This window comes from Ictidomys tridecemlineatus, chromosome 1 (genome assembly GCF_052094955.1).
Source record: "Ictidomys tridecemlineatus isolate mIctTri1 chromosome 1, mIctTri1.hap1, whole genome shotgun sequence".
NCBI lineage: Eukaryota > Metazoa > Chordata > Mammalia > Rodentia > Sciuridae > Ictidomys > Ictidomys tridecemlineatus.
In genome coordinates, this window is record NC_135477.1 from 103,643,083 (window position 1) to 103,715,171 (window position 72,089).

The 72,089-nt window shown below is 37.8% G+C and overlaps 1 protein-coding gene and 1 non-coding gene across 4 annotated transcripts; one reads left to right on the forward strand and one right to left on the reverse strand.

The window, feature by feature from the left end:
• The first annotated feature begins 391 nt into the window (after positions 1–391).
• On the forward strand, positions 392–57,929 carry Rhobtb3 (Rho related BTB domain containing 3). Of its 3 annotated transcripts, none has more exons than XM_013359012.4 (12): positions 394–1,107; positions 1,289–1,514; positions 5,814–6,000; positions 15,741–15,892; positions 18,175–18,286; positions 21,360–21,725; positions 29,014–29,126; positions 32,620–32,740; positions 39,372–39,545; positions 41,876–42,042; positions 49,786–49,882; positions 55,074–57,929. In XM_013359012.4, coding segments are annotated over exons 1-12 (1,833 nt in total). In that variant the 5' UTR covers positions 394–1,105; the 3' UTR covers positions 55,190–57,929. The 3 variants fall into 3 exon arrangements, with proteins under 3 accessions (XP_040127873.1, XP_013214466.1, XP_005326206.1); XM_005326149.5 differs by having other exon boundaries at positions 398–1,107; positions 15,738–15,892; XM_040271939.2 differs by lacking the exon at positions 49,786–49,882 and having other exon boundaries at positions 392–1,107; positions 15,738–15,892.
• On the reverse strand, positions 50,916–50,989 carry Trnaa-ugc (transfer RNA alanine (anticodon UGC)). The gene has a single exon. It is a non-coding gene; the product is annotated as a tRNA-Ala (tRNA).
• Positions 57,930–72,089: the final 14,160 nt, after the last annotated feature.

Consider the following 72,089-nt stretch of genomic DNA (forward strand, 5'->3'; position numbering starts at 1 on the left):
TCCAAGTAAATTAACAAACTTCCTTCAAAAAATATTACACTAAAAATCCCAGTATTTAAAATCTGCATGTTGGCAAAAGTATGTCAAATATAGCTTGAAATAGTAAATAATCCCCCAAAGCAACATTTGCAAAGTAATTGGTGTGTGAACAAAGAACCCTTTTTCGCAGCAGCAGCATGAATGTTGCCTTTATTTTTGTTCTCACAAGTATGATTTTAGAAAACAGCTGTAGCGCATGTTGACAAATGACAAAGCGGCAGACGTGGTAAAACACTTTCCGCCAAGGCCAAAGCGTGGGGGGGCGGGATTGCTGGAACGGCAAACTGGCTGGAGTCCCTAGTTTCGCTAACCTCTTTTTTTTTCCCAGTCCGGAGTGAGAGGGGGCCTCCTCGCCCCACCCCCTTTCCTGGCTCTGGTTACAGCCTTTCGAGTTGAGCAAACTTGCTGCTGGCGGATTGGCGGCCGGGAGCTCTCCGACTCAGGCGTTGTATTTATTAATTTATATTCCACGGCGCCCCGCGCGGGCCGCTCCTTTGTATCCGGTCGCCACCGCCCGGGTCCAAGGCCTCAGCGGGCAGCGCGTCCCCCACGTCCACCCGACTCCCACGGCCGGCACGTGCTGGGCCCAGCCGGCCGAGGGGGCGGAGGCCCTTTTTTTTTTTTTTTCTACCCCCTCTTTGCCAGGAGGAGGAGGAGCAGCAGCAACAGCAGCAGCAGCAGTAGGAGGCGACAGCTGCCCCGCCAGGGAGGCGCGGCGGAACACGGGCTGCGGTCAGCTGAATCCTCTCGGGGCTGCAGACCTGCCCCGCGCTCGGCGACTCACTGCGGCGGCGGCCGCCGGCGATGTTCCCCAGCACTTCCTGACTGGCACGGTGCACTCGGCTGCGCTCACACGCCCCCAGCCCTGGGGCCCCCGGCTCGCTCGCTAGCTGGCTGAGTGGCTCACGCGGCCCCGCTCTGCGTCGGCCGCGCAGTGGTGGAGGCGCGCCAGGGGGTCGCGGCTGGGGATGAGCGGCTTGCGGGTATACACGCCACCGACTGGCCCCGAGAGGCCGTGAGGAGCTGGTTTTCTCCGAATCGCCGCCCTGCCCTTGAATTTGAGATCATGTACGTACGCGTCGAAGTCCTGCCATTGTCTGTAGCCCGAATGCGTGCGGTGCGCCCTGGGGCTTGGGGCTCGCGCCCACCCTCGCTGAGCGCTGCCCCCGCCACTTCCTGTTCGGATGAAAGGGACTGGCGCGCTGACCGTGCTGCTTTTCTCCCCTGGTCCCCCTCTCTGTCGGTGCAGGTCCATTCACATCGTGGCGCTGGGGAACGAAGGCGACGCGTTCCACCAGGACAATCGGCCGTCGGGGCTCATCCGCACTTACCTGGGGAGAAGCCCTCTGGTCTCAGGGGACGAAAGCAGCTTGTTGCTGAACGCGACCAGCACGGTCGCGCGTCCAGTGTTCACGGAGTATCAGGCCAGTGCGTTCGGGAACGTCAAGCTCGTGGTTCACGACTGTCCCGTGTGGGTAAGGGACACCAGCTGCTCCGTGCTGAGGCTGAAGGAGCTTTTTTAAAATTTTCTTCTCCCTACTTTTCCCAGTTCCACGAACGCGGAGTGTTTGCCTTACATGGGTAGAGTTTTAAAACATTTGGGGGGGACATCTGTAGTCTTTGTTTAGTGGGGCACGGGGCAGCCCAGTCAAAGAACTTGGCTATAAGGTAAAAAGCCCCAGTGGAACGTGGAGCACTTAGTCGTACACTTCACGACTGTGGGATTTTCCTTGGTAGACAACTGACAGTTGAATGTGCCAGCCCCAAAGGACAGGGTCACCAAGTTCCACTAGCAAAGAGCAATGTTTTTTCATGCCTACCCTGTGGAGGATAGGGTAATACTAGTGTTCTATAAATACAGCCCTCTTATAGCTCAGTGTAGGCAAAAATACTTTTCACTGGACAGTTCAAAAATAGTATGTAAAGATGGGGAAAGACAGGGACTGAGAATTAATTTTAAAGACTCATTTATAGCACTGATAACCTCTGAAAGTTTTTAAAAATTTTAATAATACAAATACTTTTTCTATGCAGTTCTTTGATTTTAATGACTCATAAATAGAAATAATGTAACTAATGATGTTTGAAGTTTAAAAAAATCTTTATGATTGTGATAATTAAATGAAGTTGTAGTGAAATGGATAAAATTCAGCCTGATTCTTGTATGTATCATGAAGGACAAAGGAATCTACTTCTTGACACACATAAATATTTTCAGTACACTATAACATTATATTTAAATGTTTTCATTTAGTTTAATTCAAGAATGTCTGATTTTTTTACTAATTGTTAAATATATTTCAGCTAAAGAGTACAGAAAAAACTTATGCAGAAGAAACTTCAGTGTCTAAGAATACACACACACACACACACACACACACACACATATATATATAAATTTTAGTGTCACAGAATATAAACTACTCTGTGAGATTTTACAGTTGAACAGCAATTTTAATGAAACTATATTAGCATACCTTTAAAGAAATGTATAGAATGAACTTAGAAAAATTCTTATGCAAATTTCCATATTATGGAAAGAAAAGACTGCTTGCTCATATAAATATTCAGATAAAGGAAATTTTTGTTAGTATGCTGAAATAAATTTACAACAGGCTTTTCAATATGTGGGATGCTAGTAAGCCCCTAACTATGACAGTGATGCTGCTGTTCGTAAGAAGAATGGAGTCTTTGCAAGCAAATGAAGCATGTCTTTTACTTTTGGCCCTTTTATTATGAAAGATCTTATAGCCTCTAAGACTTATTGGATCAATGTGCAGTTGAACAAATGTTTAGTGAACAAATAAATGTACATAAAACAAAATAAGCAGAATTAGGATGTTAGTATTACTTTTTCTGTTTTTAATTTGAGCCGTTAACCCTTTCCTGTTTATGTTGTTAATTTAGCAGACAATGCTTGTGATCCCATGTATTGTGTATAGTAGGATGAAATCTTCCAAATGGATAAAGTAAGCCTCTGTAGTCTGGATTCTTGTCATATACTGATTATTATGGTTTATTATGCTAATCACTTCATTTAGTTAAAACTCTGGTGGAACCAAGTTTGTAACTAGGTGTAATTTTCTAGGTTATAGTGGATCTTCAAACATAGTAGATTACATTTGCAGAGTTTCTCATTCTAAGATGCTTTTCTTCTCTACGTGTTAAGTAAAGCCCATCAGAGATGTTAAGGGTATTTAATCAGGTGTTATTGACATATGTACTGAATCAGAATGTTAAATGCAGCAAAGCAGATAGAACACAAGTTTTGATATCAAGAGGAACTGACTTCAGAACCCCACATTGCCACTTAATGCCTTTCTGTCTTTGGTAAATCATTTACCTTTTCTCAATCTTACCTGACTATAGACTAATCATAATAATCTCTGCCTCCTACAGCTATGCTAAGGAGTAAATGAGATAGTAAATGTAAAGTTCTAAGTGTAGAGACTGTGCTCCATAAGTGGTATCTGCTATAATAATAGAATGTTTATTGTAACTCTAGTATAGTCATGTATCACTTATGCTAAGCAAAGGTAAAGTTTTCTCATGTCCTTCAAGATTTAAACCAATACACCAGATTGGAACAGTGATATTAGTTATCACACAAATATATTATCTACTACCACAATCAAGTAGAATAAATTTTTTGTTTCATTATAGAAATTCAGATTTTTTAAAAAAAATTATTATTTTTTTTTAAAGATGAGTTCCATTCTCTAAATGTGGTTCCAAGTCTTGCATAATCCCCTAGAGGAAATCCTGGAATTGATTTACAAGAGATGGAAGAGTATTTCCTTCATAATTCTAGAAACCAGTGGAGTGTTTTCTCTTTGATATAGCTTGAGAAGAAATGTGTTGTTGCTCCTTGGAGTTGGGATCAGATGGTTGTGCTTCTATTCCCTAGTTACTTTCTGTAAATCCTTAGCCTTGTTCTGTCTCCTTGGCCATATGTACTTGGCACTTTTTAAATAAATGTGTTTCAAATAACAGCTCATTATTTAGTATTTCTCTCATCCACTCCCTTTTTTTGTGCAGTTACATTATTACTTCATTTCACAATTCTACATCTTTTCCTGTTTACCAAAAAAATTTTATAAAAAGCAATGAGCTAATACATTCACAGTTTTCTTGTGCAGGATCTGAAGTTCTGGTTTCTATTAACAAATGAAAGTATTGTGGTCTTTATAAACAATACTACAGAGTTAATGATGCCCAAACCTATTTTTTTTTTCCCATGACATTTTCCTTAAATGTCTCCTTTTCCTGTATACCTCTCTAGTAGCTCTGGAATTTTGACCTATTTGGAATGTTGAAAGCAGATGCTTCCACCCCCACCCCCCCAGATTCTCTGAGTTAGATGAATGCTTAATATTGGTTCCACTTATATTTAGTTATGAATCCTATTTATATGAATTTACCCTTTTTGTTATTCTTACGTACTCTGGTATACTTGTGTACTTTGAACTTGAATACTGTTTAACAGATATAGTTGGAATTGTATGGGGTTTGTGGTTTGGGATTTGGAAATTAGTGAAGTGTTCTGCTGGGAAGTGCTCACATTTTCTTGGGCTGTGTCCCACATCACTCCCCACAACTCACCCCATTATACTCTCTACCAAGTTCATTCCTTTGTCTTTGGTATTGAGCGTCTTTCTTCTTTGCTTTTTTCTTTCTTTCTCTTTTGATTCATTTAAACTTCCTTCAAAAATGCTCGCTCTATTCCACTTTCAATGGGGTATTCATGTCTAGATATTCTGCAGTTCTCATTACTTGGAGTGCCCTCGTGAGAGATGGGTCAGTTGGCAGGGTATAGGTAAGGGGGGCCACTGGTCAGCTCTCTCTGCACAAGGGCAACTCTGTGTAACACTCCAAAATTTTTCTATCACAGAATAAAAGTCTGTCACATAGATCTTAAAAATTGATTGATTCAAATACTGTTAACCCTGTTTTGAACTCATATTTCAAACTCATACTGCAAACTTTCATAGCCAAACAGTTGGTCAACCAGCTGTCTTATTTCCTTAGACTGACTGTATTATATCCCAGAAAACTATACCAAAGGCCAAATGTAAGGATGAATTATGATTAATGGTTAATTAGAATATGAGAAGAAAGTTATTGGTATATATTTGGTAGTAGAATTAAGATCCATAAAGATATTTTCCACATACTACTGTTTGTATAAAAACTTTGAAAAATTGTTTTTAACATATCAGAGCACTAAATTTTAAGGTGTAGGGTCCATAATAAATTACTTATGGTCTCAATTCTAAACTTAAATATTTTCATTAGCATACAAAAAGTAAGAATTTCAGAACTAGAAAGACTTATTTTTAATTTTTAATTTATACAAGCAAAACAAACTGGGTCACAGAAAATCCTTTGAAGCATCATTACTCACACTGTTGTTGCTTTTTCATTTATAATAAAAATGTAACATTCCAGAATGTTAGGTGATTAGAAACAGTATTATTTTTAGAAGTGCTTATTCTTAAAGCATAGAAATTGAAAGGGGTTGCTTCTTTCATCAAACTCTTAGTTATCATCTAGATATCATGTTGAGCCATAATACTTATCTAGGCTAAACAAAGAAAACTTTTTTAAAAAATTAAACATTTTAAATTTTATATAGCTATGTGTTTAAAAATAAATTTATGTAAATTCCAAAAATTAAAGTATAGCAAATAAATTTAGACTAATATGTTACATTTAATTTCATGATGGATTTGAAGATAAGTAGACTGAAGTTTACTGTCTACATTTTGGTTTAGGACATTTTTGACAGTGATTGGTACACTTCTCGAAACCTAATTGGGAGTGCTGACATCATTGTGATCAAATACAACGTTAATGACAAGTTTTCATTCCATGAAGTAAAGGACAATTATATTCCAGTGATAAAAAGAGCATTAAATTCTGTTCCAGTAATCATTGCTGCTGTTGGTACCAGACAAAATGGTAAGTATTTAATTTTCTTTTTTATAATTGGCTTGCAGGTACCACATTAAGTTTGAATAGTTAAGTTTATTAATGATTAGTATAGTTTTTTTTTTAATTTTACCCAAATGACTATGGGTTCAAATGCCAGTTGTTATCTCTTCATCATCTGATGATAAGAACACATCAAAGGAGAGGATTGAAAGCTTCTGCTCTGATTCTGATGGGTACAAATCTGTCTTTTAACTTGCTCTTCCCAGTAATAAAGGATTCAGTGGTTGTGTTCTTTTGACATATGAAAGGTACTAACCTGAAATTGAGCCCTAGAAAGCTTTTTTTTTTTTTTTTTTTTTTGACAGTCTAATGATTTACCCAATTGAAAAGAATGGCTTACCCTCTTGAAGATGTGAGTGTGGGAGAATTTTTAGGTGGATAACAATGAGAGAGCTAAAAACACTGACACTGCTGCCTGAGGAAAGGCAGTTTACTCTGTGGCTAAGGGACTGGGTTGGTTGGGGCAGTTGTAGTCACTGCTGCTATGTATATTATTGTCATTTTTCTTAAGGCCAACTCAAGATTCACTTTGATTAGGTGGTATTTTACATATCTTCTTAGTAATATTTACTCAGTAAAGCTGTTATTAAATTGTTGCTTTTTATTTATTAAAATTTTTTAACCTTTTAATTAAGGTGTAGCAAAGAAAATAATATAAAGTTCATTAGTGTACATAGAGTGTAGCTTAATGCAGTTGTACCTGTGTGTATGTCTACACAACCATTGCACAGATGGGGGGGGGCAGTACACCTGTAGTACTTTAGAAGGTTCTCTCAGGCCTCTTTCCTAGATAATAACACCTTTCCTCAGAAGAAACTGCTATTCTGACTTCTAACTACAGAGACTAGTTTTTACTTATTCTTGAACTTTATACAAATGAAATTATAGGATATGTTGTGCTTATCTATAGTTTGCTGTTTTTATTGCTTTACATTATTCTATTGTATGGATATGCCATAATTTATGTATTCATTCTCCTTTGCATGATACTTAGTTTGTTCCCTAGGAGTAGGATTGTTGGGTCATAAGGTAGGTAAATGTTGAGCATTAGTAAATACAAATAAAGCAAGCTTGACCCACTCTTGACCCCACATCCTACTTCCCTATCCCCCCTCCCTACCCCATGGTTCTTGAAAGAACCATTCACACTTCCTGAGTCCACTTCCTTTTCATTCTTCAGACTACTACAGTCTCATTTTGACTTCCATAGTCACACCAAGTTCTCACTGGGATTGCCAGTTTTTATTGCCAAATTTAATATGTTAGTAACAATTCTGTCTTTGAAATTATTTGTACATCTCTCTGCTTAATAAAGCTACTCTTTCTTTTCTGTTTCTTCTAATTCTCTGTCTTTTTTTTTACTGGTCCCCTTGCATTCTCCTGGGCTCCTCTCCACGAGCAGCAACACATCATAGAATTGTTTCCCAGGTTTCCATCCTTTGGCTTCACCTCTTGCTCTTTAACCAAGAACATGAACTAGCCAGTCGGTTGCCCTTGCTTCCTTTCTATGTACAGTGATTGTCTAGTCTGTTTCTCTTGCTCTAGTCTTTCTCCTGACCCATATTTCATAGACAGCATCCTCTTACTGCTGAGTTCCTTGTCTTGGTGAATGATGCAAAATCTTTCAATTCAACCAAAACCAGAATCATCCTAGATCCCCCTTTCTCTCCTGTCCTGTCCCCTACACCAGTTGATTAAGAAGCTTTTTTTTTTTTTTTAATTTTACATTTTAAATAACTCTAACACATAAACCCATTGTTTTCTTTTTTTAAATCTCTGCTGGATTTCAAATGCTTGTTATTTAATTATCTTTCATAGGGACTTCTTTATCTCCTAAAAGGAAAGTTCAGGTTTTATAGGGCCTCAGACTTACATAATTTTGTGACTGGGGTAGGGAACCCCACAATGAATAAGAAAAGAAAGAATGACAACTCACAAATCTCAAAGGGTCTGTCAAGTACCACATTTAGAAATATTTCTATTTAATAGCCCAACACTTCTGTAAATTTTCTTACATATTTTTGGGCTGTGAAGTCTTTGATCACCCCTTCGAGATATTTTCTTTGGAGAGAGGAGAATGATTATCAGTTTTTCTAACAGCATGTTTCTTCATTCTGTACATCTTTCTGGCTCCAGGCACCAGTTTGTATTGTGTACATATTTCAGCTCAGCATTCTAGTATCTGATGCCAAATAAGTTAGCACTGTGGGTGTCAGAAGCATTCCTCAAAGTCATTCCTATTCTAGGACAGTTATGGAATAGGAAAGTATAATGCACACCTGTAATCCCAGCTACTTAGGAGAGAGCAGGATCACAAGTTCAAGGCCACCTGGGCACTTAGAAAGACCCTGTCTGAAAATAAAAAAGGAAAAGGGGCTGGGGGTGTAACTCAGTGGTAGAGTACCCCGGGCTTATTCCCAATGTTGAGGAAGTTTATTTCACTCAGCATGATAGTTTCTAGTTCCATCCATTTACTGGCAAATGCCATAATTTCATTCTTCTCATGGCCGAGTAATATTCCATTGTGTGTATGTACTACATTTTCTTTATCCATTCATCTGTTGAAGGGCATCTAGGTTGGTTCCATAGTTTAGCTATTGTGAATTGAGCTGCTATAAACATTAATGTGGCTGTGTCACTATAGTATGCCGATTTTAAGTCTTTGGGGGTATATGCCAAGAAGTGGGATAACCAAAAGTAAAAGCACACTGAACCTAAAGCTAAATTTCCCCTTAGTAGCATCCCCAAAATGCCTATGATTACTTCAGAATTGCCTCATACAAGATAAGTTGAATTAGAATAGAAAAAGACAGTGGTCTTAGCCAAACATAGTTAAAATATCTTATTTTTCAAATTTGACAAAAGCATATGACCCAACATGTGAAAGAATATGTTATTCAGGTTCCTCCCAAGGCTTTGGAAAGGAAGCACAAAAAGAAGGCTTTCTGTTGAAGCTTTATCAGTCTCATGATAAATTGGCCTCTGACCTCCTATTCTTGGATTGCCTCTGAAATAATTCTTTCAGAATAATTATGCTAGAATACAAGTCAGATCATGACATTCAGTGCTTTGAATTGTTTAGGAACTTCCTTCTTCATTAACTTGTGTTTTGTAAAATTTCAAACCTAAGAAGGTTGACAGGACTAAGACACTGAACCCCAGAATTTATAAACACACATGCACATGGACACATTTTTTTCTGAGCCATTTGAGACTGAATTGTAAACATGTGATTTCTTCACTCCTAATTACTTCAGCATTTATCATCCAAGAACAAGGCCCTTCTCCTATTAGCCATAATGCAATCACCATGCAAGAAGTTTAACATGCTGTTATCTATTATGCTGTTATTTAAAATATAATTTGTATTTACATTTTTTCAGTTGTTCCAGTAATGTGCTTTATAGTTTGTGTGTGTGTGTGTTTTTCCAATCCAGAGTATAAATTATGCATTGCATTTATTGGTCTTATCTCTCTGGTCTCTTTTAATTCAGATGGTTCCCCATAATTTGGGGTATATATATAGTATTTTTGTTTGTCTTTTTGTTTGTTTTGAGGGGGGATGTCTTTCATGACATTGATGTTATTAAAGAATTTGGGCTGGATCAGCATTTTTGCCTTATTCTTTCAGTTGTCATACATGTGCTTAGAAATTATAATTTTCTATGGTACATTGTACATTTATTTATTGGTATTCTTTTGTAAATAGAGCTTTCTACTCTCTCTGCTCCTATACCTTTCTTTTGGAATCATTATGATCCATGAATTTGTTCTTTCAATTCATCATTTTATAGTCTGTTGTTCTGATTATTCCTTCTGATTTTTGCTTTACCCTATGTTTGTCTAGAGGGGGTTTTCAGACTATATCTCATCAGTTTTGAATCACTTCCTTATTCCCTTAGACTTTTGCTGTCCCTGCCCTGGAAATAGGTGTTCTCAAGAAGCTCTGCATCCTTTTGGTAGGTAATGATATTTAGAAACCACAATTCAGGCTCTAGGGTACCCATGACTTCAGTGTCTTTGCTTCTAATCCTTGCACATTGATCAGAGCCAGGGATTGATATTATATATATAATAATAATATCAATAATATCTATATATAATATATATATATTCAAACATATTTTTTGTTTGTTCTTTTCAGTTATACGTCACAGTAGAATGTATTTTTACATATCATATATACATGAAGTATAATTCATTTTTGTGGTTGTACATGATGTGCAGTTAACACTGGTTGTGTATTCATATTCACATATGAACATGGGAAAGTTATGTCGTATTCATTCTTCTGTCTTTCCCATTCCCATCAACCCCGCTTCCCCTACTCCACCCTGTCCAATTCTGTGGCACCGCCCCCCATTGTGCTACTATGATTCAGACTCTGCATAACTGAGAGAACATTCAGCCTTTGGTTTTTGGGGATTGGTTTATTTCACTCAGCATGATAGTTTTCAATTGCATCCATTTACTGGCAAATGCCATAATTCATTCTTCTCATAGCTGAGTAATATTCCATTATGTATGTGTACCACATTTTCTTTATCCATTCATCTGTTGAAGGGCATCAAGATTGATTCCATAGCTTAGCTATTGTGAATTGAGCTGCTATAAACATTAACGTGGCTGTGTCACCATAGTATGCTGATTTTAAGTCTTTTGCGTATATGCCAAGGAGTGGGATAAATGGGTTAAATGGTATCTCCATACTGCTTTCCAGAGTAGTTGCACCAATTTGCAGTCCCACCAGCAATGTATGGTGTATGCATCTTTATCCTCACATCCTTGCCAATATTTATTGTTAGTTTTCATACTTATATTTTTAAATCCCAGGTTCCCATTGATAACCCTTATTTCTGTCCAGTATTTGTATCTCACGTTGATGACTTTCTATTGTAAAATCTTACCTGAGATACAAGATTGTTCATGTTCAAACTTCCAACTACTTCTAGAACCGTTAGGAACAATCCCCTTTGCCTTATGTGCCATTCCCCCTGAACTGCCTGAAGAACTTAATGCGTTTCTTCAGGTCTGGGAAAGTATTGACTTTCTCATTTCTTTGAGTATCACTGGGTCTCACGATCTTTATTCTGTTTCTTTCAGGAGCCTTCTCAGGCTGTTGGTGATGCTTCTGTGTCTTGGCTGCTGTTATCTTTCTGATCCCTTTATTTTGTTGTGTTGCATTTTTTCTTGGCCCTCCCCCACCCCCTCCCAGCTCATGCATTAGTCTGCTGGGTCTATTTTGCTATTCTGCTTGATTTAATTCTTAACTTCAACAACTTTCATTTCCAAGATCTCTAATTGGGTCTTTCATAATTTCTTATTCCTGTCTTAAGGTTGCAAAACTTTATTTTAAAATCTTAGAATAATTAATTAGACTTAGTAGTTCTGTTTTGATTAGAATATTGTCTAGTTTTGAATATGCACCCCAAGTCTTTCCATCTGCTGAGATTTTGTTTCATGATGTGGATGTTTCTCAAAAATTAATTCTTTACTTTCCTACTTTTGAAATGTACTTTCCCCGTTAGATTGATGCCTTCCTTTTTTCCTCCTCAGTAGCTGTCTGGGGATTGGGACAGAAGTGAGTAGGTCAAGAATCACTAGGCCTATTTGCTTCTCTTGGTGTACTTCGTTAGTTTCCAGTGAGTTGCCTTTGGGCCTTCTGGTTCTTGCCTCCCCTATTGTTAGCAGTGAGCATTCTACCTTGCTGCAGCGTCTAGGACCCCCACAATGCACTCTGCTTCATTCCTGTGCCATCTGCCTTCATTCTTGAAGGCACTCCTAGTGTTTTGAGCTGATATTTCCCCTCTAATTTTTTAGTTGCTATATATTCAAACATTCTCTCCATATGTCCCTCCCTTCCTCTTTCTTTTCTCCTTTCTTCATTTCTCCTTGCTTCCCTACCCCCACCCGCGTTATTTAATATTTTCATAGTTTGGCAGGAGGAGAGATCACAATGTGGGCTTAGCTTGTCATCTTGAACCTGGAAATGAATACGTTTTCCATTTCCCACATGCAGACCTCTACATATGCTGTACCCTGTGACTGGAGTGCCCCTTCACATAGACCTCTCATATCTGCTTTGCAATTTCATACTCATCCTTTCAATCATTATCTTTCTGTGAAGCCTTCCACAGTCTCCCCAGGCAGTTAATTTCCTCGGTTCTGTTCCCATGGTAACTTTGTATGCCTTCATTTTAGTACTTATTAATGTTGTATTTGTTTGCAGTCATGTCTATCTTGGTTCAGTTGACTATGCTTTTATCTTCCTATCTTTTTATCAGTAACACTTGATGTGTGGTAGGTATGCAATAAACATTTGTTCAGTGAGTGAATGGATGGCTTTATGAATAATCTAAGTGAAAAAAATCAATTTCACTAACAAGATAGAGCTAATTTACCATATAAGATGTGATTACAAAATAACTGCAGCGCTAATATGGCTCTTCAGCTCAGGGACCTTTATTGCCATCCCCTTACCCATCCCTTTCAGTATATGCAACTGCTGGGTACTCTCCTGTTAATTTTCTTGGAAACTCCTAAAGAACTTGTTCTGTAAATATAACCAGTCTTTCTTTTGTTACATATGTATTTGACAAGCTTGACTATGTGGATGTCTTCATGATATTTGGCTCTGAATACATTTTGACTTTTACTAAATATTAAACCTATGTTTAAGGGATAATCTCTTTTTATTTTTTTAATCAGAGTATACCTGATTGTCTTCATAGCCTCAAACTTCTGAACATGGGAACACTGTCTCTATTATTTTTGAAACCCTGACCTAGTCTGATACATTGCTGAGCTAGAATTTTTGAAAAAGAATTTCTAAAACTTTCAGGCAGTGGCAACATTGTAACAATCACCCTATAGGTTCCCAAAGCCACACTACTTTGAAAGAGATACCATTCATTTGAATGCTAGAGTTACATTGTATTTGCCTTTGAAAAATATCTTGGTAACATCTTAAAAGATAACATGTAACAGCAACAGCAACAATAAAAAACCCTACAAAGTTAACAAGAAGCATAGGACTGATTCCCAGAGCTACTATGACTGCAAGAATCCACAATTTAAAATTATTTTGGGTCCTCTGATTGTTTCTGATAAAATGCTTAAGGTAAAGTTATTTAATCCTGAAATATCTTGTTGGTTCTCCATTTTCTAACCAACCCAAATCAGACTTTTACTTAAAATCCCACAGGTGATTGATATGGAAAAATGTCAGAGAAATTCAGAAGTGAATCACAAAATAGTTAATTGGAGAAAAAAAAACTTATGAAGGTTTTAAGAAATAAAACTCTCTGGGTTTTATACTGGAGAATATAACAGTGATGGAGCTCTTGCCTATATTCATGGCCCTGGGTTCAATCTCCAGCACTGCAAAAACAAATGTATAAAATGGGAATGATATTTGGGTTGGGGTTGTGGTTCAGTGGTAGAGCACTCACCTAGCACATGCGAGGCCCTGGGTTCAATCCTCAGCACCACATAAAAATAAATAAATAAAATTGAGGTATTATGTCCAACTACAACTAAAAAAATAAATTTAAAAAAATAGGAATGATATTTTAGAATTTTAGATGACTAAGTGGCAACTTGTTATAGTATAATATGTTGTGTAGTGACTAGGCATTTTTCTTTTTTCTTTTTTCGAGTGAACAATAAAGAAATATCTTCAGTGACATATAGGAGATAGGATTAGCTATAATCGGACAAGCTTTCTCAGACAGTGTGTCAGAAAGACACTTATAGCTACATACAGCTAGCTCAAACCTAAAATTAGCTGTGTTTTGCCCTTAAATCAAGATTATTTGTTAAAACTTAATTCATATTAAATTAACTTCATTTTTTTCCCTGGAAACACTACTGGCTTGATTTGATTTTTGTCCAGAAATGGAGTTTAATGAAATGATCTACCTACCCACCACATTCCATCAACATAAGGAGACCTTTGTAGGCATAACAAGGCCTCTGTCTTCAGAAAACCAAAGGCATTGTTTAGAGAGGCTTCATAAAGAATGTGAAATACCAATGCATTATTTTTCAGAAGAGACTAAATTCTGCTTGATAACTTTGCTCCAAACCTAAAATGATCTTAGAAAAAGTGAAGCATATCCTTCAGATTAGAATATATCACATAAATGAAGAAAACAAGCTTAATTTTTAAATTACTTAGTCTTTGGAATCACTAATTCTTTAGTTAAAATTAGTTTTGTTTTTTTTTTTCCTTTTTTGATATCATTCTTATTTAGAGGGTAGAACAAGTAATGGCAATTTTACTCTTCACCATTGGGAGCTCCCTTGCCCAAGGCTGTGCCTGCTCCAGGGATATGACACTTACCTAATGACTGATTTAGGGAATAGGATGCAAAGGCCCAGCTGTCTTTTCTCAAATGTGGAGCACTCTGACAGGCCAGAGGAGCTCCAGAGCCCCTGCAGGATAGCTTGGTCTCTGGTGCTACTGCATTGTTCTTCCAAGTTTTTCTTCTACCCAAATCCACATCCCTCACTCCTGAGAAAAGTTGTTCCCCAGATCACCTCCCAGTTGACCTCCTGCACACCCATCTCCATCTTACAGCCTTTTTCCCAGAAAGGCCAATCTGCAACAACAGGCATTTCTACAAATGACTTTTCATTCTTTTGACCTGACTAACTTTTGAACAGTGACCCATATTTTAGTCCTGAAACAAAACAATACAAGCTGATGAATATGGAGTTGAATATATATTTTTAGCCTTAGTAGGGAATGTTCTTATAAATAGATTGCTCTGTACTTTCCAAGCCATAAATCTGTATTAGCTACAACTGTGAATATTGGGACAATTCTTTTTTTTTTTTTTTTTTACATTTGAAAGATTTCTTCAGCTTTTAATTTTTAAATCTTAAAGAAAAAGATAGAAATTGATTGAATTTGGTCTCTAAAAGTTGACTGCTTTAGAACCAAGTGATTGAAATGAAATATTTGAATAAAATGTACTTCAAGCTGGGTGCAGTGGCACACGCCTGTAATCCCAGCAGCTCCGAAGACTGAGGCAGGAGGTTCTCAAGTTTGAAGCCAGCCTCAAGCAAAAGGAAGGCGCTGAGTAACTCAGTGAGACCCTGTCTCTAAATAAAATACAAAATACAGCTGGGGATGTGGCTCATGTTCAAGTGTCTCTGAGTTCAACCCCCAGTATCCCCTTCCCCACCAAAAATATACTTTATCTGGAATTCACAAAGACAGTAACAGGTTGCAGCTTTAAAAATTACATCAAATAAAAGTATAAGGTTTATTCAAATTTGGAGACTATATTTATATTTCAAGTTTATTAGAAAGAAAGAAAGAAAGTCCACCTCATTGCTTTTCATGGTTTCTGTGGGCAGTCTCTTTGTAAGTTTTGGATTTTTTCCTACTGTCCTAGAAATATTGATGTTCTGAATGTCAAGGTTGAATAAGCAACAAGTCTGCCATTACTGCTGGTTAGTCTAATTACTATACTAGCTCTGGTAATATCCATTCACCTATTTTTAAAATTCTATTTTCTAAAATGCTACTTATTCTCTTTGTAGCTAATGCTTATTTATTTATGAATATCCTTGACACATTTTATTTGGAGTCTAGTGGATAGTGGTTCTGGTATATCGTGTAATGATCAGATTGTCTGTGTACTTTTTTCCCCCCTGTGTACTTTCAAAGTTGTCAAACTAATTTTTTTTTCCAGAAGAATTGCCTTGCACCTGCCCACTGTGCACCTCAGACAGAGGGAGCTGTGTCAGTACAACAGAAGGGATCCACCTTGCTAAAGAGCTGGGAGCTACCTATCTTGAACTACATAGCCTTGATGACTTCTACATAGGGAAGTATTTTGGAGGAGTGGTAAGTGGAAATTCCCATTATATATGAAATTATTTGTCAAGCTATCTTTTTAGCTATTTTCTGGAACATCAATTAGAGTTTTAGTTTTAAAAGCATGATTAGCCAGGCGCGGTGGTGCATGCCTATAATCCCAGTGGCTTGGGAGGCTGAGGCAGGAGGAGCTCAAGTTCAAAGTCAGCCTCAGCAAAAATAAGGTGCTAAGCAACTCAGTGAGACCCTGTCTCTAAATAAAATACAAAATAGGGCTGGGGATATGGCTCAGTGTTTGAGTGCCCCTGGATTCAATCCCCAGTAACCCCCACCCTGCACCCCCTCTTAAAAAAGTATTAATTTGTTCAAAGAATTATGTATGTCTGTGGATAAATGCCAGGGAACTGTGGGGGTGGGGTTTTGTTTCCTTTGTTGGAGGTTCCCTTGGCTGGATTTGGTTTCATTGGTGGAGGAGGAGGCTGGTTCTGTGGGAAGCTGCAGATCTCCTGCCTTCCCATGGGCCTAGAATACTCAAGATCACTCTTCTCCTCTCTGACTCCCACTATTTCTTTTCTGTTTCTCTTCTTTCTCCTCTTTTCTTCTCTCTCTCCCTCATACCTAATGTTGCAGTGAGGGTCAGAGAAGGACTGAATATTGGCCAAGGTTGCTAGAAAGATATACTGGTTTCTTTTAAATTCAAGACTTGATAAGAGTATTAAATACGAACAGAATGATTTCTTTTTAAATTTGTGGATAGTATTGTGCAACTGAGATCTTGGGTGTAAGAAATAATGGCATTTATAAGAATATGAAGGAGATGATGGAATGAAAGGGGCATTTGAAATCCTGTTTTTAAGGGGCTGGGGTTGTGGCTCAGTGATAGAGCATGTGCCTTGCACGTGTGAGGCACTGGGTTTAATCCTCAGCACCACATAAAAATAAATAAAGATATTGTATCCATCTACAACTAAAAAAAATATTTTTAAAAAATCCTGTGTTTAAGTCAGGGATGGGATAAAGAGCTGTGTAGTACTCCTTTCAAACCCGGGCAACAGGGGCATCTGCCTTTTGTCCTGTTGCACACACACATACACACACACACCCCGAAACCACACATTGGTGGAGCCAACAGGACGTGCCACCTGGAACTGGTACTATCTCCCTTCCATACCTGCACCATCTATATAATAGCTCCATGTGTGTCTACTTGTACTGAAATTAAGTGAAATAAAACAAAATGGAATTCATTTCCTCAGGCATTCTAGTTTCGTTTCAGGTGTTCTATAGCAACATGTAGACAGAACTGCTGTATTGGATTATAAAGATAGTAAAGAGCATTTCCACCAGCACAGGAAGTTTTATTCAGTGTTATGACTAGGACTCCTGAATTCTGTGCCTGCTGACCCAGAGCCTGTTTCCTGGTCCTGTGCAAGCCTCTTTTTCTTGGATCTGTTCTTAAGTGGACTGCATTACTGATTTGTGTACCTCTAGGCCTGGTGGTGGGAGAGTAACTGAGGGATGACTTCCTGAGGGTTGGGGAAGGGAGAATGGATGGAGTCCCAATGTCTACTTGTGTGCATAAAAACTCCTCAAGACATGGGATGGAGCTGGGGTGAGAAGAGAGAGGTTGTCTTAGAGCTCAGGAGTTAGGGGCTAGTTTCCTATACTTAATGAACTATTGAGGAGTCTGAGAATTTAAATCTGCATCTAGCTGGATAGGCCTTTATAATGATGTATTTGTCAAATATATATATTAATATAACAGTTTGTTTTCTTGATTTTATAGCATTGAAATATTTTGCTATATGAGTGGACATCCATTTGAGCTTTTGCCCTAGGCCTTATAAGGTAGATCACAGGCCCGGGATTATATAAGTGCATGTGGATGAGATTTTTCAATTTGTAAAATAAAGGACAGGTTTCAAAGAAATTTGTTTAAGGAAAAAAAAGTGAAGTTTCCTAGCTGATTTGAACATCTGTAGACATAGAGCCAGATCTATTCTTGCCTTGAATCTCACTAGTTTTAGTTGCAAAACTTGCCCTCTGAGAAAATTATTGAAAGCCCCATAGTTAGTGCCTGGCTTCTTGATCATTCAAGATACAATTTCTTCTTGAATAAATAAGTTTTCTTATGTTTAATCAGGGCACAATCTGTTCTTCTAGACACATTTTTACAGATAAAATAAATTGTTTACAAGTGTTTGCTAATGCACTGACATTAAGAACATTTGGCAAATATGATTTGGGGTACAAATAATTATGTCAGATATAATTTTTGGACCTTTAATTTAGATTTTTTTTTAATATTTTAGTTGGAATATTTCATGATTCAAGCCTTAAATCAGAAGACAAGTGAAAAAATGAAGAAAAGAAAAATGAACGGCTCATTTCATGGAATTAGACCACCCCAGCTTGAACAACCAGGTGCGTAGACTTTGGTAGACATTTATTACAAATCATCCCTCACAGGTCTTAGAGCTGTTGTTCTCAAATTTGAGAATCCCAAAGGCCTACCCAACATTCTAATTCAGTGAATTTAGAACAAGGCCAAAAACTTCTCAGGTGATACTTAAGCATGTGGTACTTAAATCACAGTTTGAGAATACCGTTTTAGAATCTGAGCCTGTACATTCTTAAAAATAGCATGTGTTAGAGGGGAGCTATTCTAGATTAAAGACTTGTGTGAAATAACTTTCAGCACTGTGCATGAATCTTGAGTGACTACTATCTCAATTTAAAAAAATCTAAAAGATGTACTTTGGACATTTGGGAGAAATTTTATAGTGGCCTGGAAATCAGACGATATTATAAATTGTTAATTTTCTTGTCTATGTTAATGGTATTGTGATTAATAAAAGAATGTTCTTATTTTTGGAAGGTGAATGTAAAAGTATGTTAGAGCTAAACTGTTCTAGTGACTGCAACTTACTCTTACGTGGTTCAGCCATGTGTGTCTATGTGTTCATCTGTCTAGAGATTAGGCAAAAATAATGAGGTTAGTAATTGTAAGACCTAGGAGGACATATGTTTGTTCACTATATCATTCTTTCAACTTTTTAAATGTTTGAAAATGTTCTTAATAAAAAGTTGGAGGAAATAGAGATAAAAATAAATAAAATTGCATTAATTATAATCAGAACTTTTACATAATTCTGTGAAGTGGACAAGTACTCTTGGGTCAATTTGTTTTTGATATTGTTTTAAAGAGCAGGCACTTGATAGCACAGATGGTGATTATAGTTTACAATGTAATTATATATTTAGGAAGAACTTAAAGAGAGGAATTAAAGATTCCCAAATATAAAGAAATAAGGAGATAAAAATCGCATTATAACTCTGACTTGGTTTGATCATCACACATTGTATGCATGTGTTTGATGATCACACTGTACCCCATGCATATGTGGAATTATTATGTGTCAGTTAAAAAATTTTTTTTCAAATTATTTATTTTAGTTGTTGATGGACCTTGTTTTATTTATATGTGGTGCTGAGAGTTGAACCCAGTGCCTCACACATTCAAGGCAAGCACTCTACCACTGAGTTACAACCCCAGCTCAGTTAAAAAAAATTTTTAAGTAGGCATTTGATAAATATTTGTTGAATGAATGAATTTAACTTAAAAAAAAAACAGAAAAATGAAAAGTAGAATGGAAGGACATTTTCAGTTGTAAAAAATTTATATAAATAGACCATAAAATATACACTTTTGACTTTGAACTTTCTGGTTTGCTCAGTGTAAGGGGAGACCTGGTCTGTTATATGACAAAACCTGGGTTCTTAAATACTTTCTGAATTGGAAGATGGGGGAGGGGTGTAAAGGCCGAATAGATAATGTAGCTAGCAAGTTATTAGTTCTTATTGATCCAGAAAACATATCAGTTTCTCTGAGAAAGCAAAACATCCCACATCCTTTAGCACTAAAAGAAACTCCTTGTGTGCATCTTCATTTGGGTGTACTAGGTGGTATAATAGACAGGGTCTTCAAAAGCATCCCTTCAGCAAATGCAGTCTCCACTTTCATAGGGCTGCTTCCTGTACCCTTTAGTTAAGAGAGCTGTCAGCATAGCTCTAATCATAACCAACGGGCTATCCCTACAGTCAGGGTATGACTCTGTAGGTGATATTTTCTAAGGACCAATCCTGGGCTCTGGAGCATGTGGCTTTCAGACATATCTCAGCATTTAAGGTACTTTGCCACAGGCAGTGGCAAAGAGGGGGGAATGGGGTACAGTGTAGGGCAAGCCTCACCCCCCAAAGTGCCTTGTCATCTACTTTATGAACTGGGCTTTGCTTTGAAGGATTTTCATTGCTAAAGAATTTGAATTCCACAGGTTTAGAAGAGCTCATATCCTTCCATCAACACTTCACAAAGATTCCTTTCCTCAGCTTGGCTGTGGATAAAAGGGAGATGGCAGACATTTTATAGTAGGGTCTGTGATAGGGCATGGGGAGCATGGATATTTTGAGCCCATAGAGGGCTAGTCTCACTTTGTTGGTAATCGAACTAGTAAGTGGAAGGTTATATCCTCTTTTGGAAACTAGAGTGTTTAGTTGGCACTCTTGCTGAGGTGTGCTGAGTAAAGAGTTGTTCTGGGAAGCCTGTTGCTTTACTAGGAGGAAAAAAGATGAGGCTCAAAATAAGATGGTCAAGGTGGTTTTAAACAGTAGAGTCCAGGATTCTGAACCCTGACACTGAGAAGTTGCAGAATTTTCACAGGTTTCCCTTGACCCCCACTCCTGGTTCTGGGTGGAAAAGGACTTCAAATGTGTGCTTGGGTTCTTCAGAACTTAGTACTTTGTTTTAGTTTTTTTTTTTATTTTTTATTTTTTTAAAAAACACATAAAAGTAAAGAATGAGGGGCTGGAGTTGTGGTTCGAGTGGTAGAACTCTCACCTAGCATGTGTGAGACCCTGGGTTCGATCCTCAGCATCACATATAAAAAAAGGTATTGTGAGGGGCTGGGGATGTGGCTCAAGCGGTAGCGCGCTCACCTGGCAGGCGTGCGGCCCGGTTCGATCCTCAGCACCACATACCAACAAAGATGTTGTGTGCTCCGAGAACTAAAAAATAATAAATATTAAAAAAAAAAAAGGTATTGTGTACAACTACAACTAAAAAATAAATAAATGTTCAAAAAAAAAAAAAGAAGTAAAGAATGATAAAATACTGACATTCAGTGTTTGGGGGGATGTTTTATTTTGGGACATACAAATAGTGATAAGTGTTGCTTTATTGCTCCTTTTGTCATCAATATATTTTTCATTTGCATGTTAAAATGTAAATGTATATGTGTCTGTGTTGTATGATTCTCCTGTAAAATTTACTTCATATTTTTATGATGATGGTGAAAAATGATCAAATATTGGCCCTTTCTTATGGTTTGACTTGATTATTATTTTAAAATATTGTACTGCATTTAAAGTAAACCTGAAATTATTGGATCTGTAGACTTAAAAATGCAGCTTATTATTCTTATTTTCTTTTTTGAAACAGAAAAAATGCCTGTTTTAAAGGCTGAAGCATCGCATTATAACTCTGACTTAAATAACTTGCTGTTGTGCTGCCAATGTGTGGACGTGGTGTTTTACCACCCAGATTTAAAGGAGGTCATAGAGGCCCACAAGATCGTTCTCTGTGCAGTAAGCCATGTTTTCATGCTGCTTTTCAATGTGAAGAGTCCCACCGAAATTCAAGATTCCAGTATCATCCGAACTACCCAGGATCTCTTTGCTATAAACAGAGATACCACCTTTCCAGGTGCTAGCCAGGAATCTTCTGGCAACCCACCATTGCGAGTCATTGTTAAAGACGCCCTCTTCTGTTCTTGTTTATCAGACATTCTGCGCTTCATTTATTCAGGTATTCTGTCAAAAGGTTCTTGTTCCTTAAACTCTCATAAGCCTTTGAAATGAAGTATGCCTATAGTCCTCAAGAGTATTGGTTAGTGTTACACTTATTCTTTATAACATCTGAGGTGAAATTTATACATGATATAATATTTGCTTTATTTATAAGAATTGGTCCAGGATTTCTGACATCCTTACAAATTTGTTTACCTGTTTCCCCCAACCAGGTAAAATGCATGAAACATAAAATTTACTCTTAACCACTTTTAAGTGGGCAGTTTGTTTGTATTAAATACATTCATAATGTTGTGCAACCATCACCACCATCCATCTCTGCAACCTATTTTGTCTTGTAAAACTGAAATTCTGTGCTCATTAAACAATAGCTCCCCATTCTCCTCTTCTTCAAGCCCCCAGAAACCACCATTCTAATTTCTGTCTATGATTTGTGACTATTCTAAGTGCCTCATGTAAGTACAATGGTACTTGTCTCTCTAGGCTTATTTCAGTCTTATTTCTTAGCACAGTGTCTTCAGGGTTCATCCAAGTTGCCGCATCTGTCAGATTTCATTCATTTTTAAGGCTGAATAGTATTCTGTTGTGTGCATATACCACATTTTGTTTATCCATTCATCTATTGATGGGCATTTGGGTTGCTGCATTGCTTCAGGTGTTGTGAATAATGCTGCTCTGGGCATGGTTGTACAGGTATTTCTTTTGAGGACCGAGCTTTCAGATCTTTTGGGTATCTACCCAGAAGTAGAATTTCTAGATCATATGTAATTTTTTTGTAATTTTATTTTTGATTTTTAAAGAAATTGCATATTATTTTCCACATTAGCTATACCATTTTTAAAAAATGTTTATAGGGGCTAGGGATGTGGCTCAAGCGGTAACGTGCTCGCCTGGCATGTGTGGGGTACTGGGTTTGATCATCAGCACCATATAAAAATAATTTATTTATTTATTTATTTTAGAGAGAGAGAGAATTTTCTTAATATTTATTTTTTTAGTTTTCAGCAGACACAACATCTTTGTTTATATGTGGTGCTGAGGATGAACTCGGACCGCACGCATGCCAGGGTACCGCTCGAGCCACATCCCCAGTCCCTTTCTCTCTCTTAAAAAAAAAAAAAAAAAAAAAAAGTTTATTTTTTTAGTTGGACACATTTATTTATATGTGGTGCTGAGGATCGAATCCAGGGTCTTGCACGTGCTAGGCTAGTGCTCTACCACTGAGCCAAAACCCCAGCCCCACCATTTTTTATTCCTATCAATGGTATATAGGGATTCCAGTTTCTCCACATCCTCAACACTTGTGATTTTCTGTTTTTCTCATGGTAGCCGTCTTAATGGATCATCAGGGTATCTCTTTGTAGTTTTGATTTGCAGTTCTCTAATGACTAGTGGTGTTGAGCATCTGTTTTTACCCTTATTGTACTTGCTTTAGTTTCACATCTATTTGTAAAAACAATAGTCTCCTCCTAAGCATGTGTGTTAAGATTCTTTCTTTGAATTACAAATATGAAATATAAGTCTTTACTGCCAGTTTAAAGAAATAAAATTTTCCAATGATATATGAAATCAGGTGTTTTAAAACCTAGCTATTCACTCTTGGGTTTGACTCTTAGATTTTGGAGAGAATTGAAGACATTGCAATTTAAAAACTGGGAGTCATAAATCTAAAATTAGTTGACATGATTAAGTTTGGTGATGATTTCCTTAGAATTTTTTTTCCTTACTTTCTAAGTTTCATATTTTCAGTTACTTTTCTTTTTGTCATTTAAAAAACTCAGGGTAACTATATTCTAAAGAATAGGAGTTTTAAATAGAATTTGCATCACTTTAGCAAAAGAATCAATGGTCTCATGTCCAAGTGTCCTATGTATGGGTAGAAAAGACTGCATATACAATGATCTTTCAAGTAAGCATCTGAATATAAGTTTTCTGAGGAAAACTTTCTTTTCTTCTTAATAATTTTCTTTTTCTACTTGAAATCATGTATTTGGATAGTCTTCATTTAAATGGTTGATGTTAAAAATAAGATGACACTATTTTCATTTGTGTTGTAGTTATATAATTTTATAAATTAAAATGTTATGATTTTGAAAAGTATAGTTACAGCATGCAGGTTTATGTGTGTAAAATATATATGTATTGGACTAGAATGTGGTGGAAGGTCAGTGAACACTGGCTTGGAAAAGGCAAACGTAAGAACCCTGTACAGCACACACCCAGTACTCTGCCTTCAGCATAGCGGGTTCACTGCATGATCCACTTCCATTACAGAGTATTTTCTAGTAGCTGGGAATCATCATATGAGTAAGACAAGAGTAGTTAAGGACTTCTTTTAGTAGTGCAGATTTTAATGTTTAAACCTAGAATTTCACATTGAGTTCAGAATTTGAGACTAATTTTGGAAAGCCAAAATGTTTACATGTTAAATGAAAAAAAAAAGCTTTTTAATGACAAGTTTAAGGAAATGTGAAGGATGTGTTTTACTTCTCAGTGATATTACTGTTGAAATTCAGCAAGTTTCCCACAATATCCATTCAATCCTTTCAAAGACACACAAACATTCTGAAGTTAGTTACATCTTTAATATGGCAGCATTAAACGGCTACATGTACCTCCAGTGGTTGAACCTGCCTGGCTTTCTCCTAGGGAGAGATTTTTTTTTTTAAATTCCAAATTTATACAGGCAGATGGGGAAAGAGGGGTAAAATAAAAAGTTCTCTTTGTAGCCCATACCCATTCTCCAGACTCAGTTACCTATAAAAACAATTTCTTTTTGTATTCTTTTGATGCTATTTGAAAGTGAAGAATAATGAACTATTAAATATGCTTTAGTAAAAACGTAGTCTTCAGTAACTGCTGTTTTCCAGGGACCATAGATAGTTTCCTGAGGCTGGAGCATAATGTGGAAGTTGAAGGCTGATGGGACATGAGGCAAGGCCTGTGGAAACAGTTCCTGCCTTTCCTAGAAGCTATGCTAGAAAAAAAAAAAAAAGTCATCAGACTGGACTTTAGAAAACTCATTTCTGGTGATTTGTGAGGTTGGAATAGAGAAGGTAAGACAGGAATCCAGTTCGGAGGCCCATTATTTCATTCTGGTGAACAACATTTGGGCAGTGACTGTGTTACTCTTGGCCCTTCATCATCTAGACTAGTGCTCTCAAATCTTCAAGTTCACTCAAGTCACCTGGCATTCTTGTTAATGAGCAGATTCCAATTTTGGGACAGGCCATAAGATTCTGCATTTCCAACAGCCTCCCAAATGCTTGATGCTCTTGGAAGAATGGGTACCAGTTAAAATTTGGCCTCAAATTTCGTTCAGAAACTGAAGAACGAACCCTATACCAACTTAGGGCACAAAGTAAAAATGGGGTGAGCTGCAAGGTTGGTGCTGAACTTTTTGTAGTTGGGGTGCTCAGCATCCTATTGTGTCCTCTGCCTGAAGTGGGGGGAAGTGGATGCTTAGCTCTTGATTAAAAAGTAAATGAGCCAGCAAACAGGGATTAGAGGGCAGAGGCCAGTGGAGTGAATGGAGTATGGAGAGCTTCCTGAGCTACCTTAACTTCATAGCTCCCCTTCCTAACCTGACACTGAACTAGCCCATTTCTTCAGTGATCACTTCCTGTATATCTCAATGAGGCAGGAGGTGGTGTTAGCTATGAATAGGGGTACAGGCCTGTGACCTGAGGCTATAGGAGACCCTGGTGCTAGTTGAGGAGAAGGAAAAGTAACTGGTTCTACAGTTAATTATTCTTCATTATGTAACTTACTTTTATTCTTTAATTTTTTTTTAATTTTTAGTTGTAGATAGACACAATATATTTATTTATTTTTCTATATGGTGTTGAGAATTGAACCCCGTGCCTCACACATGCCAGGCAAGCACTCTACCATTGAGCCACAACTCCAGCCCCTTCTTTAATTTTTTACAGATAATAACCTGTGACTTTGGCAGAAGCTATGTTTAAAAAATAGTAAAACAAGACTGGGGATGTGGTTTAGTAGTAGATGCTTGCTTAGATGTGCAAGGCTCCATGTTCAATCCCCAGCACCTAGGGGAAAAAAAGAAAAGGAATAAAATATATTTTCAAATAGAGAAAATTTTGAAAAATGTAGAAAATTTATAAGAGAAACAAAAAAATCACATAGATCCCACTGTCAAGAGAAAATGTTTGAACATTATTACTTTTTTCTAGTCCTTGTTTGTGACTGCTTTTTAAAAAAAATGTCTTTTATCAAATCAAAACAAAAATTTTGAATATAACATACATTTTTCTTCAAGTCTTCAATAAAGGAGCCAGGTCTGTTTTTGTTGTTGTTGTTGTTGTTGTTAGGATATCATGGCCAACGGGACTGTTGGTATTCATGTGAGTTCTTCTGCTCACACAGAGGTAGAACACTAGGGCATGGCATGCTATGGATATTTGCCCTGAGAAAACATGGGCTAAAAGGTCAAAAGAAACCTATCTCCTGCCCTTTATTTTGTTGTTCAGGTTTTTTTTGTTTGTTTGTTTGTTTGTTTGGTTAAATTAAGCAGATTACAAAGAATATTTTGATTTTTTTAATAGCATGCTTTTTATTTTAACCTGTAGGAATTTGAAATTTTGTTTATATTGTGTTACCTTGGTCATCTGGTCCTTTATTTAAGAGGGTCCTATTTTGTAGTATGGTTAACATTTTATACCTAAATTTAAGGCTTCAGTTTATTTTCCCATTCAGATTTTTAAATAAATAGATAACAGTCCAGGTATGTCTGTTTTGTATGTGTTAATTTTCCATTGGATGATAAAGAACACTGCATAATGTGTCAGTATCTCATGACTGCTCCTTGGAGGAAAAGAACTAGTGGCACAGTGAGGCCCATGGTTTCTTGGTCTTCAGGGAGTAATCCTTAAATGGCATACAATTGTAACATTCTTATAATACTTGACACAGTCTTAGGCTTGCAAATTTCTGTCACCTGATCTCAGATGGTTAAGAATTTAAATATTTGTAAGAGCCTCAAAAATGTAGCTTTGATCTCTTCCTGTCACAGAAGGACCCTAGCATTTCATATCACTGAAATGCTGCAGGGTAGATAAATATGTGGAAATGAGTGTTCATCTTTAGTTTTCATTGTATACTCCTATGCTTAGAATTATTCTTGGCATGCTCTTTTCTGCATTGCATAAAAGCAGCCTGTTATACCTGAGGTTATACCTGAGTATAATGTGCTAAGAGGCTAGATAAGTGCTTTGAAAAGCTATCCTTTAAAAAATCCCACTGAGTTCACTCCCGGGTCTCAGCACCAAAAAAAAAAAAAAAAAAAAGAAAAGAAAAAAGAAAAATCCCACTGAATAATGCAAGGTGAGTAAACTCTAGAGATCTTGCCATATGGCTTCATGCTTATTGTTAACAATACTGGACTATAAACTTAAAAAATTTAGGAGGTTGGGCTGTGTATGGTGGCACATGCCTATAATTCTAGTGACTAGGGAGGCTGAGTCAGGAGGATCATAAGTTGAAGGCCAGCCATAGCAACTAAGGGAGACTCTGTCTCAAAATAAAAAGGCTGGGTGTAGCTCGGTGATAGAGTACCCCTAGATTTAATCCCTAATACCACAAAAATAAATAAATAAATAGGTAGGTAGGTAGATAAATAAATGTAAAAGGAGGAGGGTAGATCTTTTATATCTCATGTTAAATGTCTTTATTACAAAACAAAATTCCTAATGCAATGATTATGGTTTTATTTGGACCTAAAGGCATCAAAGATGATTCCATTAGCATTTCTGATTGTGAAAACAGCCCACTCAATTAATGTGCACTTAAAAATTAGTCTTCCTTTCAGGCTGGGGTTGTGGCTCAGTGGTAGAGTACTGGCCTAGCACTTATGAGGCACTGTGTTCAATCCTCAGCTCCACATTAAAATAAATAAATAAAAATAAAGTATCATGTTCCTCAACAACTAAAAAAAAATTTTTAAAGATTATCTTTCTTTCATTCTTAGTTACTGGTTCTTTTTGTGTGTGTTTTCACAAACCAATAGCCCAGTGACCTGAGTGTGTGTGTGTAGCGGGGAGGGTTACCTGATGCTAATCCATGTATTTAGATTATTTGATACTTGTTTACTTTTAGATAATAATCTGACTGGAGATATAGATGCTCTTTAGTTAATGTAACTTTACTTATGTTAACATGTTAGCTTAGTGTAACTTTTGCTCATCATATTAAAGGTGACTACAGAGACAGTATCTGTGTTCTCCTTCAGCTTGGGTGAGTGTAGACAATCAAAAATACCTACACCTACTACTTGCTGTGTACGGCTTACCCTGGGTTATGATAAAGGATGAAATTTCTAAAGGTAGAATAGTGGTCATCAGCAGTACTCCATACATATCAGTCACCTAGGAGGTCTTTAAAACATATTGGTGTCAGGGCCTCAGTTCCAAAAATTATAATTTAATTGGTACGAGACCTCTTCTGATAGCATTTTATAACAGGTACATCTTCAGGTAAATATAATGCACAGATAGGACTGTGAATAGCTGGTATAGAATAAATTTAAATATCTTCCTTCTTTCCTTTTAATTAGTATTGAACCTGAGCTACATCCCCAGCCCTTTTTATTTTATTTTATTTTTTTGTTTTTTAGACAGGGTCTTGCTGAGTTGCCCCAGGCTGTCCTCAAACTTGTGATCCTTCTATCTCAGCCTCTTAAGTCTCTGGGATCTCAAGTGTGTGCCATAGTACCCAACTGAACAAAATTTCTTTGTTCAATTTCCATTGGCTTTTCCACTGGGCCCTTAAACTCTTGATGTTTATGCAGACTTTGTGTATGCATAGGGGATTTTCTGGAGAGATGCTCCCATTCATGACACTTTTAGAACGTTTTCTGTGTCTGCTGCATATTCCTCTACCTGATGGTCACTGCTCTCCATGATCAGTATGGGAAAGAGTGCATCTACCTTCTTCCCCCAGGGCAGACAAATAACTTGGATATTGGAGCCCTTGTTGTAGTAGCTCATATTCTGGCCAGTGCTGTTATCACGAGTCACAGAGAGGTGGCAGCTATTCAGGCAAGAGTACTTCTGGTTTCAAGAAATGTAGGGGAAGCCCAAAACTGATTTGTTAAAAATATAAGAGCTATTAAATGTATTCCATAATTGTAAGACTATGTTTTTTAAAAGAAAAACTAGAAGAAAATGCTAAAAAACAAAACAATGAATAATGAGGTCTAGTGTGAGATTAATTTTTCTTACCTTCTGCTGTAACAGAAAATTATAACATGTACTAATTTGCTACAGGTGCTTTTCAGTGGGAAGAATTGGAAGAAGATATCAGGAAGAAGTTGAAAGATTCTGGGGATGTTTCTAATGTGATTGAGAAAGTTAAATGCATTTTAAAAACACCGGGAAAGGTAAGTTAATTTGTTTGACTCTCTCTGACATAAAATGATGTATGTAATATCGAGTCATTAGAAGAATTAAGTAATATATAAATGAGTGTTTCCCCTGAATATATTTCTTCCATGTAACATCTTAAGTAGAAACACATGCTATTTGTTACTTAGGTTTAAATTTATGTAAGAATTAAAATATGTGTGAGTCATATCTTCAAAATACTCATTTTTGAGTTCCAACTTCTGGAATACTTCACTAGAGCTCTGGAAATACATGATCCATGTCAGGAAGGAAGGGTTGTTTGATTTTTCCAGCTGCAGTTCAACTTCTTGGAGAGGATGCTTTCTTATGGCTCACAATCAAAGTAGTTTGTAGGAGGAGGGCAGTTCCTGTGTGTGCCTTTTTTGAGGGTTCTGAGAAATTTATATAACCAGGTAGGCAATTAAGGATTCTATCTAGTTTAAGTTCAAAACTATAACTAGGTTTGGGGTTATAAAAATATAGAATTTATATATGGCCATAAACGTGTACATTAAAACTCCAGTAACTTAAATTGTAGACTCTATAAGAACTTTTAAAAGTAGATTTGTTAAATTTTAAAACAACCACATTATATAATTAAACCAGTGTACTTTTATTTCAGATTCTGTGATAAACAAGTTGACTATAGTAAATAAAAAGGTACATTGTGTATAATGCCTAGCAGAATACAGATTTATATTTAATGTAAAAAAAGAATATTATTTCTTTATTTATTTTCTACAATTGACTTTGTCACTTCTACAACCCTAAATTTATAGTTTAAAAATATAAACTATAATTATAATGAAGATTCCTGACTGTTCTTTAATTGAGAAGAAAGATTTTTTAGCGAAGTAGTATGGAATTAAGGGGCCAGATTTTTCTTTTACTTCAGTAACTTATTGAAGCAGATACTGAAGCTGTCTAGTTTTACAGGTGTTTAGCAGGATGGTAGCTCTCTTGCAACTAATTCAAGTAAATAATTATTTTGTAAAAATATGTAATACACCTACATTTTGTTTTTCAAAGCAATTGGTCTAGTTAACTTATGTTATGGACCATAATTTATGTATTGACCAATGAAAATGCACATCATATACATCTGTGTTCTCACTAAACTTCTGCCCTCTCACTTTTTTCTTTCAAATTCAAAGCAGAAATGACACATACATTCATACATAATATCTATATCTATCTATATATATATACACAGACATAATGTTCACAGTGTACAAATTCATACCTTTATATACAGGTAAGGGAAGAGTGTTGCTTTTGTTCTGAACCTGCACCTTTTCATGGGTCTCATTCTGCATACATCCCTTTGGGTACTGAGAATAAACTGAATTCCTCTTGTGAAGGGAACTCCATGCTATTGAACTAAAATCCCTTGCTTGCACAAGAGGGGAAAGTTCTTCCACCCATCTTCTGTGCTTTCCTGGGATAAAAGTCCATCTCACTGACTGAACACATTACAGGAAATAAACACTGTGTTGGGGATGCTGCTCAGAGTGCTTGCATGTTCAAGGCCCAGGGTTCCATCCTCAGTACTGAAAAATGGAAACAAACAAAACAAAACAGAGAACAAGTAGCACTGAATTAGAACTTGGGGAATGTGGATTTAAATTGTGAGCCTGCCACAAATTATCTCTACAACTTAGAGCAAGTCAGGGCTTTCTTTAAATGGAGGCACTGTGCTCCTGGAGGCTTCTACTAACTTCCAAATCTGTGATACTTCCTAGCTGATAGTCTCCTTTTTGTGAAGCATCCACTAGCTTCTATCCCTGGCTCCTTCACGGTGTATTGTGGCACATTGTGAATAGGTGAGAATGTGGTTAAAGGACCCCCATTCATGCGGTCTGTTTTACCTCTCTGCTTCCTCTTAGATGCCATTCAGCAGTGTGTTTCCTTTTTCTTTGTGAGGAAGAATACTGTTATTTTCCCCACTCACTAAAGATTTAAATTTTCACCACAGTAGATTAATCTGGAGTGGAAAATATGTGTCGTTTATTCTTATTATTCTTAATGTTACATGTGTGATTATTTCTAGAGGATAGAGTGTTCTGATTTCCCTAGCTAGCCAAGTAGAGGTTTAAAATTCTGACCAGGGCTGCGATTCAACCAGGGAAATGGGTGAATCTGTCAGGAATGAGTAAGATATGATGTTTCAATAAAAATCATCATTAAATCATCCCAAATGAGGGGTATAATAATGCAATATAAGCTTGTAGTCCTAATGAATCTTAGTATTTCAAATAAGTTATATTTCTTCATCTTTTGGGCAATTGTACCTGAAAATGTTCAGGTTTGTTTAGTTTATTCATTATAAATAAACCAGAGTAAGTAAGAAAGGAAAAGAAAATGGATGGAGGTTGAGTAAAGTGAGGCTGGCCCTCAACTTCTAGGTTTGAAACAAGGGGATTTCTGAAGGCTGAGTGGGACGGAGGCACTGCCCCTTGAGGCTGCCAGCTGCAGCAGGCAGGTGTGATGGGACAAGGGATGTGTTGTCAAGGGAAGAGCAATTGGAGCTCCAGATCAGAGACCCAGGCGAATGAGTAGTCTGTGCAGTGTATAGAAAAGATATTAGGATTATAACACTGGCAATTAAGATGGACATGAGCCAATTAATCACTCTAAGGTGTGTGTGTATTTAATGTTCATTTCTTTAGGAGAAAATATTGAGCTAATAGGTAATAAAAGAACATGGTATGATAAGGGGAAAATGTATTTTCCTAAATTGCCAATTAAATTTTTGTCTTCTTTAAAAAAAAAAAATATTTATTTATTTTTCTTTTTTTTTTATTGGTTGTTCACAACATTACAAAGCTCTTGACATATCACATTTCATATATTAGATTGAAGTGGGTTATGAACTCCCAATTTTTACCCCAAATGCAGATTGCAGAATCACGTCGGTTACTAATAGGGCATTATGTAAAATTGTCTTCTTACTTTCTTAATGAACAAATCAGATAGAATGGGTAAACTTATTTTGTTAGGCTTTCATATGTGTTTGTGCTGCTGCTGTTTCTCAATGAAGACCCGTAGCAGTTCAGGTTCCTACAGCTTCTTGGCTATAGAGTTGCATTTTCACTTAGCCAGTGCCTGTCCTGTGTTGTGTGTTTAGTGTGGTACTATAAACAGGGAGCAGAAGTAGTACTTGAGGGTGAGTTTCCTCCAATACTGTGATCAGAAATGCCACAGAGAGGGGGTGGGTTTGTGGCTTAGTGGTGAAGCAATCGCCTAGCATGTGCAGGGCCCTGGGTTCAATCATGAGCACCACATAGAAATGAATAAATAAAATAAGGTATTATCCAACTACAACTAAAAAATAAATATTTAAAAAAAAAAAAAGAAAGAAATGCCATGGAGTAAGTAATCATTATTTCTTCAGACACAGACAGTTTTCCAAATTCTCAAACCAGTACTTAAATTTGCCAAAGCATATTGAACAATCTCTCTTCTTGTATTTGTGTTTTTTTCTTATAGATTAATTGTCTAAGGAATTGCAAAACCTACCAAGCCAGAAAACCTCTGTGGTTTTATAACACTTCCCTCAAGTTTTTCCTTAATAAACCGATGCTTGCTGATGTTGTCTTTGAAATACAAGGTATGGCTCAAATTTGCAAAGTTCATTATGCATTTTCATTTTTTTATTTGCTTTCCTCAATTTGTTTCAGCTTCTGATAAATTTGTGTGTGTGTGTGTGTGCGTGTGTGTGTGTGTGCGCGCGCGCACACATGAGAGAAAGGGGGGAGAGGCGCTTAGAACTTGCAATCCTTCTGCCTCAGCCTCCAGAATTGCTGGGATTATAGGCGTGTGCCTCAACACCCAGCTGTTTTCTATAGTATTTTCCCCTTTACTGTCTGCTTCATTAACCTATAGAAATCAGCAAGGATGAGATAATCTGTAATACATTATTATGTATTTTTGTTTGTGAATTTCTTTAAGATCCTGAGTGGTTTGTTTGCTTAGTTTTGGGGCAAGTGTTTTTTGGGTGTGTGTTTGTGCAGAGGATTGAACACAGGGGTGCTCTCCCAGATCCCTAGCCCTTTTATTTCAAGATAGGGTCTTACTAAGTTGCACAGGCTGGCTTTAAACTTGCCATCCACTGCCTCAGCCTCCCAGGTCACTGGGATTAAAGGCCTGGGTAATATACTGGTTTTTGATTCAAGTAAGGTCAGCTCCCCTAAAATTACATTACCTTTTGTTTATTTTGTTCATTTCTCTCTCTCTCTCTCTCTCTCTCTCTCTCTCTCTCTCTCTCTCTCTCTCTCTCTGTGTGTGTGTGTGTGTGTGTGTGTGTGTGTCTTTATTTGAGTGAAAGGATCTAATTTTGAATTGAGGGTCATGCCTGGCCTATATTAGACACCCACAGATATTGCGGAGTTGATTTCTCACAGTGCTCACAAGTGTTTTCCAGAGCAACTGAAAGCTGCTTCTTATCTCTGTGGGAAAGTAATGCCACCTAATTGTAATAAATATGAGCTGTTTTAATGCCCATTATTAATTACTTGCATGGATAATTTTGTCAGATTAGCATGTTAAAAGCAGAATTTTGAAAATGAATTCTCATATATATTTAGTTATGCAAGAAGGGTAGAAGGAGATGTTTCCAGATGAATTAACTAGAACTTTATGTGGGCTATTGTGAAGAGTAAGATATAATTCTAATTTTATGGTGGAAATATGTGACAGCTAACATGGTCATTTACATTAAAAACTATTTGCCCAGAAAGATTCATTTTACTTTTAACTTTGGTCACCTTCCAAGACAAACAGTTAATTGGAAGCTTTCCAAAAGTACCTTCCAAAGCTGCTGTCAGCACTGTAGGCAGTATGAGCCTAGGACATTGAAAATGAGACAATAAGAGTAACCTTGAGACATATAAAAAGTGATGGGGTGGGGGGGAAAGCCAACAAGAGGCCACAGATTTTCTGTAACCCTTTCATCATTTTAAGAAACCTAAAACTGACTCTAATATTATCATGCCTTGATTTATTACTTGCCAGAATAAAACCCAAAGTGAAGCCAGTGTTCATTGATTATTCATTATAGGTGGAGCAAGCCTTTTGGGGATAAAACTCCCTGTGATTTATAGAATTCTCTCTAGCTTCTAGAAGAAAAATCTTTGTTGATGAAAGTATTCATGGAAAATGGTTGATGCAGTCTATCTATACAAAAGGCATAGAGATTTTTTTTTTAACAAATCATCTAAAAAGTGTTACATGTCAACAGGAAGGACTGTATCCATTGTTGAGAAGAAATACGATTTGTAAATAAAAAGTATTTTTGTTTTTCCAAGATTAATTTTTTTAAAGTCCATTTTAGAAAGATGGAATAACAGTTTCTGTATTTTAAAAGAAGGTGGCTGATGGTAGGAGATGTCCAAGTACTCTTTTCCAAATGATTTCCTGTGGGGCACTGAGATCTGTTTAGCCATATGTGTTTTAGGGTTGATTGGATTCATACTGAGCAGTTTAGGATGAGGTGGGAACAAAGTACTCCAGGGACCATATGACAATCTAGGGCATGTTTTTCATAAGGGAAAAAAGAAGTGGTAAACTGAAGGTTATGTGGTGAACATAAGAATAGTTTGTAGTGCTGTTTCATCTGGACCTTAATGAATCTGATGAATGTTTTTTACCCTATAATAGAATATAGTGTGTTTATTAATCATATCCAATATTTTGGACTTTCTCGGATGCTCTGGTACTGGTCCTATGATCAGGCTGACCAATCTCTTACCACTCACACAGTATTTGAGACAAATCAGGTAAAATATAATGGACTCAGTATTTAATTCTTCATTGATGATCAAGTTCTAGTCCTTTGGTTGTCTTTAGTCATTCATTTATTTTTTTGTAACCTATATTTCCTTGGTTGGAAGTTTATATTTCCAAACACCTCAGTAATCCTCTTATAGATGGACTGTTGGGTTATTCTGCAAATGAGTAATCACATTACACATGCTTTGTTGCATCACTATGTCCCACAACATCAACCAACCTTTAATAAATGACACTTGATAACGAGATTGATGGTTCTGAAGTTGAGAATTGATATGTACAACATAAATGCTTTTCAAACCTTTGCAGGGTGTTTGGCCTCCAGGGGCAATGCCTCTGTTCCACTCAGGCTTGGTCATTTTGTTTACCCTTCCTGTGGACTTTTCAGACATCTCCGTGTTTCACATCTTGAAGTTGAGGGCCAGGCTCCCTCACCCAATGACACTCTAAAAAAAACCCCAATGTCTTTTTTTGGGTTTTGTTTCTGGTATTAATGGAAATAGCTGTTTGAAGTGTGAATGTATCTCTAACTTTTTAATTGATAATTAAAGTATTTTATACCAAAAATAGGGAAGGAAAGCATTCTTATATTTCAAAATATTTCAAGTTGACTTATACTGGAATTGATACAGACCCTCAGAGTAATGGTTGATAATAAACCATCTCAAATATTAATTATAGAATTTTTTAAAGTTATAGTGAAGTCTTAGATACATGTGCAGTTTTTCTTCTATACACTTGACCTAAAATATTTGTAATGCAAAGTGTGTGTTCTGAAAGATTCATATTTGTGAAATAATTCACATTTGGATATGACTTTGGTATCCTTAGTATAAATTTATGTGACACAGCAGGAAAGACCATTTTAAAACTAAGTAGTTATTTAAGTGTAAGGTTTACTCTTCATGCTATAATAGTAAATTTGAAGTCACAAGTTGTAACTCTTTGGCTTCTTTACTCCAGTTTTGAGCATGAACATCACTGAACCTCATTGGAGGCTTAGGGAAACCTAAGTGAGGATGAAATGTCTGGGGTATCAGACCAGAACTAATAAACCAATGTATCTTGATGAGGTAGAATTAGCATGGGCCAGGAAGTCCTAGCTGGGGTCTTTGCTGGGACATGTTTTTACTGTACAGATTTGAGTGTATTACTTTCCATTATTGATTTTTAAGACTGACCAAAAGTACCAAGTGGATAGTAGATGTGGGTAAAATTTGATGTCACCTTTAAATTTTAACAGAAATTTTTCATTCATAAGATGAAGCACCTTTGTTTCTTCATCTGTGGGAGGAGATTCTAATTTCTGCCTCGTGAGGTGGTGGTTACAAGAATCGAGAGTGGATGTGCAGGACCAGTGCAGGCCTGACTCATAGACGCCACCCTTTTTCTGTGCATGGCAGCCATCTCTGGCGGGTCACTGTGCCATTCATGTTGAACCCAGGCTCCACAGAAAACCCTTCTTTTAGAAGGATTCAGACTGTTACCAACAATTGGCTGAAGTCAAAGTGGGATGTAAAAACCTGACATGGGATACTGTCCTTGTAATAGGTGATCATCAAATATGTGTTTTCACTACCACCTGTAATTCCTTATTTGGGTTTATTTAAAAAAAGAAGTTACTCTAGCCACTCTAAAGTTAGTCTTGGTAAATATTTAGATGTGTATAGAAAAATAGGGGTTTCCTTTGACATTTGAATCTGTGTCACATGAAAAGTTCTTTTACAAAATTATTCCTTCCTTGTTTAGCTATGTAGTACATACTTTAAATCTCTCTTCAGCAAGACGGATATTCTTTTTTTCCAGAATGAGATCAAACACAATTCTAAAAATTTCACTTTTGAAACCTGAAAGTGTACAAAAATGGTGTAACAAATGTAGTATTTTATTTTGTATGCAATGGAAACAAGGCCTTTGATAATTCATCAAAGCTAGTAGGAGAACTGAGCTTTTATATATATATATATATTTTTTTAATACACTTCTTTTTTTTTAAAGAGAGAGTGAGAGAGAGAATTTTAATATTTATTTTTTTAGTATTCGGCAGACACAATATCTTTGTTTGTATGTGGTGCTGAGGATCGAACCCAGGCCGCACGCATGCCAGGCGAGCGCACTACCGCTTGAGCCACATCCCCAGCCCCGAGCTTTTATATTTTGTTTCATTCTTAAGATTATTTTTTTCCTTAGAAAAAGTTTCTTAAAACTGCGACATCAAATGAATAATACAAAGAAAAGATAGTTTGGCCTTGACATTTTCTAAGAGCATGTTTATCTTTTAGCTAGAAAATTGTTTGGTTTTGTTGTTGTTGTTGTTCTTTAAGTAATTCTTCACCTGTATCCTATTACTGGTTAGTATATAAACACTGCATAATGTTCTTTTAGCAGATATTTTTATATACAGTGTTAAAAAAAAAAACACATAGCTCTCCTGGGGTATTATGTTAACACAACAATTTATAGTACCAGAACAGTGGTTTAAAGAGCTGAGAAACAGAAGTTGATGTTTTCTTTACTGGAAGTCTGATGGCTTTCCAAACTGAATTTCAAGCTTGAAATGGTCTTGAAAGTGTTTTGCTGTTGGTTTTGTAATTCTGTTGTAACATGATCAACAGAAATTTCTTTCTTTCTTTTCCCCTACTGAGCTGAGGGTTAGACCCAGGGATGTTCTAACACTGAGCTACATCCCCAGACATTTTTATTTTTTATTTTGAGACAGGGTTTTGAGGCTGGTCTAGAATTTGTGATCCTTGGAGTAGCTGGGATTATGTGGTATGCCACTGCATCTGGCCTCAACACAAATTTCTGTTAAAATTCCACCCCCACTTACTATCCACTTGGTATTTTTAGTCAATCTTAAATCACTCTGCTTAACTCAAATTATGGGTCATTCAGTTTGTTTAACTATGCTTCTAATTTTCCTTCTTTTTCTTTATTTTTTTTTTAAATGATGCCCTATTTATCTTGAACATTTTTAAACCTTTAAATTGCAAGTCTGATTGCATTACCTGTTTGAATTGCATTACCTGTTTGGTCTGTTGTTAACTGCTGCTTACATATATATCTAGCATGCTTTAATTGATCCACTTGGTAGAGGGACACTGTCACATTGAGGCTGGGAAAGTCGTGACAGAGAAGGAGGAGGTAGATAGTGTTTTGGGGTGTAGCTTTGGGGGCTCCTTCCTTGCTCCTGGTGGGGGAGATATGGTGTAGACTGCAGTGCCAAACATTGGGCTCAGCTGGCAACATCAGGGGCTGCATGTGGATCCCAAGGAATTATTGCCTTTGGAGAGAGACACTGGGCTTAGGCGGAATTCTTCTTCTCTGAGTCAGAAGAAGTTTGGCGTGGATGTAAAGGAGATAAACCAATAGTTGTAAATATTTTCTAGAAGAATATATACCCCTGATAATTATGAGATTTTAGAGATGTGTATAAATTCTTGGGCAGAGTAGTTTGGCACACAGAGTTACTTTGGGGGGGGGGCTGCTTTGTCATGCCCTCTGGCCATGGTATTACCCATTAAAACTCCTACTCCAAAGCATGATAGCTTCGACTTCCTCACCTTTGTATCTTCAGTTCCAAACACAAAGATTGGCATATGGAGGGTGCCCAGCAGTGATCTGTGGAACTTGTCTAGGTCAGATTGAAGGCTGGCAGTGTGGACTTGTGGTCTCCTGAGGCTGTAGGAGTGCTGAGAACTGCTCCATCATCTCATGATTCCCAGGCCACCTATGCCCCATGTGGAACTGCCTTTGTGTGGTGGTGGAGAACTTAGCAAGCTCTCCCAGGAGAGTCAGTTTAATTTAGTGGATCTTCAGTGTGGAGTATGGGCTGAGGGGGCCTTTAAATTAAAGTCCTGGTTCCTCCAGAAGAAGGCATTGTTCATGTGGAAAAGAATTGTTGCCTGGGGAGGTAGCATGCTGGGGAGAGGCAGGGCCACAGCAATTCTCTTGTCATTCCTACTGTGAGGTATGGACTGTTCCTGGTGTGCTTGTTACAGTTTTCTATTTCTAATATGGGGAAGCCTGGCCAAGACTATTCTGTGAGTTTGGCCAGAAAGGATCATAGGGTAGTTTTCTTGAAGGAAGGTGTCCACATCATGTTCCTCCTCTGTCCAGGGGAGGTGTTACTTTGAGTCAGTCAGAAAGGATAGACATTTCATTATAAAAACAAAGCAAGAACCCTTTTCAATGTTACTGTGTTTAGGAAATATAAATTAAATAAATGGTTACCTGATTTGAAAATTGTTTCTTTCAAAGTCAGTATTTGAGCTCTCTTTATCATTCAACTTCAAACTAAAATCACTGGAGTAATAAATGGTTGCCACCCATTTGGCTTTTGCATATCAGTTTAGCTGATGATATGCAGTGTCACTCTGGAAAGAAATTGCTAGTGTGGTTACTCAGCAAATTTATCCTACTTGACTTTGTCTTTCTTTTGCACCTTCCAGGTACAACAGTGCCAGCCCATAGGGCCATCCTGGTGGCCCGTTGTGAAGTGATGGCGGCCATGTTCAATGGTAATTACATGGAAGCAAAGAGTGTCCTGATTCCAGTTTATGGTGTTTCCAAAGAGACTTTCTTGTCATTTTTAGAATACCTATATACCGACTCCTGTTGCCCAGGTGAGCAATATACATGCTAAATAATAACTCACAATGTACTTTCTGTGTTACCCATTTTGATAAATTGTGTTCTGTGAAATCTGGTTTTGGTTAAGGTCTACCACAATTGGCATCATGGCATGTGCTGAACAGTTGGAGATGGTGTTGGGACAACAATGAATCTTCAAATAGTTCAAGTGGGAAAACAATGATTGGAAGCCTTTTATGGGCTTTAAGCCTCTGGCATAAATTCACAGGTCTCAGCCACTTCTAACTGTGTTGTGACCCCTCTAGGCACCCAGAAATGGAGGGGTTTGGGGATCCAATGGCCATTCTAATTCTAGAGATTGGAGCACTATCTCTTCCACACAAAGAAGAGGGTTGAGAGACTGCTTTTATGATTCTGACTTCTGAATGAGGTATTTTTGAGGACTTTTGATATTCTGAGATGCCATGGAGTCTGGCCCAGAGGATGTGGGATTTTTTTTTAAAAAAAAGCTCCTTTGGGGCTGGGGATGTGGCTCAAGCGGTAAAGCACTTGCCTACCATGCGCGGGGCGCTAGGTCCGATCCTCAGCACCACATAAAATAAAAAATAAAGATGTTGTGTCCACCGAAAACTAAAAAATAAATATGAAAAAAAATTCTCTCTCTCTCTAAAAAAAACTCCTTTCAACTTCTACTAGAGTCAGACTGTCATAAAACTGACTCCCCCTGAAAACTTTTCCCAAGATGTTTAGGATATCCAGTGAACTATAGAATTTATTTACAAATTCACTGACCAAGGACTGTTTTGACCAGGAACTAGCCATCTGTGGCAACTGTAGGTTGGGACACATCTTGCACACTGGAGGCAGTTTGGAGAAAGCAAAATCCTTTCAAAGGCCTAGAACCCCTTTGATTACTCTTTATCCTTTGGCCACCAGGTGGCTCCCGCCACAAACACAGCTAGAGCCCCATATAGTCCAAAAGACTGAGACCTTTATTACAAAACCTGGGCAGGCATCCTAGCAAATACAAAAAGAAAACATGTCTCAGACCACATTTCTCTTTAAGGTTCCCTCCTTTAATTTTTAGAATAGGAAAATTTCCTGCTTTTATTATTGAAATATTTTAAATGTAATGAGCCCTCTACTGGAATATTTTAGAAATTCCAGAAAAGAAAAACAATTTTTCTTTTTTTAAATTAGATTTGATCTTTCAGCTAGCCATGGAGTATTTTGGAGATACTTGCTTATTAACAGATCAGCTATTAAAGATCAGCTTATCCTTTTTTGCCTAATAAAAGTTAAAATACTGGTTCTTTTTTTTTTTTAAGAGAAAGTGTGAGGAGAGAGAGAGAATTTTTTTTTTAATATTTATTTTTTAGTTTTTGGCGGACACAACATCTTTGTTTGTATGTGGTGCTGAGGATCGAACCCGGGCCGCACACATGCCAGGCGAGCGCGCTACCGCTTGAGCCACATCTCCAGCCCCAAAACACTGGTTCTTATTGGAAATAAATGTGATTGTTTATTATTTCAATAATGGTAATTTTGTATATTAAATTAAAAAGTTGATCAGGTTTGAAATAATAATAAAATTTGGTGTTTCAATTACTCTTTAGAGTAATTGAAACTGCCCTAACATTTTATATATATATATATATACACACACACACACACACAATGACATATTACTCAGCATTAAAAGAGAATAAAATCATGGCACTTGCAGGAAAAATGGATTTAGTTGGAGAATATAATGCTAAGGGAAGTTAGCCACTCCCAAAAAACCAAAGGCCGAATGTTTTCTCTGATATAAGGATGCTGATTCATAATGTGGTTGGGGGGCGGAGCATGGGAGGAACTTTAGATAGAGCAAAGGGGAGGGAGGTAAAGGAGGGGGCCTGGGGGTAGGAAAGACTGTGGAATGAGTTGAACATCATTACTCTAAGTACATGTATAAAGACACAAATGGTGTGACTCTACATTGTGTAAAACCAGAGATATGAAAAATTGTGCATTATGTGTGTACTATGAATTGAAATGCATTCTGCTGTCATATATAACAATTTAGAATAAATTAAAAAATAAAAGAGATTGACCTAATGGATCAATTGACCTCTGGGTTGATACTTAAGGGCAGTTAGGAGTTGCCTACTCTTTATTCCTCTCTGAGGAATTCTTAATATGCGTAATGGTTTAGAATGCTGATACTCAAGGCTCTTCCTAGGCATTCTTGTCCACAATGGATGATACCACCAGTATGTTTTTTTTTTCTTTTTCTGTGTGTGTGTGTGTGTGTGTGTGTGTGTGTTTTAGATTGTGAAAGCAGAGGTTTTATCACCTGTTTCCTCTTATTCTCTGTTAGCTGGCATTTTCCAGGCCATGTGTCTCCTGATCTGTGCTGAGATGTACCAAGTCTCCAGGCTGCAGCACATCTGTGAGCTGTTCATCATCACACAGCTACAGAGCATGCCAAGCAGGGAATTGGCCTCCATGAATCTCGATATAGTCGACCTGCTCAAAAAGGCTAAGGTATGTCTGGTTCTTTTGATTTTTTTTTTTAATTATAAAAAACGATACTACTCTTTTTTAAGTTTGTTTTAATTATTCATAACAGTAGAATGCGTTTATGCACTTTGATATATCATACATAGATGGGATATCATTTCTCATTTTTCTGATCGTACGTACATGTTGTAGAATCACATCAGTCATGCAGTCATATATATACATAAGGTAATAATGTCTGTTTTATTCTACTGTCCTTCCTATCCCCATATATCCTCCCTTTCCTTCCCTTTACTCATCTCTACCTAATTCTTCCCTGATGACCCCCTTATTGTGAATTAGCATCTGTATATCAGAAAAACATTCAGCCTTTGGTTTTTTGGGGTTCATGTATTTCACTTAGCATGATATTCTCTAACTCCATCCATTTACTGGCAAATGTCATAATTTCTTTCATCTCCATTGAATATATATATATATATATATATATATATCATTTTATTTATCCATTCATCTATTGAGGGACACCTAGGTTGGTTCCATAGTTTAGCTATTGTGAATTGAGCTGCTATATACATTGATATGGCTGCTCTTTTAAGCTTTGTTTTTAAGGGAGATATTAATACTAGTCTTAATTTGGAAATTTGGCTAAATGCGGCTAAAGTGTCTCCACAACAGTTTCCGTAGCTAAGTAACTTCAAATAGTTTAGGTTTTGCTCAATCCCTTTCTAAGATGGTGGAATTTATGGGTATGCAATTCTTTCTCAATGATGGCCCTTAGCAGAGTCATTTGAGTATGGTGCTATACTGTGTCACATTGGCATTGTAGGAGGTAGAATTTTCATTGTATTTTCCAAAAATGGATCACATCTTAGAGTTTCTGAAAGGACAATTGACAGTATTGGTCCATATGTACATGGTTAGCCTAACTGGTTTAATTCTCTATTCATTCATTCATTCATTCATTCTTATCATTAGGATATTTTGAAGTTCAGTTGCATGTAGGAATATTGGTGTACTTCATTAATTCTTATAAAATGCCTTTTGTTGGTATGGCTTACTGTATTAGGAATATAATTAAAAAAAAACAGTTTGAGATTGAAAATTACTTTGGTATGCTATACTTCTTCTGGGCCTCTTTTAAGCTCAAGACTTCTTTATTTTTATTATTTATTTATTTATTTTTGAGTACTGGGGATTTAACTCAGGGGCACTTCACCACTGAGCTATATCCCCACCGCTTTTAATTTTTGAGACAGGGTCTGACTGAGTTGCTCAGGCTGGCCTTGAACTTGCAATCTTTCTGCCTCAGTCTCCTAAATTGCTGGGATTAGAGGCATTTACTATTGTACCCGATTAGGACTTCTTTATTTTAAGAACTGTATTGCTCCTAATTCTAGGGAACAGATGGACTTTACACAATTAAAATAACTGTGGGTAACTGTAGTTATAAAATCTCAGAATCTGATGGAGATAGAGAAGATAATGCTAAGTGAAGTTAGCCAATCTCAAAAAACCAAATGCCAAATATTTTCTTTGATATAAGGAGACTGATTCATAGTGGGATAGAGAGTGGGAGCTTGGGAGGAATAGAAGAACTCTAGATAGGGCAGAAGGGTGGGAGGGGAAAGGAGGGGGCATGGGATAATTAATGATGGTAAAATGTGGTGATCATTATTATCCAAAGTACATGTATGAAGACATGAATTGGTGTGAATATACTTTGTATACAACCAGAGATATGAAAAATTGTGCTCTATATGTGTAATAAGAATTGTAATGCATCCTACTGTCATATTAAAAAAAAAAAAAAAAAAACAAAATCTCAGAATCTGAATCTGACAATGGACTAGGCCAAGATCTATAAATAAACTTGAATTGCTATGTTGAAATCTGTCTCCCCTTGTCCCCCACGTGGTTCCAGTCAAAAGTCTACCATCTCCTTATTCCCACTCTCTTTTATTCCTGAGAGCAAAGGACAGGTTATCCCAATGGTACTCTGCCAGTCCATCCACTGCCTAAGGCAAATTAGGACTTGTGGGTGTTGGGATCGGCTGAAGTGGTATGAACCCTCTAGTCTTTTTCAAAGGAATGTCTTTTATTATTAATTTATTTGTTTGTTTGTTCTAATTAGTTATACATGGTAGTAGAATGAATGCATTTTGACACATCTTGCATAAATGGAGTATAACTTGTCATTCTTCTGGTTGTACATGATGTAGAATCACACCAGTTGTGTAATCATATATGCACATAGGGTAATAATGTCCTATTCATTCTACTATCCTTCCTAACCCCTTACCCCTCTCTTCCCTTCACTCCCCTTTGCCTAATCCAAAGTACCTCTATTTTTTCCTAGTGTCCCCCACCCCCCACCATTGTGAACTAACCTCCACATATCAGAGAAAACAATTGGACTTTGGTTCTTTGGGATTAGCCTATTTCACTTAGCATGATGTTCTCCAGTTCTATACATTTACTGGCAAATGCCATAATTTCATTCTTCTCATGGCTGAGTAGTATTCCATTGTGTATATGTACCATACTTTCTTTACCCATTCATCTGTTGAAGGGCATCTAGATTAGTTCCATAGTTTAGCTATTGTAAATTGGGCTGCTGTAAACATTGATGTGGCTGCAGCACTGTAGTATGCTGATTTTAAGTTCTTAACTATAAACTGAGGAGTGGGATAGCTGGGTCATATGGTGGTCCATTCCAAGTTTTCTGAGGAGTCTTCCAAAGAATATCTTTGATCCATCACTACAGACTGTCAGGATTTCTTAAAATGTTATCTGGCATACAACATATTACCTATCATTATCAACTTTGACATCCAGGGTTTAAAAAAAAGCATGACAACTTTGTCTTCATCCAAGCTGCTTAGAATAGAGCCAGTTGATAGGACAAAGAACTCTCTGATCACTCAAAGCTTGCCTCCAAGCTGAGGTGTACTCATTCATTGTCCTGTGTATTTCTGGGCTTGGAAGGGAATTCATTTAAAGCATTGGGGTCTTTTTACTATCTTCCTATTTTGGACTTTATTTGTCTCATAATCCAATCTTAGGATCATATATTAGGGATAAAAACAGATTTAAAAAATTAACCCTCATCTGTCTCTGCAATCTGTTTACATTAAACTTGAGATAATTACATAGCTCCCCTTCACAACCTAATTTTTTTTTTTTTTTTTTGGTGGTGGGGTGTGAGTAACCAGGGATTGAACTCCACCACTGAACCACATCCCCAGCCTTATTTTGTATTTTATTTAGATACAGGTTCTCACTGAGTGCCTCAGCCTCCTGAGCTGCTGGGATTACAGGCGTTTGCCACTATGCCTGGCTCTCAGTTCATTTTTGATTAATTATTTTCACATTGTTCTAACAATTCTGTCATGTCTATTTTTTTAAAAAAAAAAATGGACACAAGCTTTTTTCCCCTTTATCTTTAAATAGTTTATGTGTAAGAGAGTTTCCTGTGTGGTCATATTGATTTCCTCTCACTCCATACACACTTGGTTTTCATCAAGATATTCTTTTTGACCTGTTCCCTACCCCCCACAAATTTAAGAAGTCTTTTTGAATTGCATTATTTGTTTCTGAAAACTTTTTTATTTACTAAGATTAAGCCTAAATTTACCACTTTTCCTTTATCCTATTCCTGGAGTCCCTCGATAGGCAATTATGAATACTAGATAACAGAAAAAATTTCTTCCCAAGTGCTATACTTTGGATCTTGAGTGTCCCTCAAAGGCCCAGGTGTTAAAAGATTGGTCCCCAGCTTGGTACTATTGGAGAGTGAAAAATTTAAGAGGTGGGGCCTAGTAGAAGGTCTTCAGGTCGTTGGGGGCTGCGTGTCCTCAGAGGGGATTGTGGGATTCCCATTCCCTTCCTCTTACTCTCTTTCACTTCCTGATCATGAGGTAAGTGGTCTTACTGTGCCAGGTCCTCCTGCCATGATGTGCTGCCACAGCCCCCAGAGCCATAGGGCCAATCAATCATGAACTGAAACCCCTAAAACTGTGAGCCAAAATAACCTTTTTCTTTTATGAGTTGATTATCACAAGTGTGTATTTGTGATAGTATAGAAAATTGATTAATACACAAGTTTCCACTTGAAGTTCCTAGTTTCATGTTTCATTTTACCACCCACCTCATTCTGATATGGTAAATTTTTTCTCTCACCATTTCTCTGGCTACTTTTAGCAGAATTAGATTCCCTAGTAGCTTTCTGAATAATCAAAACTTCAGTCAGTTTGTTCTCATCCCTGCCAGTTTTGGACCACATATCAGGAAAGCATCTTTCATGTCTTTTATAGATGAGCAGTTTGGGTATTCTCTCATTTCTGATTCCACTCTTCCCGAACCTTTCTTAATTCTCTGCCATGATTCTGTCTTCAGGTTCCTATATGTCCATCAAGACATTGCATTATATATGCCATCTCTTAACACAAAGAGATGCTTATTTCCATCAGCCATATCACTTTTTCCAGACTGATGTGAAGATTCTTTATCTCTAACATTCATTTAAGCCCCATCTGTCTGTACTTTGATTCCTATTAAGTTGTATTTAATCTCATATTAAAATTTAAATTATTTTTCTTATAATGTATGTTAGTATTTGGCCACCTGTGTCTACAAGCTTTCTTTCTGACCTTTTTTTGTGAGTTCCTGGGAATCTTCTCCATATAACTCTTAAACTCTTGCATTTGGTTTATAGATTTTTTTAATGCTTTTCTCTTTTTTCCTTTTGCTTATTTCAACTTGAACCTATTATTTTAGGTTAGCAAATACTTTTTTCAAAAAACTTAATTTTTATAATGATGTGTATTTCATCTCTTGTCAAGCTGTCATGGTGCTGGTATCTTATATCTTGGTCAAAAAATAAAATTTTGCATTTTAAGTCATGTCTTTGTAGTTAGCTGTTCATATCTGTGATCTCCTTTCTCTTTCAAATTCACAGCCCTTAGGCAATGTCCTGACCTTCTGGTGATAAGTTATCTGCTCTGGGTTAATCATCTAATAGTAATGGTGGCTTCTGTTAAAGTAGTTTATAGGTTCTTATTCTATTCCCCTGAGATTAGTCACATTCATCTGCTGAAAGGGGAGAAAATTGTTAAAATGTGAATTGGATTGATTAGATGAGCTGTAAACTTCCTTCCAATTGAAAATTCTAATTATATGTACTGAAAATAAGAGGTACTTGTGAATTTATATATCAAAAAACACACTATATATATAGTGTGTGTGCGTATATATATATGTGTGTGTGTGTGTGTATATATATCTCTGAGAGAGAGAGAGAGTGTTACACTGCCAGCCACCCACCCTCTTTTTAAAATTTTTTTATTCTGAGACAGGGTCTAAATTGCCTAGGCTGGCCTAGAAGCTGGAGTCATCCTGCCTTAGCCTCCCAAAAAGGTGGAATTGTAGGTCTGTGCCACCATATCTGGCAAGGTTTAAAAGTTCTCATCCGTCCTTCTTAAGGATTTATGATATTATGGAGGCACAGCCTCCCTAGCCCTGTAATCCCAGTGGCTAGGGAGACTGAGGCAGGAGGATTGCGAGTTCAAAACCAGCCTCAGCAACAGCAAGGTGCTAAGCAACTCAGTGAGACCCTGTCTCTAAATAAAATACAAAAAAGTGTTGGGGATGTCGTTCAGTGGTTGAGTGCCCCTGAATTCAATTTCGGGTACCAAAAAAAAAAAGATTTGATATATTATAACTCTCTTTAATTTAGCATCACTTATTGCTTATTTAACATTTTTGAGTATTGTTAGAAGAGCTATAATTAACCTACAGGTGGAAACAACCTAAATGTCCATCTGAGGATAAATGGATAAAAAAAATGGTGTGTGTGTGTGTATTATATATGTGTTATATAATAATTATATATATACATATACACACATTTATACATATAAATAAAATACAGTGGAATATTATTCAGCCGTAAAAATAAATTAAATTTAGTTATATAGTGCAACATGGATGAACCTTGGAAGACATTATGCAAGTGAAATAAGCCAGACTCTGAAGAACAAATATTCTATGATTCTACTTATGTGAAGTACCTAGAATAGTCAAATTTAGAATTTAGAAAGTAGAATAGTGGTTACCAGGGCCTGGGCATATGGGGTTAAGAGAAATTAATATTTAGTGGGTACAGGATTTCAGTTTGGGGTGATAAACAGTTCTGGAAATGGATAGTGGTACTTGTTGCACAGCCATGTGCTTAACGCCACTGAACAATTAATGTTAAGGTGCTTAATGCCACTGAACAATTCACTTAAAGATGCTTAAAATGGTAAGTCTGATGCATAATTTACCAAAATCATAATAATAATAAAGTTGCCTATCAACAAGTTACTATAATCCAAATTGGTGATTGGATGGATCAGTGAATATTACTGGTTTTCATTGAGATGATGATGTCAATAGCCACGATGTTCCGTCTACTTGCAGTGTTGAAATAGGAATTGTGTAGAAAACCCTTCTCAGTATAGCAGTATACCCATTAAAGCAACTATTCAGGTATAACTTTCTCATAAGAATATTTACACATGGAAACCCATGCCTTTAGGCTGATGTTTCCTCCTCAAAGTAGTTTTTGGTATGTTCTTCAAATGAACTTGTTTGGATGTTGCTGACCATAATCTTCTGCTCCACAGACACAAATGTAGTTAGTGAACTCCATGACCTTAGTTAAAAGTTTAAATTAAGTTGTACCTGTTGCTACATGTCTGTAATCCCAGCCTGTACTTGGGAAGCTGAGGCAGGATCACAGGTTCAAGGCCAGCTTGGGCAAGTTAGTGAGACTGTCTCAAATTGAAAAAAAGCAAAGGGGCTAGGGATGTAACTCAGTGGTAGAGTGTTTACCACCTACCATGTGTGAGGCCCTGGGTTCAATCCCCAGTATCAAAAAAGAAAAAAACCTCAAGAACCTCTAATACTCTTGGTTAACCACAGGCACAGCCATACCTCTGATTAAAGACATTTGGCCACTACGGCAGCAGTAGCTTGTTGTTCACTATTGATTTAGCTTCTTCATTGAATGATGTCACTTCACTGTTATTTTTTTTCTTTTTTTATTGATTTGAAAAAAAATATAAGTAAATGACAGCAGAATGCATTACAATTCTTATTACACATATACAGCACATTTTTTTCATTGTCTCTGGTTGTATATAAAGTATGTTGACACTAATTCGTGTCTTCAGACATGTGCTTTGGATAATAATGTCTATCACATTTCACCATCCTTGCTAACTCCCTGCCTTCTCCCTTTCCCTCCCACCTCTCTGCTCTATCTAGAGTTCCTCTGTTCCTCCCATGCTCCTCCTCCCTACCCCACTATGAATCAGCCTCCTTATATCAGAGAAAACATTTGGCATTTGTTTTTTTGGGATTGACTAACTTCACTTTATCTTCTCTAATGCCATTTACCTGCAAGTACCATGATTTTATTCTTTTATTGCCGAGTAAAATTCCATTGTGTATATATGCAACATTTTTTTTTTTATCCATTCATCTACTGAAGAGCATCTAGGTTGGCTCCACAGTTTAGCTATTAACTTCACTGTTATTTGTTAATGATGGTCCACTTCCCTTTCTGCAGTCACAGCAGCCTCAAGGCTGCATCATGCGTGGGCACTTACATGTGAATATGGACTCTTCCATGGTTCCTCCCAAGTCACTCTCTCTATCTGGTCGTCTTCCTGATCAAAGGGCGTGATGTACATTGTTGTTTCTTTTTCATTTTTCTTCCAGTTCCACCACTCTGATTGCCTTTCAACCTGGCTGCTTCATTTCATTGCGACTAACTACCTCATCTTCAGTCAAAAGCCTGAATTTCAGGATCTTTCAGGTAGATCTCCAATTTATGCTTTGCAAAGAAAACTTTGTTCTTTTTTCTTAGATTTGAGACATATTTTGTAAAAGTAGCAGTTTTATCACAATAAGAAGAGTCAATGTACTACATTCCTTTTAAATTGTGCAGGGTTATATAAGCAGCTTGACCTGTGTTACACAAGAAGTTTTTTAATGATTATTTCATAACTCCCATTCATTTTTAAAAACTTTTTTTTCCCCTGAAATAGAGAAGGTGGTGAAATGTGTCCTCAGGTGGCATTTGGCTGTGATACCTGAGATCTTAGTTTTAACTATCTATGTAAGTCAGAAGCAAAATTTAACAATACATTCAAATTTATTTCTTATAAAGGAATTTATTGCTTAATATTTATAATAAACAGTTTTATTGTATTAGATATTTGTATTCATTATGTATATATATATGCAGGACCCTCCTATATTACTTTGAAATAACTTTTTTGTTGTTGATTGAAAGTGTTATGAAACTTACTGATCAGAAAGCATACATAATGTGATTTCTAAGTTAAATTACAAAGAGTAAAACCAGTTAAGGATGAGATTCCTAGTACTGTGTAAGAGGAAAGAAAAAGAAAATAGAATAGTTGACAGACTATTAGACAGCTAGATACAATGGTTTGCTCACATTGTCACAGATAGAGTTGAGGAAAAATTGAACTAAAAAGACAAGGAAATGACTGGACACCTGGTCAAGTACTTTCAAGCTCTGGCCAAAGAGGTCTCCATGGAGATGCCTGAAGGTCTTCTGGGGGCAAGTTGCAGAAAGCAAGGAGTGAATGAGGAAAAGAACCGGGAAAGAATAAGGGAAAGGGAAAATCTATGGTTCTTGGACTCTTCTCTTCCTCCTTCTAGTTGATTCCACTTCTGTTTTATACCTTGGAGTTCTGCTTAAAAGTTTAATTAGTAAAAGACATGAAAATCTCTGGGTTTCCTTCAGGTACTCATGCGAGTACTCAAGCATTTATGGAAAACAAGGAGCACCCAGTTTTTTGTTTTTGTTTTTTTGTTTTTTGTGGTACTGGGGATTGAACCCAGGGCCTTGTGCATGCAAGGCAAGTACTCTACCAACTGAGCTATATCCCCAGCCCACCCAGTCAGTTTTTGACAGAGATGTGCAGCCAATCAAAAAACATTACGTGCTTATTGAGGTCGCCCCCCCTTTACATGGAGCTCAACTATGAAGACAGTAGAGTAACAATAAAATCAAAGCAAATCAATAAGTATTATTTTGTGTCTACATTGTGTAAGAAAAATAAAGTTCATTCATAAAGGTAAAGCAGGCTTCTACTTCCTGTCAGTTGGTAGGGACATTCTTGCATAGTCATTCTTTAAGCAGTCAATACTCCCTGAGCTTCGGTTACTATGCCACCTTAAGTCACCTTCATTATAAAAGAAGAATAACATTATGTTCTGCTTACTGTTTTATATAGCTATATGCTATCATGGCATACTATTACAGCCTTGGGAGAAAGGTGCTCTATAAATCCTTCATGTCATTAATTTTATTATATTTTATTACTTATATAATTGCCTATAAAGTATATAATCACTAACTGGAATAGTGAAAAGCAGGGCTGCAGGGTGTAATCTGAGTGGGCAGAGCAAGGGGCTGAAGGCTCTGCAATGGCTGCCTCTGTTTTGTGGGTGGGAATTGTGGGGGTATCCTGAGCTCTCTTGTTCCAAGGTGCCTGTTTGGGTTCAGCAGCCTGCCATGGTGTGTGGTACTCTTTAGCAGAGGCATAAAGCCCTTCTGGTTGGGGGAGATGGGGGGGGGGGCTGAGATTTGATTCTCTAAATCAATAGTTACACACTGGCCCTCCATAGGTTCATTGTAGTCTGTCGAAGGCTTTATGTGGACCGCGTTTAAAAATTTTCATTTTAATGTTATGTTGGCATTTTAAAACTCCGTGTTTCTGGCTACTTTGAAAACTGGAAGATGTGAGTACTCTGCACCCATCTTTCCATGGGCAAAAGCCTGAGCAGGGCAGTGGCTGCCACTGAGAGGAGCGTGTCTTTCCAAGTGTTGCAGGCAGCTCTCCTCTCTCCCTCATACCCAGCTTGTTTCACATGGTCACTTGAAGTTCAAAAGGGTTCTCATCACAATTTCTCTAGTTTCCTTATAGAATTGCCCATTTTCAGTTTTAGGAATTATCCCATTGTTGAAATTCTACAAATTGTTTTCTCTTAACTAAGAATTTTTCTTATTTAGAGGCGATTAGAAATGAGTAGGTGAGACTAGAAAAAAAATCTCATCAAGACATGGATATCTGAGAACCCTGGTTAAATAGCTCATTAAATATTACGAACAGCAACTCATAGGAATATATGACCCTTGGCGGCTATAGATTCATTTTTATCAGTTTAATTTAGCTTAATATTGTGGGTTTTTTTTTTTTTTTTCTGTCTGCCTGAATTCACGGGTGATAATTGTTCTCTGGTGTTTTGTCTTAACTGAGCCTGTCATATCTTGTCTCCTGGAACCTAGAGAACTATAGTTTCCCTGAGGGTCCAGCTTGTTTCTGCTTATTCAGGTCCTGCAGCCTAAACCCCCGACCTTGTTAATCCAGATTCCAGTAGTTGAGGTTATGGAACAGATGGAGAAGTGGAAACTGGTTTAGCAGAAAGAAGCCTCAGTGCATACAGAAGGGGAAACAAGCTGATTCACCCAGCAGAATCCCAGAAGCTAGCTTTACATGTTTGAGGTAGCAGGTGTTTGAGAAACCAGGACAAGGCGTGGGGCCAAGGCAGTGGGATGAGTTGAATCTTTTGCCACACCCTCACCTCCTACTCAGGCAGCTGCTTCTTTTCTTCACAGGAAATAGGAAGTTTACTTATGGAGGCATTAAAACAAAACATGTTATAGAATCATGAACTCTGGGTATTGATGGGATAAAGAATGAGGAGCTAGGCTGAAGCAGGGGGTTATGTGAAAGTGTATAGATTATTTAATGAGGTTCCACCCTCCTTCCCATATCCAGGTTCTAGAATTCTGGCACTTAGGTATTTGCCACCCTCCCCTCCATGCCCTGTGCAGTGGGAAAATGCACAAATGCAATCATTTGGGAGAAATTCACTCTATCATGTGGTGTGTATTCTTCCAGTCACCAAGTCTTACCCATACCCCAGAGGTTTCTAGACAGCTCTCTAGTATCTCACTGTTGAATATGAAAATATCACTGAGGATCAAAAGTTATTTGCCTAGCATGTGTGAGGCACTGGGTTGGATTCTCAGCACTACATAAAACTAAATGAATGAAAATAAAGATGGGAAAAAAAAACATTATTGAAAAAAAAAGAAAGGAAATATAAAGATATTTGGAGCAATCACTGATATAAAAAATGTATACCAAAAATGAAACTAAATAAACAAAAATAAAAGAGAATGTGCTTAAAGGAACATAGATATAGGAGTACCCACAGATTTTAGGGGTAACTGCAGATTTTAGGGGTACCCACAGATTTTAGGTGTTGCAATTTCAAAGAATAAGAGATATGCATTCATAAAGTAGAACTAGAACTATAATAAATATTCAGCTGGGTGCAAAGCATAGTTCTATAATCCCAGTGACTAGGGAGGCTGAGGAGAACATTGCAAGTTTGAGGCCAGCTTCAGCAACTTAGCAAGAACCTATTTCAAAACAAAATAAAAAAAGACTAGGGATGTAGCTCAGGAGTAAACCTCCCGTGGGTTCAATCTCTGGTACAAAAGAGGTGGTGGTGGTGAAGGGGGAAGAAGGAAGGAAGGAAAACAAATAATATTCATAAAGTTAGAAAGTTTAAAATGATGGTTTCCAGGGCCTGGGTAAAGGGGGATATAGGGATTTGTTTAATGGGTAGAGTTTTAGTTTTGCAAGTTGAAAAGAATCTGGAGATTCTTTCTTGTGTAACAGTGTGAATGTACTTAACACTATTGAACTGTATATTTAAAATTAGAATGGCACATTTTATGGTATGTGTATTTACCACAATTTTAAAAAACAATAAAAATGATGGTCTTAAAAATTAAAAATATGATAGCAAAAATATAAATATAAACTATATAAAAATGAAAAATCAACTAAATAAAATAATTAAAAAGCAAAAGTAATCTCTTGGAAAGTAGGACAAAAAATTCAGGGACAGATAGGAGAGAAAGTTTTAGTTTTATTAATTGGAGTCTTTTTCTAGATTGAGACTCCAATTTTTAATTGGAGTCTTTTTCTAGAAGTTCAGTGTCTATTAGAAGTTCATACAGGGGGGAAAAATCCAATGGGGAGGAAATTATCAAAGAAATAAATCAAGAAGTTATTTTCGTACTGAAAGACTTGAATCAACTAATGAAAAGAGTTTGCTCAGCTAAATGAACATACAAAGTACATCATTAGTACGTGCAAGAACAGAGTGTAAAAAGAAAATTAAGTTTCCAAGATTGAAAAAACACAGATCCACCCTCAAAGGACTGTGAGTCTGCGTGGCGGTGGAGTTCTAGAAGGTAGAAAGCAGTGGAAAACATCTTCAACCTCATAAGGGGAGTTTCAACCCAGAATTCTATACCAAACCACATAATCTATCATGTGTGAGCATAGACTAAAGACATTTCATCACAAGCAAGACCTCAGAAAAACTTCTCAAAGGAAGGCCCCATTTTCAGAACACTAATAGCAGGTTGTACTTCACCAAAACAAAGGGGATAAACAAAGTAAAGGCCCAAGAGTTGAGAAATGGTGAGATCCAGCACAAAGGCATGGATAGGCCTGGAAAGCAAGAGGGCGAGGGCTCCATGAGAAGGGCCCTGGGCACCAGCCACAACTGGATGCTGGATGATTGCATCTTGGTGGGAAACAACTAGGAGCACTTCACAGAGTTTGGATGGCCAAGTTAGCTACAAAGAGAATTAGGTGGAAAAAAGGAGCCAGTTATCTCCAGGAAAAACAAAAGTTTTATTGAAAAAAAAAAAAAAGAAGTAAAATAGTCAAATACTACTTGATGAAGCAGTGGATGAGATGTATATAATTGTAAAATCACATAATAACTTAAATTCTGATGACTGATTTAACTGGGATGGCGTTAAATGATTTGGAAGGCTTGAGGGAAAGCTCAGATCTTATCTGTTACATAGGAAGTCAGTGGTTAATACTTTGATCAAGAATAAAATGTATTCATTCACATTCTCTTTCTTACAATTTTAGTGGAAGAACGCAGTTTTGTTGAAAAGCACAGATGGCCATCAAATATGTACTTGAAGCAACTTGCAGAATACAGGAAGTATATTCACTCCCGGAAATGCCGTTGCTTAGTAATGTAACCTGGAGCTTTTATATAAGTACACTTTTTTATTATTATGGAGAATGGGTTGCAGTGAAACTCGTATGACTGAAACCAATGTGGGCGTTAAAACAAAGATTATCATACAGTTTAATGTGTTTATTAGTTCTCCATGAAAAAAAAACTATTGTGATCTTAAAAGGGAACAAACTATACTACCGACTAAAACAGGCTTCACCCTAAAACATAAAGCTGTTGTACAGCTGTGTTTCCCCTATAAGATGTCCTGTTGCTTTAGTGATATTAAGAACCCTCCCTGATAAGAAATGTTTAAATTTTAAAAAATCATTTAGGATTAATATAGAAATTTCATCATGTCTGATTAATTATTAAAATACAGGGTTTTCAAATACCCAGTGTAGTTATTTCTCCATGAGAAATATAGGGGAAGACGAAACAGTTCAAGTTGAGATATTTGGAAAGTGATGGGCCACTTGGTTCCAAAGCAGTGACAGTGTTTGAATCAACATCATGAAAAAAAAAATTCTTTTATCTGGACAATCCACCTGAATCACCTAGTGTCCTCCCTGGGATTTTGATTAGGCAGGAAACTGAACCAGGGTCAGCTTTGTCTGTGGGTGACCTTCAGTCACAAAGGTTTCCCACTTAGAAGGGCAGGGCATTTTTTTAGTGTTGTGCTGTTGCAGTCACAAAATTCTTAATAATGATTGAAGAAGGGCCCTGTGTTTTTACCTGGCACAGTGTCCCCTAAATTATGGATCTTTCCTGACAGAAAAAAAAAATATGAAGTTTTCTGATTCAAATATCATTCTGTCTGAAAGAAAAGAGGCTCTGATATCAAGGGAAGAGAACATATATGGATTCCCACCTTTGGGGAAGTCCTTACCACCCAGGGCCTCTGTTGCCACATCCTCTGGCAAATGAGTGTTTTGTCTTAAAACACTCACATTTAGGCTGTATCACAGAAGAAGAGTTACTTTGATGATTCTGTAACATCAGGATGTTGGTGAGAGTGACCTACTTGCCTGATTTTAATATACATTCTACTAGATGCTCACAGGAAAAGGTGCTTTCTAGAGAATTTGCTATGAAGGCTCAAGAAATTTTTTTTTTTTGGTAAGTGTTTTTGCTAAGAGTAGGACGTGGATGTCAGTGGCTTGAACTGTTTGAATTCTTTCCAAGGACTGCAAAGCTATTTGATATGGAGTAGCATGAATCTTGTCCCTTAAGGTTACCCAGTAAGTTAGAAGAAAGGATATGTATCAAAGATTTGTCATGTGTGGAGAGAAGGGTACTTCGATGGAGGACAGATTAGAACCTCTCTCATATTACACGTGTATAGAAATGATGACATCAGAAGTCTATAAGCCTGGAGATGGGCAATCCGATTACTATTTATTGTGAACATTATTGTCATCTGTAATTTTATACTGGACTATATCTTTCTGTTAACCTCCAGTGACTTTAGAATACGTATATTTTTTCCAACTTCTTAAAGATCTGATTAAATAATCTTATAATATTAGGATTCCTTACAGTTAACCCTTGTATGTATGCCATCACTGAAAGAGGAAAGCACTAAAAATTTCCTCTAGATATATTCCAAGAAACCTGATTTTAATTGGACTGTGTAAGTGAAGACTGCTGGAATTTTATGCTTTTTGTTTAATCCCTTGGGTTAATCAAAGATTGGCAGAACCTATGAGGCTAGGATTAACATTGTAAAAGAGTAGACCTATAGCAGATTTCTAGAAATTCATTCACATTTATGAACTTTTAAAATGCAGTGATAACCTTTTGTTCTTCATAAGCATAGTCTCATCCCCATATTAATTACAGCACTTAAAATTCTAAAACCTTTAGGAAATTGAAAAATATAAGTACAAAACAAAGCAAAGTCTTTTCTCAAAAACACTTTTTTTTTAAGATTTCAATAGAATATAGCCGTTTCGTTTAGGCTGTTTGACCTGAGTGGGGGTTGAATTTGAAAACTGGTACTCCTTGGTATTGAGTGTGTTTTTATTATGAAAATTCTTCCTCCTGTGTGACCCAGTCAGATGTCACAATTTTGCAGAGCTAGTCAGAGTAGAATCAAATTAGTTTTTAAATGCATTGAACACGTAGACTCAAGACTTTTGAATTTACTCAATTTAAAATAATAAGAAATTTTACTTATCAGTTATCTTGGAGAAGTGAGTGTTGTTTTTGAGATTTTTTTCCCCCAACTAAAAGTTATTTCTAGATGGATGTATGCTTTGTGCTGATCTCTGCTTCAGTATATTTACCTACCATTTTATTTAGAGAAGATACTATATAGTAGAACTAAGGCCTTTTGTTTCAGAGCCAGGTTTTCATCCTATTTAATCCTTTATATACTTTGACTATTCCATGTTCATGATATAAGACTAGATTTGTGATAGAGAATTTTCAGTATCATAACAGACTCACCCTGTTCAAGCCAGCATGATAGCTTCACATTGGGTAGTAGCAGAAGACTAAAGATTGAATAAATTTGATTCCAAGAGAGCAAAACTTTTCAACTATAATTTTACAAACTCTACACTACACTGATATAGTTAATTAGACAAAAATAACCTCAAAGAGTACTTTATTTTATTTAAAGCATCTGTTTAATTCAATCTTTAACAATTTTGCAAAGAAGGGTATGTGTGTATTTTAATAACGCTTGACCTGAATTTATATGTTTTTAGCTTTAGTATTTAACATTTTGTAACAAATAAACCTTTTTTTTAAAACAAGTTTAACAGAGTGTCCTGTAGTTTTATTTTACCTTGAGTGTTGAATTGCTGAAATGATTTAGGGAATATTACCTTACATTTATCAAGCATAATTATTTCATAGATAATTTCCATTACAAAATATTTTACATGTTGTTGATATTATAGATGACTCATGCATGATATGATAAAAGAATTTGTATTATTTTTAGCAACTGTTTAAAGAATAAAAATTTCTTTTAGGAAGGTAACTGTCTTTATTCTTGAAAATACTTTGATAATTATTTGACATAGGATTGAGTTCTGTGGGAAAATCAATTTGCAGAATTTGCAAAATCCTGCATATCCAGTAAAACCCAACTGAAACATCCTTTTTATTTTGCTGTCTCTGACTCTTCAGGAAGAATGAATTGCTTCTACATGTGTCCTTCCTTAGCTCTTCATCATACCTTTATTGTGGCACTTAGAGCCTTTGTAGTGTTAGTTGTCTCTACTTGACCATTACTTGTGTCAGGGACCATGTCTTGACTTATCTTCCTAACCCTCTGTCAAGCAGAGGCCAGCATAACTATAGTAAAGGGCACTGAAAAAGCCAGATCATTTATACAGGAGAAGTAATCACAAACTTGAAAATGGAAAATGTGCTCATACTAAGCTTTGTTTGCCCTGTGTTAGGGGTATCAGAGTCAGGTGCATATGGGGCTCTGGGTGTTGAGGGTGGCCAGTTGTCTGGTGAGTTGAATATATAGAACAGAAAAGTAATACGCAGTGAGCCATTAAGTGGATGTAGAACATGAACAAAGGATCCTTGGGATACTTCTGTCTGGGAGTCTCCAGTAGACATCCAGTAGTAAACTGGGATAAAGAGATGGAAGAGTGGTTATGGGGTGTTGTGAAGGGGCAGGTGCCCTCAGTGTTGCACATTTATCAAGTGTGTATACACAGAGTATACAAATGCTCCCTTAACCGCATGAAAGATTTCCCTGTCATAAGGCAGGCTATGTTCTCAAATTCTCAGTTGTCCTGCTCTGCTGTTCCAGTTTAAAATTCTTCAGCTAGCTAATGATCATCATTAGTGTGAGAGTGTCTGACGGCATTCTTGTACATATTCAAAAACAAAGAGCTCTCTTATTTACTCCTACTTAAGAAAAGGCATGCAAAGAAAATGGCATGCAGTTTAGTGAACATAGTATGTTACTTATTTATAAAAAATTAAGGGAAAGGAATGGGGACCTCAGCCCCTCTTTTATTGGGGACTTGGATCCCATAGGACCCACAGGAGAACTCCCAAACAAATTAACAAAACCCAAAACGTTACATTTTCCATAAAAGTTCAGCTTAGTCCCTTACCTGTGACTTAGTGTCTATTTTCTTTCCTTTAGATCTAAGGGAGATCCTATGTCTTCTTCCTCCCTGGCTACCTGCATCACTGCTGGAATGCTTTTGCTTTTAACACTTGTAACCTCAAGGACTCCAAAATTCCCAGGTTTAGTCTCTGACATGTTATGTTCAAACAGAATAGCCTAATGACCAGAAATTACTTAAATTGATCTCTTTATTTTCATGAATGTGTGTTAACATTGTGTAATCGGTAATATTTTTGCTTGGCTCAAAGCTCAAAATATAAAAAGTAAACTTTGGGAACAAAGTCCTTTCTCATCCATGTTTCCCTTCCCCCGTGTCCTACCTACCTCAGAGGTAATCACATTGATTAGTTTCCTTACAGGCTTTATTTATGTGGATATAAGCAATTCAAAGCACATGGTCTCATGTTCCTCCCACAGTAGACAGAATCATGGCCTCCTTAAGATGTCCACATCCTATTCCCCAGAACCTGTGAGTATATTACTTTTCATGGCAAAAGGGATTTTGCTGATGTGATTAAGTTACAGATCTTGAGATGGGGAGATTATTCTGAGTGTGTCATTGTCATCACAAGGGCCCTTATAAGAGAAGCAGTGGAATAAAAAGAGTTGGGGGAGGAAGCAATGTATGGTGAGAGTTTGGAAGGTGCTGCCTTTTGAGGAAAGAGGAAGCGGTCATGAGCCAAGAGATAAGGACAGCCTCTAGAAGCTGGGAAAAGCAAGGGAATGGACAGTCCCCTGGGATCCTCCAGAGCCAGCCTGGGTAATACTTGAGCCAGATCAGACTCATTTTACTTGTGGCCTCCAGAACTGTAAGAAAATAGAATTACGTTGTTTTAAGCCACCAAATGTGAAATTTTCTACTACAGCAGCCCAATCAGCCTAATACTAACTGGTTTAATGAATTGCTGTGTGAGGTCTCAATATGTCAAACAATGTTTTGTTAAATCAGTTGTTTTCAAGCTGTAACAGTCATCAGGATCACTGAAGAGGTTATTAAAACACAGATGCTAGGTCTCAGTTTCAGAGTTGTGATTTTTGTGGGCCTGGGGTTGGGCCTGAGATTTTGCATTTATACCAAGATCCCATGCTGGTACTGGTGATCCCAAGACCAGACTTTGAGAACCCATGAAAATTCCAGTTCTTGGAGCTAAAGGGCTAATAGCAGCCAACTTCTTCAGGCATTTCTTACCCACCACTTTGTCTCAGCCACAGGGCTTGACATTTAACCTCTCCGCCCAAGTCCCTCCTCTGTCTCTTAAATAGTTTTTCTAGCTGTATCACATTACCCCCATTTTTCTCACTCTGTTTCATAAGGAATTGACCTAAAGACTAGGCTTTACCCTGAAATCAAGGCTGGTGGAATAGTCAAGCAAAGACTCCCAGGATAATTCCTCCTTTTGATATGAGGTGGGGAATGGGCTCAGACATTCTGAGGGACACATACTAAACTTTCTGCAAACCTCTCCTTGTGCTGTTTTGTTGATCTTAAAAATCTCTTCTTGTGGGGGCTGTAAATATAGCTCAGTTGGTAGGGTTTGTGCCTTTCGTGCCCAAGGCCCTGGGTTTGAGCCCCAGCATGGCCAAAAAAAAAAAAAAAAAAGTCCCTTCTTGTGCTCAGTGTATCTCTAGGCTGGAATTCCTTTTTTTTTTTTTTTTAATATCTTTATTTTTTTTAATGTGGTGCTGAGGATCAAACCCAGTGCCCCACGCATGCTAGGCAAGGGCGCTAGTACTTGAGCCACATCTCCAGCCCTGGATTCTTAACCGTTTTGCCCAGATGAGATGTAAAGTTGTGATTAATGTGGCTTTCTGAATGGTCTTAGAAATAGTCCTATATGCATTTGTAAAGGATTTTAAAAGGAATTTCAAGTTCCTTAATATTTTTGTTTATAAGGATAGAATTTGCTAGTATTTCAGAAAATACTTATTTCCCTGAGTTATCTTTTTATTAGTTTTGGAGTTTTAAAAAGCTATCCCTCTAAGAGTTGGAAGAAATATTAGAGCACAATTATAAATGAGGTCTTCAAGGCAAAGAGCCTTATGTGTCTAAATTTGGTTAAACCAGATTTTTATCACAGGGGCCAAGGAATTGGTAAGTAACTGCCCCTTGAAAGACCCCCGTTTCCCTGTCCAAGGAGAATCACACGAAACACTGGCTGCAAAAGCAAGAGGGGTTTATTGAGACACAGGCGCCTGCGGGTGCCCAGCAGAACCTCAGCAGGAGCTTTGGTGAACTGGCACACCGGGCTTGGGGATACAGAGATTTTTATAGGGTAAAGGGGCAGTTTAAACAATAGGTTAATTTTAAACCTAGCATATAGGCTACCTAAAGGGCAAAGTTGTTTTTCACTGTATGTTACTGAAAAAGAACTACATAAAAGCTACATATTTGCACTCTGGTCCTCCTGTCCCTGCTCATTCAGGCATGCCTTGGGACCTGGTCCTTTGTCCTTTCCCAACCGGTTACACCTAACTAATTATCTGAAAAACACCTCTGGTGCCTGCGTAGGTTTGTGACATGCCTCGGTGGTTTTGCAACTAGGCCTGACGTTGTTGGGCTGGGGTCTTTCACCCTCACACAAGCAGTCTTAGTAGTCTTAGTAAATTTAAGGCTATAGAAAAATACAGTTCAGTTCTCATAAAATTTATGTAGATAATTTTTATTTTTCTAGAAATCTCATTTAATCTTCTCTACTTTGTTGCTTGGGCCACTGAAGTAACAGCAGTTTACATGAATATGTAAATAAATCTTGGGAAAATGTCCAGGCAATAATTGATAGCATCTACTTGTTATCAAAATTAAGGTCCAGGTTGCCTGCCACATAAAGCCAATATTTGGGAGATGAGAATTGGTAGGAAAGGATCAAATTTATTCAAGGGCAAGCAATCCTGAAAAGATAGATGGATTACCTCCTCAAAGCGCCCTCTGGAGGAGATTTTATAGGGAGGAAAAGGAGAAGCAGGGCTGAAAGCTAGTCATGCAGGGTGTCTATATACTGTTGTTCTAGGGAACATGGCAATGGCTCTTGACCTCAGAGACTTCATGGACAGGGCCTTTTACCAAGGGGCAGATGTGAGAGAGGAGGGAAGCCACATGAGCCTGCAATGGTATGTGGAAATGTACCATTTTTCCTAGGACTTGTCCTATTGGTTGGAAGAGAAGTAGAGTTGGTTTTCTAAATTGACAGTGCTTTCCTCTGGGAAATGAATTGCCTCAGAAGCAACTGACATTTTGGTCTAGAATAACACACCTTAGTAGCTACCTGCTAGGACCCCTGCTACCCAGGAGGAAGGCCAATAGCAGTGGCAGAATGCCCTGGTGAGGTTAAAATGCTTTCCTTGACTAGAAGGAAAGCAAAAGTTAGAATAGTTTCCTTAGCAGGAATTCAGATGTGGAGATGACCATTTAGATTGAGTCAGGATGTAACAGGACTGCTTCTTTGGAGTGGCCTGTGGCCTCCCCTCCCTCTGCCCCTTCCTAAGCCTTTTGAAAGGTTTACATCCCCTCCCTTTCTCAGCATTCTAATTTCTAAAGAGTAGCCCACCTAAATATGTTCTGTACATCAACTTAACGCAACACATGTATATTGCTGTGGAGTTTAACTTGGAGAAAAGTAATCTGCTTCCTAACTGAAAGTAAAAAGTAACCCCAGGAGGCTGAGGTCCATTGCCTTTGCTGAGTAAAAGAAAAACAGGAGACATACACCCTGGATGACAAAGAGCCTGCTCAGCATGTAGCCTTCCTGCTGAAGCCAGATTTAAAGTTAGGTAGTCAGTGTAGTTAGGTAAATCAGGTCTAATACCGAGTGAAATCTAAAATGGAGGCCATGCTGAGAATGATTCCAGGAAATGCAGGACAACTCATGGAATGTTAATGAAGTCCTGAAAAGGCCCTAGGCCAAAGTCCATCCCAAAGAAGTAATAATGAAGTCCTTTCTGACCAGATTACTTCTTTAGCCCACCTGTGTCCCACCCCTCAGGCCTTCCAACCTACATTTCATCACCAAAACTATAAAAAGGGGAAACAACCGCACTTCCACGGATTCCACCTCTTGGGTCCCCTTCTTCCTCCAGGAGAAGTCTTTTCTGCTGTCCTTTAATAAACTTCTAATTTCTACTCTGACCTTGCCTCGGCGTGCTTCTTTGGTGTTATTCTTCAACATTGGGGAAGCAAGAACTCATCACCGGTCAACAGCGGTAACACTGCCCTGCTCTAGCTCCAAGAGGACCCTGGATTCAATCTCCAGTTTAAAAAAAAAAATAAATAGCCCTTTTTGTGCCTGACATCCTTAAGATGGAACTTTAAGGATATAGCCCATCCATTTTCTCAGGCTTGCCAATCCTCAAACAAACCTGCTTCTTTCCTCCCAATTCTTATCTCCTAGATATTGGCTTTTGAGTGGAAGCTAGCCCAGACCTTAATTCCGGTAACAAATAGATGCTTTCAATTATTGCCTGGATGTTTTCCTAAGCTGCTCATAACCATTATCAACAGGAATAAGATTTCTGGGCTGCAGTTGTGGCTCAGTGGTAGAGTGCTTGCCTAGCATGCATGAGGCACTGGGTTCAATTCTCAGCACCACATATAAAAAATAAAATAAAGGCCCATCAAAATCTATTAAAAAAAAAAAAAAAGAATTTCTCTTTTCTTACTCTCCCAGTTTCTAAGAAAGGCTAGTTTTGTGGGGGATTAGTCTGAGTAGGCATGTAAAGGTAAAATTTCTAAGCTGCAAAAGTCTGAGTTAAAGTGTAAAAGACCAGGCATTGTAAGGTTTCTAAATTACAAGGCTTGGGCTAAAAAATAATAGACCAGGTATTGTTAAAATTCCTCTGCAACCCCCGGAACCTGTAATCTCTGTAGCTGTTAGGACAATACCTGAACTGCCCAGTAAATATTTCCATTGATTCCCTGGTTGTTTATTAGCTAAGGGCTCCAAATAGCTCAGCACGTAAGCATCCAGGCCACAAAACCAATCAGTTTAAATGTGTACCCCGCTCAGGAGTGATCAATCACCCCTCCCCAGACTGTTCCCGCCAATGAATGTACTAATCATGTCTCAAAGTTGTTGTTCAATTTTCCCGCACCTCAAGATGATTTGTTCTGATGTATGCAAAGCCCCCCACCCTCTCCAAAAAGTGTACTTAAGCTCTGCTTGACCTCTGCTCTGGGCTCTGGGCTGCTCTCCCTTCCTGAGTGAGCCTTGAGCCCCAGCATGCTGGTTCAATAAACTCCCTCCTGCCAATTGCATGAAGCTGGTCTCTTGTGGTCTCTTACTCCGACGTTTCGCCAGACACTTACAGGCATTGGGAGTTACTACGCTGTTACAGGGAACCTGTTTTGACCTACTTGTTGCTTATGTCATTATTTTTCTATCTTTTATATGTCCTTTATATCCTTTGTTTATATATATTCTAGTATCCTTTCCAAAACGTAATAGTTACTTAACAAATGTCTGTTGTATGTAACAAAACGTGACTACTGGAGAACCTAGCACAGTTACTTGTCTCCACATTCACAGCATTGACTTTATGGCCCAGTGCCCTGTTTCTGCTTAGCACCCACCCAACTTGACCAGAGGGTTTAGGCCCAGGATAGGGGAATAGGAGATACCAATATGAATAGCAAGATGAAGCTCCACCCTCAAAAAACTTCTCAGGAAGGGTCTTCAGTGAGGAGCAACTGTGGGAGAGCAGAAGAGCCACAGGAGACGTACCAGGAAGGGGCTTAAAGAGACTTTGGGATCTGGATCTCATAGGCAGAGGTATTTGTATAAAGTCCAAAGACTAATGAGGCCTGAGCAAATGGGAGTATCATTATTTCAGCACTACATGTTGTTATGGTTTGAATATGAAGTGTCTCTCAAAAGCGTCTGTGTTAATGCAGGATTCTTTGGAGGTGAAGTGGTTGGATTGCGATAACTGTAATTTAATCACTCTATCTTGGTTTGAATGGACTGAGTTTGAATGACAAGTGGTGTGCAGGTGGAGGAAGTGGGTCGCTAGGGATGTGACTGGAAGGACTGGTTCATCTTTCCTGTGGCCCCTTTCCTTTCTCTCTCTGCTTCCTAGCTGCCATGAACTGAGCGGCACTTCTCTACCACACCCTTCCACCATGATGTTTGGCCTCACCTTGGGCCAGAGTAATGGAGTCAGTTGACTATGGACTACACCTCTGAAACCATGAGCCAAAATAGACTTTTCCACCTCTTAGTAGTTTTTGTCAGGTATTTTGGTCATCTATTAACGCAGAGCTGACTAACACATTTCATCTTGGTTCACTGGAGGGTCAATCTCCCTTTGCTGCTCAGGATGTTGTTTTTTTTTTTTTTTTTTTTTTTTAAAGAGAGAGTGAGAGAGGAGAGAGAGAGAGAGTATTTTTTAATATTTATTTTTTTTTAGTTTTCGGCGGACACAACATCTTTGTTTGTATGTGGTGCTGAGGATCGAACCTGGGCCGCACGCATGCCAGGCGAGCGCACTGCGGCTTGAGCCACATCCCCAGCCCATGCTCAGGATGTTTATCCAGAAGACCTATGATCCTGGGGCAGTTCAGTTCCCATGAGATGACTGCTTCTGCTTAGGGGAGCAGTCTCATGGTGTGATCCATCTGCAAGGCTCTGCTGTTCCTGGAAGAAGGTATAGGGCAGTGACTGGAGACTTGTAGGCACCACTCCAGAGGTCTGGAACAGGATGTTGTAAAAGCGGCAGTTGAACATTCTTGCAAATCTTGAAAGTAGCTTAGTTATTTTTATCTTGGTATCTTCAGTCTTAAAAAGGGATGAGATAAATTATGTAAACTTAGGGCTAATAAACCTTGTATTACCAGTTTTTACATGAACATTCCTTAAATGATTAACATGCCTACCTGCAGAGTAGGAATTTGAAGACAGATACAAAATGAAGGCAGAAATATCAAGCTTTTTCCTGTTGGGTATCTGAAAGTCCGAATGAAGACTCAGTATTTGTAGCAAAAGTAGCTTCTAATTTTCTGTTATATTAAAACTTTGGGCTATTGGTGATATTGCCGATCATCAGTGACGAGTTCTGCTCCCTTGCATGTTGAAGTTTGAACATTAGAGAAGCACGCCAAGGCAAGCATATAAAGCAGGGTTTATTTTAAAAAGGGGTAACATAGATTTCTCTTGGGAGCGAGAAGGGGGCCATAGCTGGTATCCTGGTATCCCAAGAAGCAAGGGTGTTTTGCTTTTTTATGTATGTCCTAGGCTTCCTTTGTTCTCCTGCTCTCTTCCCTTTATCTCTCTCCTTCCTGCATATGTGACTAGGCCCAGGAGATGCTCAGTGAGATGGCCTGGCCAAAAGGTGGGAACTAGGTAGGCTGAAGGGGGAAGGGCAGGATGGAGCAGCCCTGGAGACATTAACATCTTTATAACTCCCTGTAGGGAGGAACTGTTTCATTTAGCAACAGGTTGGAGCTGGGGCAAGTTCTTGATAAGGGTGGTGGAAGGGTTCTGAAGGCATTAACATTTCAATTTCTCCATTCTCTGGATGGGACCCTTGCCTATCTGGTTTCATTGGAATAGAAAAGCTATTTTGTGTGTGAGAAGTACAAGAATTTGGGGGGTCAGGGGCTGAATGCTATGGTTTGAAGTGTCCCCCAAAGTGTGTGCAAACACTATGAAGCAACAGTGTTGGGAGGCAGGGCCTGGGGAGGCGAGGTGTTTAGGTCATGAGGCTCCACCCTTGTGATGGATCAATGCCACTTCTAGAAGGACTAACATCTGAAGTTTGATCTCTTGCTCTTTAGCATTTTCTCGCCCTTCCACATTTTACTATGGAAATGCACAGTACAAAGGCCTCTCACCAGATGTAGGGCCCTTGACTTTAGAATTCCCAGCCTCCAGAGCTCTTTAGAAATAGACTTTCTTTTTAATAAATTGCCCAGACTGTGGTATTCTCTTAGAACAGAACAAAATGGACTAATGGATAAGACTGGGATTAAGGCCAAAGGTGAGCTCCCCCTGTGTGACCCATCCCCACTTCTCTCTAAGCAGGAGGCTCTTGCAGTTTTCCCACCCTCTATTCTTTGTTGTTCTCTTCCAGTATCAGCAAATGGGGGTGGGGTGGGGTGGGAGTGAAAGATTATTGGTTTATGGGTTTTGGTGAGGCAAACTTTAATCTAATAAAGTTTATTGGGTTAAAGACATGGACCATTGCCAGAGCTGTGGCTCATGCCTATAATCCCAGTGTCTCAGGAGGCTGAGGATGGAGGATCATGAGTTCAAAGCTAGCCTTAGCAACTTAGCAAGGCCTTAAGCAGCTCAGCAAGACCCTATCTCTAAATAAAATATAAATATAAAAAAGGGCCAGGGAGTGGCTCAGTAGTTAAGCATCCCTGGGTTCAATACCTGGTACAACAACAACAACAACAACAAAGAAGACATGGAATAAAAATGAGTGCAAAACCTGCAGGCCAGTACATTGTATAGTCCAGCATTTCCCAACCTCATTTAAACATGGAACCTCTGTTTTCATCTAACATGTATTAACGTGCCATGGAAGCAGTGTTGTAAGAAACCTACTCTGAGAAACAACGAACACTGAGCTAAGAGATAGTTCACTCTGGAAAAGTATCTAATCATTTTTTGAGATTGTGGTTCAGTGCTCAGAGGCCTAGGGAAGCCTGTTAATTGCCTTATTGGCCCAGGAAGCATCGATCCCTTGCAGTAAAAGCCTGAACGAAAGGCAGTGTGGTTTTGAGTGCATGATCCCAGACGCCTTCCGGGCTCAAATCTTGACTCTGCTAATAGAACTTGCAGTTTTAGTCTCTCTATGCCTCAGTTATCCCATTTGTATAATGGAGATGATAGTAACAATTGTCTCGTCTAGAGTTTCTATGAGATCACATGGAAACATATACAAAACTTAGAAATTGCTTGGCAGCTGGTGAGTACCTGATGCCTAAGAATAGTATGAACATTCATTGTATTTCAACCAACAGAGAAATTAAATAGCCTCTTTAAAATGTTTTGGAAACACAGCTTAAGACTCATTAACATTGATTTTGGTAAGAGTTAATCATTATTTGAAATGACTTGGCACTACAGTTGTTTGCTAGGTTCTGATCTGCAGAAATAGATCTGTGAATCCCAATGTTAAGTCACTTCTTTGGTACACAGATGGAGTCTCCAGGGTTAAGATGGAGTGGAGCACACTTTTACACTGTTGATGTAAATTAGTACAAATACTATGCAAATTAGTGTGGAGGTTTCATGAAAGACTAGGCTTGGAACCACCATATGACCCAGCTGAACCACTCCTGGGCATTTATCCTGAAAAATTGGAGTCATCATACATGCATACCCATGTTTATAGGAGCACAATTCACAATAGCCAAACTATGGAACCAGCCTGGGTGTCTGTCCATCAATGGATGAATGGATAAAGAAAATATTGCATATATCCACTCTGGAGTTTTATTTAGCCATAAAGAAAAACAAAATAATGTCATTTGTAGGGAAATGGATGGAACTTGAGAACATTATGTTAAGCAAAATTTCTTAACATTATATTAACCCAAACTCAGAACATCAAGTCTCACATATATGAGAGAAATCTCATATATGGAAGCTAGGAAAAAGGAAAAAAATAAAAGCTTGGATGACATGAAAATCAAAGGAAGATCAGTAAAGCAGAGGAAAGGGACCAGGGAGTGGGAGGATGGGAGAGAGGCAGGAAGTACTAAGGAGTGCTATTAGCCAAATATATATATGTAGTGTGTGTGTGTTTAATATGTAACAACAAATCCATTACGTACAACTGTAATGTGCCAAAAAAATTGGAAAAAAGGTAGATGGGGCACAGCTTTCCAGGTGTATTGGCTATAAATTAGCTATCAACTGAGAAAACAGCAATGGTTAGAAGTTACCATGAAGGTTGGGATGCTTTTTTTTAAAAAAGTGAATATTTTCAATAGTTTATTAATATGTACATGGTAATGATCCTATAAATGAGTTTATATTTTATTCCTTGCTGCTGTTGCCATACAGAAAATAATCCAGGAAACACTACTTAGGTAAATTTATTACTTACTTGTATTAAAATATTGGGGGAAAAAAAACCCATGCAGTGTAATATAGAATGGCACCTTTAATATATAATTATGAAAAGTAGGGATGTATTTGTATATTCTTGGACCTCTTCCAGATCCCCAAGAACTCTGCCCACTGCCTCTACACTTGGGTTCTGCAGCTTTCAGGGACTTAATCTTCTATAGTCAAAGAATAACCAGAAGCAGAAAGAATCCTCATATTCTCAAAGATCATGCTCATTAGTGGGAAACACTTATCCTTCACTCCTCAAATTCTTATAAAGTGGGATTTCTCTTCTGCCAACTGGGGGCAGGGCTGGGAGTGTTTAAGGGAAGGCTTTGCATCCTCTGCTCCTTCCTTTCTTTGGAGGAGGAAGAGGGGGATTTTTCTGGTTAGATATACAGTCTATCAGCTATTGAGTCACATCTTGACCAAGAGGCAGGGGACACAGCTTCCAAGTGGCATAAAGTTCCCTATCCCTTCCCTGGGGCTGCCTGGATGGAGAGGAAGACCTGTGCCCATGCTTACTATTCCTGATCCATTTGGGAATGCCCACCATCTTCCTGTTCTAGAGGCAGCCTGTGGCCCATTGTTATCATCTCCTCTCTGGTGCTCTCCAATCTCCAACCTGCCTGGCAAGGTTAACAGAGATTCTCTGGAAAAGGATACCCACTCTGGCCTCACACTGGTTAATTCTAAATGTGCCACAGGATCCAGCTGAGTTCTTTGCTTCTGCCTTCCCAGGTGTTGCTGGTCCCCATTCCCAGAGTGGATCTTTTGATCCCCATTTGACACCTCTGGTTAGAACCTAGGATGGATTGCATTAAAGATCATCATTCCCAGTTCTCTCGGATGATCTGGAGGAACAAAAATGAGAGGCAGTTCGAAATCTCCCCCGTTATAAATGACTTGCAATTTTAAGTTATGAAGTGTTCCAGGTTTCACAAGGCACAAGGAAGAGAAATAAGAAGGCTATGATCTGCTCTCTTCCAGAAGGCTCAGCTGCATCTGTCCAGAGGCTACCGACCAGCTGACCTGGAGGGAGGATCCTGTGTGGGTGGGAAGGTCCGCTAGGGATAAAACCAAATGCCCCAAACTTGGCACCTTCCTTGGTTCCCTTGTCCCCTCTATTCTCCATTCCCCTCCTTCAGCTCTGTGTAGCTCACCAGAAAAGTTGCCTGGGGACAGGAAATATAAACCTGCACATAAATATAGACCCACATTTAAGTATCAGTTGTACTTCAAGGGATGAGGCCAAAATTCTCTTCCACTGATGAGCAAGATTGAATTCTGATCCTTTAAACATTCAGTGTACTTAATTTAAAAAAAATGATATTTATGTAATAAAGGACTTTTAAGTAAAATATCTTAAGAGCCTAGTTCTAGAAAATATTTCCCAAGACTGGAGAATGATTTTTATGGAGTAGTAAATTAGGGAGCATGGGTTTCTCTTACAATCCAATGTCAAGATAATGCCCTAGTGATACTCACTGGAATTTAAACATTGTGGTCTGGGCCATACAGACACATTTATCATCCTTGCTGTTGTTTCCCAGAAGGGCCATCTTCAGACAGCCTTGAACTGGGAGGAATGGCCATCAAGAATCCAACACAAGGAGCCAGACTGGAAGCAGTGGAGAGAAAGTGAGACATTCATAGGAGATCAAATCACTTGCTTTCCAAAGTATATAGCAAGAAGAGAGCTTTGGCTATATATTTTTTCTTGGCCATTCTTGTTGCTTTGCCTCTGCCCAGCCTTTGTGCCAACCTTTTGTTGCCCTTTGGAAGACAGTCTTTTCTATCCTTGTGTATTTATTTCACAGAATTACTCAGCAGAAAACAGAAGGTGATTAGAGAGCCTGTAGTCTGCCTAGGAAGTTGCCAAGTACCTTTCCCCTGCTTGTCAGACAGTACCCTGCTAAGGAACTCCAGCTCTGACACTGCAGAAACTGAGTAGCTTAAAAGAAGGATATTGAGGAATGAACAGATGGGGGAACCTCCCAATGATATGACCAGATCCATGCCTGATCATCCACTCATTAATTCATCCATTCAGACACCTAACAGGTATTTATCAAGTGCCTACTCTCTGCCACAGTCTTCCCCATGCCATGGATACAGCGTTGATTCAAACAAGATTTGTTCCTTGACTCCAAGGAACTTACAGTCTAATGAAGGACAATAAACAAGTAAGTAAACTATGGCATTTAGGTGATAAATGTGAAAACAAATAAGAGGGGTAGGAATGCTAGGGAGAGAGGAAGGCAGGGTGTTTATTTTAGATGGGGTGATCTGGGAGCTCTTGCTAAGATGGTGACATTTGAACAAAGACTCTAACCATGGTGAAGTCCATTGGTTGACAAGCCAAATTCAGGCACACAAATCTTCTAACCAGTTTCTTAGTGCTCCCCACCACCCGCTTTTTTTTTTTTTTAATAACAATATGGGGTTTACAGTCTGGCTTTGAACTTCTGGGTTCAGGCAATTCTGTTGCCCCAGTTCACTGACTAGCTGGGAATTTTAAGTGTTGTGCTTCCACACTGGGCCTAGTGCCTCATTCTCAAATATTTATAGATAACCATATCTCCAGACATTTGAGGAAGGCTTTCAAATGTAGAAACAGGGAAAAGACTAAAAGAGAGGAAAAACCAACATGCTATTTTTTTTCCATATTCATTCTCTGCTTGCCTTGCATTTATCACACACCTGGCCAGTTGAAGGGGGTGCAGGTGTTCTTTAATCAACTTCTGAAAATTGGAAGTGGG

Coding starts and splice junctions, on each gene's coding strand:
- Rhobtb3 (XM_005326149.5), top strand. Junction 21,726..29,013: donor TCTGCGCTTCATTTATTCAG/GTATTCTGTCAA, acceptor AATTTGCTACAG/GTGCTTTTCAGTGGGAAGAA. Junction 49,883..55,073: donor TGAATTTCAGGATCTTTCAG/GTAGATCTCCAA, acceptor TTACAATTTTAG/TGGAAGAACGCAGTTTTGTT.